We start from the raw sequence: 72,089 nt of genomic DNA on the forward strand, positions 1-72,089 counted from the left end.
GGATTGACCATCGGTTTGTAGATGAAAAGCGGTGCTAAAATGCAGCTTGGTACCCAAAGCTTCTTGCAATTTCTTCCAAAATTGCAAGGTGAATCTCGGATCTCTATCCGACACAATAGAAATCGGTATCCCGTGTAATCTCACAATCTGAGAAACATACAATTCAGCTAGTTTATCCAATGAAAAATCCGTACGTACGGGGATAAAGTGAGCCGACTTAGTCAGTCTATCAACAACGACCCAAATCGCATCTTTCTTACTTGCTGACATTGGCAACCCAGATACAAAATCCATCGTGACTCGTTCCCATTTCCATTCAGGTAACAGGATCGGCTGAAGCAAACCCGTAGGCACTTGATGTTCCGCCTTCACTTGCTGACATACTAAGCACTTCGAAACAAAATCGAAAATGTCTCGTTTCATACCATGCCACCAAAACTGACGTCTTAGGTCGTGGTACATTTTCGTACTCCCCGGGTGAATTGACATTCGGCTACAATGAGCTTCGTTCAGAATCATCAAAATGAGTTCTGATTTTCTTGGAACACACAACCGACTTCTGAACCTCAAACAATCGTCATCATCAATTTGAAATTCGGATTCCATATTCGGAACACATTCAACCCGTTTTGCAACCAATTCATCGTCGACTTTCTGAGCTTTACGAATTTGATGAATCAAGAATGGTTTGGCCTTTAATTCAGCTACTAACATGTTGTCAGGTAGAACAGACAAGTGTACATTCATCGCTCGTAAAGCAAACAGTGATTTCCGGCTTAAGGCGTTCGCAACCACATTAGCCTTTCCCAGGTGATAATCAATGACAAGCTCATAATCTTTCAACAACTCAAGCCAACGTCTTTGTCGCAGATTTAAGTCTCTTTGAGTCATCAAATATTTGAGACTTTTGTGATCCGAAAATACATGGCACTTCTCACCAAATAAGTAATGTCGCCATATTTTCAAGGCGAATACGATGGCAGCTAATTCGAGATCATGGGTCGAATAATTTTTCTCATGTGGATTTAATTGTCTCGACGCATAGGCCACAACTCGACCTTCTTGCATCAATACGCAACCTAACCCAAGTAGGGAGGCGTCACTATAGATGACAAACTCTTTGCCTGATTCGGGCTGCACTAAAATTGGAGCTTCAGTCAAATAAGTTTTCAGTTGATCAAAACTTTTCTGACATTTTTCCGTCCATTCGAACTTAACATCTTTTTGAAGTAGCTTCGTCATGGGTGTGGCTATCATCGAGAAACCTTTTACAAACCGTCGGTAGTAACTGGCAAGTCCCAAAAAGCTCCGAACCTCAGTAATATTTCTCGGAGGCTTCCAGTTAAGTATGGCTGAAATTTTGCTCGGGTCAACTCGAATACCCGATGCGGATACCACATGACCCAAGAAGCCAACCTCTCTTAACCAGAACTCACACTTACTGAAATTAGCATATAACTGCTTATCCCGTAAAATTTGCAACACTAATCTCAGGTGCTCAACATGTTCGGTCTCATCTCTTGAATAGACCAAGATGTCATCAATAAACACAACCACGAATCGGTCCAAATACTGTCTGAAGATCTAATTCATCAAATCCATAAATACCGCGGGGGCATTAGTGAGCCCAAACGACATCACTAAGAACTCGTAGTGGCCGTATCTCGTTCTGAAAGCAGTTTTGGGTATATCCAAATCTCGAATTCGCAACTGGTAATAACCCGACCTCAAATCTATCTTTGAAAACTCTGAGGCTCCCTTTAGTTGATTAAACAAATCATCAATACGCGGTAACAGATATTTATTCTTTATCGTCACTTTATTCAGCTGACGATAGTAAATGCACAACCTCATGGTTCCGTCCTTCCTTTTCACAAACAATACTGGTGCACCCCAAGGTGAGAAACTTGGTCAAGCGAAACCTCTATCCGTCAATTCTTGCAACTGAGCTTTCAACTCTTTTAACTCGGTTGGTGCCATACGATACGGAGCTATCGAAATCGGCGTAGTCCCAGGTACAAGCTCAATACCAAACTCTACCCCCCGAACAGGTGGTAAACCCGGTAATTCCTCGGGAAAAACATCCGGGTATTCACGAACCACCGGCACAGTTTCGAGTTTCTTTTCTAACTCTTTGTCATCAAGTACATACGCAAGGTATGCTTCGCACCCCTTTCTTACATATTTCTGAGCCAACATTGATGATATTACAGCTGGCAACCCCTTTAAGTTCGTAGACTCAACTCGGATTATCTCGTTACTTGCGCACCTCAAATCAATAGTCTTGCTTTTGCAATTCACAACCGCATCATGCACGGTCAACCAATCCAAACCAAGAATAACATCAAATTCATCAAACGGAAAAAGCATCAAGTCCGCCGGAAAACAGGAACCTCGAATTACTAGGGGACATTTCTTACACACTTTGTCGACAAGCACGTAACGACCCAAGGGAATTGACACCCGAATTACGAACTCAGTAGACTCAATAGGTAAAGTCTTACTGGATGCTAAGGTTTCACATATATAAGAATGAGTAGAACCAGGGTCAATCAAAGCAATCACATTAGTATCAAAGAGAGTAAAAGTACCGGTAATAACATCTGGCGAGGAAGCATCCTCGCGTGCGCGTATAGCATAAGCCCTAGCAGGAGCACGAGCCTCAGATCTGGTCATAGCATCCCTAGATCCTCTCTGACCACCACTAGCATTGCCCGTATTTCTAGATGGTCTACCTCGAGCAGTGGTAGCACCCGGTTTCCCACTCTGATTTACATTCTGTTCAGACAACCTCGGGCAATTTTTAATGAAGTGGTCAACTGATCCGCACTTGTAACAGGAGCGGTCATGGAATCTACAACTCCCCGAGTGCCATTTACCACAATACTGACACTCCATTCTGTCTCGACGGTCATTCCTAACACTGGCGACCGAAGTGACTCGTGCACTCACAGGGGGTCGATCGCGATCTCGTCTAGATAGGCCCGAAGTGTCTCTAGATCGGCCTAAGAGATCTCTAAATTTCTTCGATGACTGTGGGAAGGGCTTCCCCGAAGACCTCTTACGAAACTCCTTTGCTTCCACCTCAGCTTTTCTTTTCTCCATACTGAGCTCCTCGGCTTTGCAAGCCCGCTCGACAAGTGCCACAAATTCTCAGATTTCCAAAATGCCAACATACAACTTTATATCATCATTCAGCCCATCCTCGAAACGTTTACACATCACGGCTTCTGAAGAAATGCATTCCCGCGCGTACCGGCTAAGCCTTACAAATTTTCGTTCATAGTCGGTAACCGACATGGAACCTTGTTTAAGTTCAAGAAATTCCTTCCGTTTTTGATCAATGAATCTCTGACTGATATACTTCTTTCGAAACTCGGTTTGGAAAAACTCTCAAGTTACTTGCTCCCTGGGCACAACAGAAGTCAACGTATTCCACCAATAGTAGGCAGAATCACGTAGCAAGGAGATAGTACACTTTAGGCACTCATCGGGTGTGCAAGATAGCTCATCGAGTACCCGGATAGTGTTGTCCAACCAAAATTCCGCTTGCTCGGCATCATCGCTGTCCGTAGCTTTAAATTCAGTAGCCCCATGCTTTCGGATTCTGTCAACTGGGGGCTTATTTGACCTTATTTGATCAGCTACCAGAGGTATCGTAGGTGCGGGGGTTGTGTTTGTCGGGAATGGAGGTTGTGGAACAGTCGTATTAGTTCGAATGTATTGGTTGAACCAATCATTCATCACGCTATAGAAAGCTTGTCTAGCTTCATCATTCGGATTACTAGCATTAGGTTGAGAGTCCGTATTACAGTAGTCCTAGAATCGACTAAATCGTGGCTCTGATACCAATAAAATTGTAACACCCCGTACCCGAGACCGTTGTCGGAGTCGAACACGAGGTGCTAACCGACTTAATTAATTTACATACACAGTCCACTTTAAAAAAATTCCAGGCAGTTGGCTAACTGCGTCACTGTCACCTTAAAAATCATATCTTGAGTTCCAAAACTCGAAAATCAGTTTCGTAATTTTTCCATGAAAGTAGACTCATATGTCCATCTACAGATTTTTTTCTAGAATTTTTGGTCACGCCAATTAGTACAGTTTATTAGTTAAAGTCTCCCCTGTTACAGGGTTCGACTACACTGACCTTCATGCATTACGACTTGGATATCTCCCTGTACAGGGCTTCAATACTGATTTCGTTTGTTTCTATAGAAACTAGACTAAAAAAGAAATCTATAAATATATGGCATAACTTCTAAATGTCTCTGTTTAATTTATAATGAATTTCCAAAGTCAGATTAGGGGATCCAGAAACCGTTCTGGCCCTGTCTCACGAAAACTTTAACATCTCATAATATACTATTCATATGAACGTTTCGTTACTTTCCTATGAAAATAGATTCATCAAGGTTCGATTACATAATTTATTCATTATTTAATTCCATTCCTACTATTTTTAGTGATTTTTCACATCCACATCACTGCTGTTGCCAGCATCTATTTTTAAGGTAAGCTTTACCTATTTCATGATCCTCCATGGATCAACTAGAGTTTGTCATACATATACCAAAAGTGATCATGAATAACCATTCCCATGGCTAACCGTTACCAACAAATTCCATACCTCTCGACGGACAACATACAAAATGATTATAATGCTATGATCAAAGTATATTTAAGCCATTTTCGCATGGCTATCCAAATTTACACAAAACCGAAGGGTACATGACCAACAACAAAGGGTAGTCCTATACATGCCATTTCAAAGTTCAACCAAAAGTATACCAAAAGGAGCTTTGATAGGGTGGGCGACTTCGACTTCAAAAAAATCCCAAGTCCGATAGTTGAAGAACCAAAATCTATAAAACAGAGAATTAAATAAACAGAGTAAGCATTAAATGCTTAGTAAGGTTTGAGCAAAGAATCTAAGCACAACTGAAGTATAGCATTCATATAACTAAACGGATAATTCCATATATACATATTCTCAAATCATTCCTACTTCACATTCCAACCCCTATATTCATACATAAGGGATCATCTTAGCCAAATACCGGAAGCTCATTACTCGACTAAGCGAATATTATTCGAAGGGAATCAACTATTCCAATGCACATACGAAACATACCTCATTGTTGGGATTTTACAAGCGTATTAACTAAAATTTTTATAGCAAGATCGCTCATTCCCAAACTCAAGAAATCTTCGGGATTTAGCCGGATATAACTACTTGCACAAGGCCTTCGGGTCTTAGCCCGGATGTGGTCACTAGCATAAATGCCTTCGAGACTTAGCCCGGATATAATCGCTAGCACAAATGCCTTCGGGTCTTAGCCCGGATATAGCAACTCACACGAATGCCTTCGGATCTTAGTCCGGTTATAGTCACCTAGCACAAAAGCCTTCGGGACTTAGCCCAGATATCATTCGAATAACCATGCACATATATCAATAAATCATGACACATCCATATTTCATTTTCATTACTAAAGCTCAAACACAAAACACTTATCACACTTACAAATTTCGGCTCAATAGTCACATACAAAGAGCATGATTTTGATTTACTTAAGACATAATCTAATCGAATCATAATCTAAGCTCCATTACTCGAAAACTTACCTCGGATGTTGTCGAACGGCTTCAACGGCTATTCAATCACTTTTTCCTTCCCTTTATCCAACTTTGTTCCTCTAGGCTCTTGAGCTAGTTCATACAAGTTTAACTTATTAAAGTCTCATTATGCTAGCTTATGGTCGAATATGACAAGAAATTTAATAGGTCATATAGCCACCTTCTAGCTCAAATACACAATGGTCATACGCATTTTTAATCACCTTAAGCAATTTAATACACTTCATTCGAACATCAAAAGAGAAGCTCAAGGTACTTAGCCCATATATACATTAGACATTAAAGTCCCATATGTACGAAATCACGAATCGAATTCAACATATTAGCTAATATTCCCCTTAGCCGAATTTTCTAAGTCAAGATAAAGCCATCAATATGCTTACCTATGGCCGAACATACACATCAACTTATGTTCTCATTCATGTGGCCGAACATACACATCTATGCTAAGGCCGATTGCAACACTTAATACATTCTACAAGTATGGTCACTTGTATTAACTAAACACCATTTTGTTTCAAGTTCAAAATTTGGCTAATACACATATATACACTATTAAAGCATCCTCTCCCTTTCCATCAATTCAACACATGCATCACTCATTAATATACAAAATTATATTCGGCCTTGGCACACAACTTGCTAGCCGATTCTTCTCCATCTAGCAACTAATGCACATATGTGTTCATTTGTTAGACTCTACTTCATCTAACAACAACCATATTTCCCTTCTACTTCCTACTATGGCCGAATGCATCACAACACCATACCATTTCAATTTTGGTCATGGTGAAACAAAGAACTTAATGTCTCACTCAAAAATGCTAAAAAGAAGCTTCAAGAGTCATCAATCCACCATCACATGCATCATTACAAAGCTTCACCTTTAGCATGCAAATGACATCAACACAAATCCACCTTAGCCGAATATCATCTCCATGACATAGTAAAGATTTGAACCATGGGCTAGTTAGAACTCAAACTAACAACTAAAAACATGCATGAATCTCATGGACAACATCAAACATACCTTAGTCTAGCAAACCACCATAGCCGATTTTCTCAAGCTCTTCCCCCTTCTTCTCTTTCTTCTATTCGGCCAAGAACAACCAAAGAATTAAGCCCTTTTTTTCTTCTAGTTTCGGCAAAATGGGGGGGAACATGGATGAGACAATTTTTTTTTCATCATCATACTAACACTAATACTTTATTGCCCATGCTCTTTATTTTATTATTCCTTACATAATGCATTAACCCAACATGTTTATGACATGTTTTTAGCCATAACATTTTGTCCACCCATGCTTATGGCCGGCCACTACTAATTAGGGGGAAAATTGACATGCAAGTCCTCCCTTTTGATTACATGCACTATTAGATCCTTGTAGATTAGCCTATCACATTTCAAAAGTGTCACACAAGTCCTATGTACTACATTCACATGCAATTAACTAAATTGAAGCTTAAAATTTTCGCACATTCATATTCACATATTTTAGACCATAAATATCATATTCAAATAATTTGGTGACTCGGTTTAGCGGTCCCGAAACCGCTTTCCGACTAGGGTCACTATAGGGCTGTCACACCGTATAATTTTACAATCTGAGAAACATACAATTCAACTAGTTTGTCGAGCGAGTAATCTGTGCGAACCGGAACAAAGTGAGCCGATTTTGTCAATCTATCCACAATAACCCAAATTACATCTTTCTTATTCGGTGTCAATAGAAGACAGGATACAAAATCCATCATGATTCTATCCCATTACTATTTAGGTATCATAATCGGTTGAAGTAATCCAGAAGGTACCTGATGCTCGGCTTTTTTTTTAATTATTGACAAATTAAGCATTTTGAAACAAAACCAAAAATATCTTGTTTCATACTATACCACCAGTGAAGTTGTTTCAGATCATTTTACATCTTTGTATTACCTGGGTAAACAGATAATCGCCTACTGTGAGCTTCATTCAAAATCATCTGAATTAGCATCTGAATTTCTCAAAACAGATATTCGGTTTCTAAATCTTAGACAACCTTTAGCATCAACTCGAAACTCTGAATCAACCTTCAAATCACCTTGGGCCTGCTTTGCTAACAACTCATTATCAATTTTTTTTGAGTATCGCAAATTTTGCTGAATAAATAACGGTCTTACTTTTAATTCAACTATTATTGAACCATCATCAGACATAACCATATGCGCATTAGTTGTACACAAAACAAACAGTGATTTTCAGTTTTAAACATCAATAACAACATTAGCCTTTCCCGGATGGTAGTCAATCACAAGCTCATAGTCTTTTAACAATTCTAACCATAAGGAACAACAAGATGTCTCTGTGTACTCCATTATTAGAACATACTTCAACCCATTCATTAGCACATGACTAAACTTCATAAACCCTTCTTTCAATTTAGGCTAAATCAAAATTAATATTTTAACGGACAATGTCTTCGTGCAGAAGAAGGCTTCAACAATTGAACTAACTTTAATTTATCACAACATTTCTCAGACAGAATTATTCTGATAGACATAATTCTGTATCAAATCCTCAAGAATACAAGTTCAACTTCCATACTATCCTTCAGATCACACATGTACATTTAAAGTTTATTTCCGATCTAGTGGATAGATCCAACTCATATAACCCAGTTACATTTTCAATCAAATAATTTAAAGTCAGATCAAACCATAGAATCGGTCTTTTCGAAGAAATCCTTTCTTCTCATTAGAAAGAATAATCCAAACATATTATTATACAGATGCCACAATCATTAAATAGAAATCATAATGTCATAATAAGACTATCGTCTTACCCGTAACAATAGATAATATCCCGGGTGTTAACAAAGCATCTGAACTTAGAAGAATATCAAATATGATTTCCACAGTAGCCAATGTAGAGGCACAACTTTTATAACTCTGATAACGGTACTATAGTACTCCCAAATTTCAGAACAGAAATTATTATAGATATTACCATTTCTTTTAAATGGACATCTCTTATAGTTAATCACATAGAATCATGAGAAAACCAGAATAACTAAATTTCCAACACCTGAAGCTACACTGAATATCAGAAAATTTACAACCCATATAGAATGATGTCATTCCCGATGATATTCCAGAAAATATCCAAAAAGAATAATATTACTCGTAATTACTGAAATCCATAGTAACAGAAGCAGTATATTCTTCACATATTTTTAACAGAACAATAGCCAGCAGAAGCAGAATATTAGCATTATGTAGATTTTTACCGTCGACTTTCATATCCACACATTGGAATAAATACCAGAGAAAGACATAGCAATGTCGAATACAACCCAAACAAACCAACGATACTTTCGTCTGTTAGTATGTTTAGCCATTGTTCTCATACGATGAAAATTCTTTCTGAAATTAAATAGTCACATATACTTCTAAAAATAAATATACACATAAAATGCCCAAAAGAAATCATAATAACTGTCCAACTATAACAGCTATACTCAGCCCTCAATACAATTCAAACATGATTTCAACTGTCTAATTCTGTCATCAGAACTTTTCACATTATCCCTTCACTAATAGAAATCAATTTAGAAAAGCTTTTAACTAATATTTTCCTTAGTTAACATACCTGAATAGGTCATTTGATCAGATATAGCTTCTTCTTTGATAGTGACGTCACAAAATCTGAATAATTTACAGAACTATCCAATGTCTCTTTTAATACTGGCTTTATTTACTGATTCAATCTTTTTCTTCTCTTCTTTTTTTCTTTTTTTTTCTGGCCACATTATTAACCGTCCAAACACGGACATCTGTAACTCCACACTCTTCAGCTTATTCAACCCAGATCTTATAGATTTCATGGTAACATTTCACTAATAAAGGGGGTGAGGGCAATAAAGCCTTAAATTTAACTTACATATAAATACACATAACACATACTTTCACAAATAGTCAATTCATTAATATTCTCACATTGTCCAAACATTTAATAAACATTTGCTTTTAATCACCTTTGTTCTTAGCACTTAATTCATATACTAACTCAAATCATTAATTCACAATCAAAACATTTTAGATAGCAATCACAACTCACATATCATAATCTATATGCTTATATAATTATAATATCTGTCAACATCAATATATCATACTCCTCGGTCCATACCTTTATGAGTTTCAACTCATCATCATCACATTTCCATTCAAACATTCGAGTACACATTCCGTACTATCAAAATTAGCTCGGTTGAAAACTTATCTGTCTCATCAAAATAATTTTGTCAGAGTCAGGATATATCACACTATCGCAGGTTAAATATGGCATGTATAGCTAGACTCACATACATTATGGTAGTCCTAGAACTGACTAAACCATAGCTCTGATACCAATCAAATGTAACACCCCTAACCTGTATCCGTCACTAAAATAGGGTTACGAGGCATTACCAGTCATATCACAACTCAAACAGACATTCATTACATTCCATACTTCGAAATCAATACACATGCACATTTTAAAACCAAATAAGCCATATTACACAACTTAATATCCATTCACATATACAGCATTAGCAATAGTCAATATGAACAAATATACCCATTTTCTCATTACAAAATTTTGCACATATGTACTTATCAATTGAACCATATTCGAACTCCCAATCTAAAAACATCATTTTACAAGTACATTATAGTTTTATTAGCCGAACTTATTGTCTAAATATTATGGCATTAAAACTCCTAATATATATCATTTATGTAATCGTACCAAATCATTCATGACACAAATGTCTTTCTTGTCATTACAAACCGAATCATATGCAAACATATCATATGCATCATTTATAATATATTCAATTACTTATCTATAGCCGAATATGAATGTATACCATTTATCATTCATTAATAAATAACTAGTTCCACGGGACAATACTAGTACTAATTCGTCTATTAACGTTAAAAATCGAATCACAAACAAAACATGTCATATATTTATTTATACATAATTTGCCTATCATTATTCAAATATAAACATCATATTTTACACTTTTTAATATTTCATTATAAGCTAACCAAAACATACCTAAATCATAATCCTCAATTACTATTTAAAAATTATACCAAAATACTTAACCAAAACAGTTAAGTAGCATATTCATTTCTTACCTTCACTAACCGAACCAAATAGCTAAATACCAACAATGACATATACATTACTTAACCAATTTAATACATACCATATACCAAACATACATCCATCTGTTATCTCATTACCAAGTCGAATTATAAGTCCAACCATCACACTAAAACGCATCAAAGAAAAACACACCTTCTAAATTAAGCTAACTTCATGGCCTAATATGCATCATACCTTTATAACAAGTCACCTTTATAGCATAATATATAATTAAACTAATAAGGATCACAAACATTTATTTAAAATGCAAACACCTCAACAAGACACTAACTTTAAACACATGGCATATCCATTTCATATATTACTACTCACGTTAGACAATCCATATACACAACCATTTATCATATTTCATAAACATAAAAGCCAAAACTCATATAGCTAACATCCTTCACTTATATTTTATCACTTAACCCAATTTTCAAATATATTTACCCAAACACACAAAACTTATATTCCAAGTATTAAGTATATTATAATAACCTTTTACCTTATTCGAACATAATCAAATAATCATTAATGCTAAATCACATATAATACCTTCATTAGGTATGACAACCAAATTCCCATACATGTTTATCTATCCAATTATCATAACCAGATCACCCAAATATACGCATCCAAAATCACCATACACACACATACTATGAAACATACTTCCCAGAATATGCTTATACCATGCCCAAAAATATGCAAACTTTAACTTTATTAACAAGCCATTTTCGCATGGCTTAGATTATACAAAACCAAATTATAACATTTCAAACTATAATCTAGCCTATATATGCCATAGGTTTGAAAATTTAGCTTATAAAATACCGAAGACAGTTGATAGTGTGATAAGCTTCTCTGACGATTTTCGAGCTCAAAACTTGCAATCCAAAGTCTATAAAACAAAGGTAAACATGAACACACACAGAGTAAGCTTTTATAGCTTAGTAAGTCATAAGCAAAAGAGTAACCTAATAATATCGTCAATTTAATTAACTAAACCAAAGTATATTATCATTATATATATATATATAGATCCAAACATATAAATTTCATATCATGCATTTAAATAATCATTCGCAAAAGTCACTTTGACCAAATAATCACATAGCCAAGTTAACTTTTTATCATTAAAATTCCAAAGCTAAAAGACCATTATTAACTTAATTCACATACATATAAATGTACAAGCTCATATATTACAAAAATAATTTCATACACACACATTAGACTTGTAATCGAACACATATAATCATACATGCTATTAATTTAAACTTATTTCATTACTATGCGCATGGCTGAATACACTTATCTAACTCACATATAATCTTCAATTGCATTACACATAGTTTGTAGTAAGTACCAAATTTCTCACTTACCATATTTTAAATAAACAACAAACCAATTCGTACCTGGCCATCTGACCTGTTTTACATATTCGAACATAACTTATCTTTGCTTGATGAACCATTCGGAATTGGATAGGACAATCGAATAATCAAACAAATCGTACAATGCCAACGTCCCAGACGTGGTCTTACATGTAGTCAAATATCAATGCCACTGTCCCAAACGGGGTCTTACTCGTAAACACATATTGGAATCACATATCGATGCCATGGTCTTACTCGCACACATATATCGGAATCCTATGTCATGAAATATGTATCCTAACTATTCCTAAGTTCATACGGGGCTTTCGGACGTCATAACCCAATCAAAACGAATTCAGAAATATAGTAGCCAAGCTTGTATACATTCTGCTATTGAAGATATAAATTCACATATTTCATTTCAGCATATATAAGTCACATTTAATTAATATTAAGTATGTCTAATTGCTTATAAAACTTACCTTGGACGATGTAAAACAGAACTGGACGACTAGTCGACAATTTTCGTTTTTCCCCGATCCAAATCTGATTTATTTGGTTCTTGATCTAAACATATTCAAATTAAGCTCATTCAAACATATTTTCACTCAATTTAGTCCAAAAACACATAAATGGGCTAATTACCATTTTACCCCTGACACCATTTTACCCCTGACATTTACAATTTTTACAATTTAGTCCCTATTGCACAAAACACAAAATACACAAAATTTCCCTATACTTATGTTGGGCCAAATTTTACCCACTCTCAAACAAGTCCATATATTCAATTTATTTCACATTTTAGTCCCTCAAATTATCATTTTTGCAATTAAGTCCTAATTACTCAAAAGCATCAAAAATTCCAATACAAAACATGTTAATCTACAACATATCTTCCATTTTTCATCATCAAACAACAAAAATCACAAGTTATCAACAATGACACAATTCAAAATATTCATCAAAATAAAAAATTAAAGCTTGGGTTTTGTAGTACTCGAAGCAACGATCTTAAAAACGTAGAAATTATCAAAAACCGAGTAAAAACGAACCTTGAATCAACATGGAAGATGGCCGAACCCTTGAGAACTTATTCTTTTCTTTTTGTTTTTCATATTCAGTGATGAAAATAAGAATAAAACTTTGGCTTTTAATTATATGTTTATATTATATACTTATTATTACCTAATTTACTATTATAACCTTAGAAATAAAATTATAAAATCATATAATACATACCCATTATCGTCCATTCTTTCCTCAATTGGGCTAATTGCAACATAAAGGCTTCCATTTAGAAAGCCACTAACAATTCAGCCCTTATGCTTTTAACAGTCAAATTTTTAATTTACGGGATTAAGTCTTTTTATTTAATCAGATATCTAAACGACAAAATTAAATTACGAAAATTTCATAGATATAAATTCACACAAAATAAACACAGAAAATAATTTTTAAATATTTTTTTGACTCGGATTCGTGGTCCCGAAACCACTATTCCTATTAGGGTCTAAATCGAGCTGTTACAACGACGGAGAAGCAAGAATCCTCGAAGTATGCACAACGAAATCGTTTTCCAAAACAACTAAAGAAAAATCATAATAAAAAGCAAGAAGAAAAGAAACAGGGAGAAGAACGTCCATTAAAATAAAATAAAATAAAAATAACAATGAATAATTAAAAATATTAAATTAAAACAAAACAATTTAATAACACTTCTCTAAAAACACTTTCACAAGGGCTCGAACCCAAAACCCAAAAGTTCTTTAAGACTTACTCCACTACCAAACTAACAAGCCCATTTTGCCATTTAAATGTGCCACTAAACACAAAAGCACAACCTCTTCACTTTCCCTAACCACAAACACTCTAAACTTCCATGCGCAAAATTCGGAGTGTTACAAATACTATATATATATATATTTATTAAACGGTTGAAAGTTTTTATATCAAACAAATAGTTATAAATTTTTAGTTTATTTTAAATTTGAGAATAAAATATAAAATATGACGATTAGTTCATTAAAATATTAATAATTCTAAAAGATATATAGATATAAGTAGATCACTTCCCAACTCTAATAATATTTATTTTATAGTTCAACTTGTACGTACTTTCACTATTGAGTTGATGTAACCGAGTCAAAATTATAATAAAGAGAATTTTTTCATCAAACTTAGAAAGTATAGATATATAAAAGATGTGGAATATATTAACAAAAAGAACTAAAAATGCATATTTCGGAAAGTAGAAGTCTAGAAATTATTAAATTACAAGAGAAAGAAAAACGCAAAAGGGATCATCAAATAGAATTTGAGCTTTATTCTTGTTATTATTATTTGTAATTGCTTTTCCTTGTAGCAGCGATGGCAACCGTTCATTTCAATCTATTCTGGGATGAACAACAAATCCCAAATGGTTGGTAGGTCAGGTGTAAAGGAAAACAGGGAATTTTCTGGCACCAACACCTTTCAAAACTTTTTAACTTTTTCTTCATATCATAACTTACCTTTCTCAATACAATGATGTTTTGAAATTGCTTCCTTAAATTCGCTTAACCTTAGGTTTTAACCGCAATTGATGCCTATCCCACAATAATGGGAGTGGTGTAAGATAAAGTAAACAAGTTTCTTTGCAACCATAATAACAGGCTGCCCGTAACTAGGCCCATCTAAATTTCCGAGTATTTTAGATACTATTCTGCAATTCTTTTTAAAAAATTTTCTCATTAGAGGAATAAAGGTTACACACAGGCACAATCGAAACATAAAGGGGCTGCAAAAAAAAAAAAAAAAAGACATACCATTAGCACAAGCACCAAATAACATGATGAAAGACACTATCACCAACCACACAAAGTCAAAGACATGTCAAATCACAAACCACAAACTTACTTGATTCAGATATGTAGCGACTTGTTATCACACCCTCTATATTCCTATCAATTAAAAATAATTATATTATCTTTTTCCCATATCATATATATAATTAGTAAATAGAAATCATGAATGGTGTGTTAATGATAGAGACCATAAATAATATTATAAAGATAGTTTATAAAATTAATTTTTTTAATATAACTAGTATACAATTCATTGCTAATTTTATGTATTATTTTTCAGTTTTATGGTATACTCTCAGCTTGGTCCGAAATTAAAATGTGGAAGGCTCATTAATAAAGTAATAAAATCAAATCGTTCCCTAAGCAGCATTTTTAACCAGTTAAGTATAAACTATTTACCTTTGTTTAATTCATATCAGTATATAAAATAGATTATAGATTAAATTAAGTAATAAATATTTATTAAGCTAAAGGAAAAAAGAATTGGTGGAAAACAAAGACAATTATATATCTAATTTACATAGAATTATACTAAGGAAAAAACATCTTTTCCCTTGTCTATTTCAAGAAATGCTAGAATCGTCCTTGGAGGGAAATCAAACACCTGCAGATCTTGTTTTTTGGCTAAACCTAGTTTGGCTAAACAATCCGCAACTTAATTATGCTCCCTAGGAATGTATCGCAAGAGCTACTTGTCTTCTTGAGACAAAATGCATTGGATTCGTCTAATCAAAACTGAGTTCGATGCATTGGAAACATTTCATTGAATGGCTTTAACAACCTCCAAACTATTTGATTGAATTATTACCTTATCATAATCTTTACGTTGGATAAGCTTGAGACCTTCCAAAATGTCCCAAAGTTCTGCATAAAAAAATCAATCACTTTCTTATATATTAGTTATACCTAAAGACCCAATCCCCATTCTCATCGCACACTACCCCCAAAAGTTGCATTTCCTGAATCCAATTGAACTGCACCGTCAGTATTGATAAGAACCCAATCCCAATTGTCTGTTCTCCAAAAGAAAATTCGTAGTATCCATTCGGTTCATCACTAAAGGCCGAAAAATATTGTTTGGCTCAGTTATACGGTACTTTGACTATCTCACTCGAGATCCAAGTTCTTCCTTGAAAAATAAAGAGATTACAATTCTTCCAAATGCACCAAGCAAGTAATCCAAAAAGTTACTCCAATTAGCTCCCCTTTATGAATCTTTGTATTGTCCTGCACATTAGAAAGAGAAAAAATTCGTTAAATGGTTACTTGGAATAATCTGGTTCCTAGTCTTTTAACGCAACACTCCACTGAGTATTAAGTTTAGTGGACTAAACAGCGAACTCAGAAAAGCTCAAATCAATTTAAACTAGATTTAATAATAATGAAAAATAAACAAAAACAAATAAAATAGAATTAATATAAAAAATTATAAAATCTAATAAAAAACAAAATTTAGTTAAAAAACTATACTAGAATAGTTATAAACATGTTTTGAAAGAAGAAAGTTTTTGTCATCATTTTTTTTCTTTCAAGAAACGCTCGGCTTACGTTAGCTTTGCGTTAGTAGCTTCGTCTAGTTTTATTTTCTTTAATGTTTGGGTTGCATGAGATTTGGGATGTCTTGAGCAAAGAGAAAAGAACTTGACATCAGCGATGAAAGATAAAAAAAAATAGAAGGATGATAAAATTATTGAAAGTTAAATGGAATAGAACATGTAGAGGCAACTTTCAAAGGCGAAAGGGTTACTAAATCAATTAGAATTATTTAATGGGTCACTTACCTTCACACTTTATGCGAGAGTGTAAAGGGAGCTGTGATTAATTACGAATGAGAGAGGAGTGCAAAATCTGGGCTTTTCAATTAATTCATGGCTAGCAAACCTCATCTTCGCATTTTATTTTATTAATCACAGCTTTTATATCATATAGATTTTTTTACTGAAATTTGATGATCAATCACAGGGTAATAGGGAAAACATATTTCTTTTCTTTTCTTTTTCTTTTTCATTTTCATTTTCCATGAATAATGTTCATAGGGGAGTACATATGTATATGTTGGAAGGAATACCATATTATTAACTGTAAAATTAGGGCCCAGATTAATTTTTCGATTGGTAACTTTTCTCTTCAATAATGTTTTTCTTAAAATTTAATTTGAAGGTATCAACAAAACTTTTATAAACAAATGAGATACTGGTTATATAAGTTTAACTTGAAAAAGTACTGAGTTGAGTTTTCAAATTTTTTAAAGTTTTTTTATTTTTATATTATTAACTTATGTTATTACCCTTAATATATATTATGTTACAACTTAATATAAAAATTAACAAATCTTTTGCCTACTTCACTCCCTTTGTTGTCTTTGCACAACAACAGCAGTTTCAGTCCCTTGAAGCTTTGGATGAAAAGCCTCAAAATTTTCATTTTAATCCTCAGGTGATGATGAACCAAAATCAAGCTATGTTCATGCCACTTTCACCGCCGCCACCCATGAGACTTAACTCTGGCTCAACTACACCAATTGGAATGGCAAACCAGCAGCTTCAGCAGCCAATAATCGACCAATTAATCCAGGCGGTAAAGCTGATCGAAACCTAGAATCCAGTTCTCGCGCAGGGGATATTGGCGCGGCTCAATCACCAGCTCTTTCCTGTTAGGAACCCCTTTTTAAGGGCTGCTTTCTACTTCAAGGAGGTGTTACAGTTATTCCTTCAGTTGAACACTACCAAACACAACGGCTCTGTCCCCGTACAACGGCTCTGAGACCTCTCCAATCGTTCAATTTGCCAATTTTACTTGTAACCAAGCACTTGTTGAGGTTTTTGAAGGGTGTAGTAGCATTCACATTATTGATTTCGACATTGGGTATGGAGGGCAATGGGCATCTTTGATGCAGGAACTTGTTCGGAGAAATGGTGGTGCTCTTTTGAAAATCACTGTCTTTGCTTCTCTTTCCAGTCATGACGACGAGCTAGAACTCAGTTTCACTCAGGATTATCTTAAGCACTTTGCTAGTGAAATCAACATCGATTTCGATCTCAAAATAATGAGACTCGAGTCCCTGCATTCGGGTTCACGGTTGTTGCCTCGTCACTTACCTGAAAATGAAGCCATTGCAGTTAATCTCTCAATTGGTTCATTTTCTAATTACTCTTCAACACTCCATCTGGTCCTTGGTTTTTTAAAGCAACTGTCACCCAAAATTGTGGTCTGTTTAGACAGAATGGATGCCTCATTTCCTCATCATATAATTCATGCCCACCAATCTTATACCGGCATCCTTGAGTCCCTTGATGCTGTGAATATGAAAAATGCCTTGCAAAAGATTGAAAGGTTGTTGCTTCAACCTGATATCGAGAGGATTGTCTTGGGCAGACATCGGTCCCTGGAAAGAACACCCCCTTCGAGGACAATATTTCTACACTATGGATTCTCTCCATTCAGTTTCAGTAACTTAACGGAGTTTCAAGCCGAGTGTTTTGTACAGCGGACTCCGGTTAGGGGTTTCCATGTGCAGAAAAGGCAGTCTTCACTTGTTCTTTGGCGGCAGGGGAGAGCGCTAATTGCTGCTTCAGCTTGGAGTTGCTGAGTGAGGAGTGAAGTTTCTTTGATATTGGTTCAATCAATTCAACTTTGCTGCCAATGTGCTTCATAACTTGCAACATTTAGTTCAGCCTCTGGTCCATGTACTAACAAAAGCTTAATTTATGCTTTGTTGAATTTTTCATCATGTATGTAAGGCTAAATTTTAACTCGGGGCCCAAATCAGAATTCAAACCAAAATAAGCAAATAATTTATAAAGTCCAAATCTTTTAAATAGTCCATTTACAGACTCTGACCTAATTACCTAGACCCCAATAGACCCAAACCCCATTAAAAAAACCCATGCAAATCAAATAACCCAATGCCTAAAAGGCCCAATGGCCCAAAACCTAAGCCTAGGTTCAGCCAAACAGAAACCCTAGAGTTTCCCCTTTGCGCCACAGCCAACAACCTTCGTACAGCCTTCAGTGCGCCTCCGTACATCCTCCACACACCACCGCACGTCACATCGCTGCCTCCATACGCCACAGCTGGCTTTGTACCTGCAAAGCAGACGAAAACACAACAAAACAGAGGCAAAAAAAATACGGGCAGATTTTTGTATTTTTCTTTTCTTTATTTGCTTTCGGCTATAAAAACCAGAAGGGATTGATGTAATTTTTTTTGATTTTTGGACACAAAAAAATTAATACGAACGCACCCATACATTTGAAAAAAACATTCAAAAAGGTTAAAGGTGATTCATTCATCGATTCGTAGTTTTTTTCTTTTCGTTTTGTTCATTTATTTTGAATCTATTTGACAAATATAAAAAAAAGGAAGAAGAATGCTCGCTTACCTATCGTTCGGTGTCGATCTAGTCGACATTTCCCCTTCTGATCCAAAGGCAAATGGACCCTTAGGGATCCGGTTAGAGCCGCGGCGGAGATGGAGGCATACTCAGCGCCGACAAAGCTCCCAAGGGAGGTTGAGAGAGTTTTAGAAAAGATTTAGGTTTTTTTTGAAGAAATGATCTGCCAAATGTTTTTTTAGGACTGATTTTAGTTTTTAAACATCTTTAAAATGGCGTCGTTTTAGGCCGTGAGTGTTGGTGGTGAAACGACGTTGTTTCATGGCCTTTGACCCGCGCTTGGACCCTACCCGCAGACTAGATCCGCGCGTTTCCTTGTTGATGGGGTATTTGCGCGTCATGTCCCTCCGCATTAGCTATTCTTCTAAATCCAGTTTTCTTTTATTTTAATTTGTAACTCATAATTTATTTCAATACTGATTTAGTCCGTGTTTGAGCACTACGTTTTGGAGTTTGGGATAATTTCGTTTTTAATCCCCATGAGTTTGCACGCGTTGTATTTCAGTCCTAAATTAAGCTCCAACGATTTATTTATTTATGGATTATCTTTTTGATTTTATCTTTATTTCAATTGAGTCCCTTTCCTTTTAATTTCATGTAAAATTGTTTTATTGTTTATTTTAGATTATTATTCATTTTTTATATCATTCATTGTTTTAAATTATTTATTTTTTATTTATTTTCGTTTGTATATTTTTTAAAATACTTTATTCATATAATTTACTCATTTTTAAAATTCTCTTTTATGTACATTCTTTATTTTAAAGTTTTATATCATGGTTATTTTAAATATTTTTATACATTATTATTGTATATATATATACATAATTTACATTTAATCATTTTTTATTTTATGTATATTATTTCTTGTAGACACATATATGTACCGTTTTGTATATTACTTATTTCTTTGCTTGCATAAGATTTATTTTAAAAATTAATTTATATTTTACTATGTTACATATGATTTATTGTGGTTCTTATTCTTATGATTTATTTTATGATTAAATTATTTTAAATACTTTATTTTAGATTCTACTTATTTATTTTGAAGTGTTTCAACATTATTTTCACACTTACATTTATACATGTAAATATTTCATATATCGTTCGTTTTAAATTGTTGTATATTGTTGATTCTTAGAACTACTCTCTCACATCAATTGTTTTAAATTTATTCATTATTATTTAGATTCTATTTATTTATTTTTTATTTCGCCTTATATTTATTTTCTATTATAGATTATAAATATATTGTTAATATCTCTTAAAATTTGTTAGCATAAATGTTAGTATAGTGTATGATTATTTGTTTTATGGGTCGCATTGTAAATTCATTGCTTTTATATTGCTCATATTCGATTGTTTATGCCTTCCAACCTCATGATTCGTAAATGCTTTGGCAATATGTTTTGACAAGATAATATGTCGTTATTCTCATTCATATTTTTACTATGAGTGGCTACTTAAAAATTTTAGCTCAATCAATTACCTTTTAATCAACAGTTCTTTCTATTTAAAAAAAAAATTCTTTCTATTTTAAAACTACAATGAAAGGGACTGTCCCAAAACAAAAGCAATGTCTGATGCTTGGAAATTCGAGAAATCGTGCCCTAACGTGCTGGGTTTCGATTTTTCTTTTGTCCAAAATAATCAAACATTCCTTTAAAATTTCGTCCGTGTTTTAAAACAAGGCAACGTTCTTTGTTTGGAAATTCGAGAAGTCGTGCCCTAACGTGTTGGGTTTCGGTTTTTCATTGGACCAAATAATTGAATATACTTTTGTAATTTTCAAATGTATGGGCATTTGGAAATCAAGAATTGATCGTGATTTCGAGGGTTTAAAAGATCATGTCCTAACGTGCTGGATGTGATATTGTATTCCTTCCTCGTACGTAACCGACTCCCGAACCCGTTTTCTCAAAATTCGTAGGCCAAAATTGATATTTTAATAAAATATTTTATTAGGTGATCCGATCACACCTAAACAAAAAGGATTGGTGGCGACTCCATACCTTCTTTCAAAGTCGATCCCCGTTTTTTCAAAAATAAAAAAAATGATTTCGACAATCTAGATTGGGGTGGATGCAAATAAATGGCATAATGAATAATGATGTTATATGCATGCCACTATCAATATTAGTAATGCTTTGAATTTGCTGCTGTTTGCTTAAATAAGTTGTTTTAATACCTCCCTTAATAAGATCACATGACATGGGTGTTTTACAATTCAACCTCACTAATTAGTTTAATACGACGAGACATAAACTTAAGCGTTCAACATTAGGGTCTCAAATTTCCCAATACAATTAATGTTTGCCTTTATTTAATTTTATGGTATACCCCATAAATTCTTTACTACAGTTTAATGTTGAAGTCGTAGTGCAGCCAAGGAAGGTGACTGATTTGTCTCAACTCAAATGCTGCAATGTTGGGGACATTGAAACTGAAAAATGTGACAAATCTCTCCCACTAAATAGGGGAGGGACCAGCGACAATGAATGGCCCTGATCGTACGTTAATGCATCGCAAGACTGCCATTGATGATGTCAGTCCAATGATCTATGGACAGAGGGTTTGCCTATGAAGACAGTATGAAGAACATGAAAAAATGTCCAGTTTCAAATCACCTGCAGACTACGCTACTGAAGTGTCTTTATCAACTAATGCATCGATTGAATCCCTGAAAATGATTTTCTAAAAATTATTTTTATATAATTTTTTATGTTTGTTTGACGACGAATGGAAAAATTAGTTACGGGTAAAGGAAAATAAGCCTTTTTTTCTTCTAATTATTCTCTAGAAAAGAACTCCTTTAGAAGCGACTTTATATTTATATAAAAATTCTTTCAATTAAAATATTATTATATTAATAATAAAATTTTATTTTTATTTTTAAAATATTTAAAATTAATAAAATATTATCATTTTCAATATTAAACATACATACTTATTTATTTATATCTAAACATATAATGAATTATTAATATAATTTATTATTTTAATAAATTATTTAATATTTCAATTTTATTTTAAGAATAAATTTTAAAAATAATAATTTTAAATAATATTCTTCATATATTATTGAAAAATATTTCAATAGTTAATATTTATTATAATTATAAATATATTAAGAATAAATGTTTTGTAGTATAAAAGTTAAAATATGTCATAGGTCTATGTACTCTTCACATATTTGAAATTTAGTGCCTGTATTTTTTATTTTCAAGAATTTAGTCCTTCTACTTTTTAGATTTGAAAATCAAGTCCAATTGTTAACATTGTAATTTTTTTTGTCAATTTTGTTGATGTCACATTTTTAAATAAAAAATATTCAGTATTCATGTAACTAAAAAATGGCATTATAATTAACATGAATTTAACAAACTATTTTCAATAATATTAACAATTGAACCTAAATTTTGATATCTAAAAAGTAAGACTAACTGAAAAATAAAAGTATATAGACTAAATTTCAAATTTACGAAGAGTAAAATGACTTATGACATATTTAAATCTAGAATAAAAATATGAATATTTTAATTATATAAATATGAGTATTTGTTTTTTTTATGTGTGTAAAAATTATTTAAAGCCTAAAGCAACTTCTTTACTTAGCAAATGTATCTAAGTTTTGCTCAGTATCATCATGTAAAGGTAGAGACGGATCCTACACAAGAGAATTGGTGTATTGTCTTGCCCAACAAATAGATATTTTTATGGTCTCTATGAAGCTCCATGTCAAGCCTTGAAAAATGAATAGATTTCTATTCTTCCATATGCGCCATGCTATTAACCCAAAGAGAGTAGGCCAGTAACTTCCAATCCATGGCAGCCATTCAAGGTGTTTTAAATTTTCCTCAACCCATTCAGTAATATTTCTTGAAAGGAATTGAGATTGCCAGTTAAGAGGGACAATTCTCAGCCAAACTTCTCTAGCTGTCAGACAGTCTCTAAGAGTGTATAAGATGTCTTCAGTACTGTGTTGACAAACCGGGCAGGATGTGGATGACTAAGTCCTCTACGTGCTCTTTCTGAATTTGTGAGTAGCCGTTGCTTACAACTAACCATAAGAAGAACCGAATACGGTGAGGGCCTTTATATTTCCAAATTTCCTTCCATCTATCATCTTGGTAATTCCATGAGTTTTTTGTTAATTCTTTATAAGCATTCTTAATCGAGAATTTCCCGGAAGAGGCAGGTATCCATATGATTTTATCAGGTCATGCTAAGTGATGTGGAGGAGGTACGTCAATGATTTTTTGTATTATTTCTTTAGCTAGGTTTTCTCTAAATGCCTCTAAGTTCTAGACCCCTTCTTCTATTATTAGCTCTTTAAGCTTGCACTCATTTATTGTTCTATTTGGATTCTAGATGTGTCTGGACAGTAGCCCAACTGTAGGAATCCAGTTGTCATTCCAGCAACAGATTTCCATTCTAGATCCAACCGCCCAGCATAGATTTTCTTTTAATAAGGGCCAAATCTTCCCACTTGTTTTCCATAGTGCAGAATAGTTTCTTTGCTCTACAATTTTTGGTATGGTTTCTTTTATTCTATACTTTTATCATAACACGTACACCTATAAGGCCTTTTGATTGGTAATGAGATTGATGCCTAGTTTCAGTAATAAGGATTTATTTTGGTCTTAAATATAGTCCAACACAGACACGAGGTTGACATATTGTCCCCCAATCAACAAGAGCTAACTTTCTACCTCTCGTGTTAGACCCCCAAATGAATTGTCTTGCAAGGCATTCGATTTCATCACACACCCCTTTTGGGATTTTTGTAGATTGCATGAAGTAATTTGGAATGGTTAGTAGGACCGATTGTATAAGGGTAAAACGACCTGCCATGGATAATTGCTTTGCATTCTAATTGCATAATTTTGTCCAGACCTTTTCAACTAAAAATTGTACTGTGGATTTGGAAATTCTTTTATGAAGTAAAGGGATTCCTAAGTATTTGCCTAAGTCTTATACTTTCTGGTACCCCAAGATTTTACATATTCTATCACTTAAGTCATCTACTATGCCTTTTGAGAAGAAAATATTGGTTTTTCTTGTATTAACATAGTGTCCTGAGAAATTGTAGAAATGTTCAAGGATATTCTTTAGTAGCATGCCATGCTTGGTGTTTGCTTTTGAAAAAATCACCAAATCATCTGCAAAGAAAAGGTGTGACAAATTTGGTTCATTCATCGATAACTTAATCGGGAGCCAATCTCTTGAGGCTATGGAAGTTTAGAAACTATGCCCTAGCCATTCCATGCATAATACAAATAAGTAAGGTGATAAAAGGGCAACCTTGTCTTATTCCTCTTGCAAGTTTGAATTTTTCAGTGGGAACCCCATTCCATAAGACTTGCATGGTGGCCGTTGTGATAGCTGGCATAATTACTTTTTGAAGATAGTTTGGTATTTTGGAAGCTTGAAGAGATTTTTCAATAAAATCCCAACGAACTTTATCATAAGCTTTTTCTAGATCAATTTTGATTGCTATCTGTTTCTTGCTTTTTCCACGCATCGAATGAATGACCTCTTGAGCTATGATGATGTTATCGGAAATACTTCTTTTGGCGATGAATTCTGCTTGTTCTTGTGAAATGATGTTAAGAAAAACTTTTTTAAATCTATTGGCTATTATTTTCATTACTAATTTGTATAGGACGTTACTGTTGAACATGGACTGTAAAGCAACAAAGGAGCAACTTGGTGCATTTTGTTTATTTTGTTTATTTTGTTTATTTCTAATATTTGTAATGATAGCTATAATTGAAACAAGTTGATATGCAACTTGGTGCTTTCATAATGATAGCTATAATGCTTTCATCTTTTTAATTATTAATTGGCAAGTTGCCAAATTTAGTGGAAATTGTTAGGTAAACATTCCACTTTTGTAACTCTATATTTTGAAATGAAATGAAAATGGTATCGTCATTCGGTTTCAATCAAACATATTTTTTTTTCCTTTTGCTTGTCAACCGAGAGCTTATGCTCTTGATGCTTTGTGTTTTTCTGCTTGCTGTTTGAAGAGCTTATGCTCTTAGTGTTTCATTGTTTGGTTGTTGCTGCCATTTTATCTAACAAATGGTAATCAGAGCATCCTATCTTTGAGGACCTTTGTGGTTTTGTTTTAGTTTTCAAAACAAAGTCAGTTTTGCTTCTGCAAAATCAGTTTCAGCAACATGAGCTTTGCACCTCCTCCACCACCAATTTTTGCTGGAGAAAACTACCACATTTGGATAGTTAAAATGAAAACTTACCTCCAAGCACTTGATCTGTGGAGTGCAGTTGAAAATGATGTCGAGCCACTACCATTGAGAGCAAATCCAACCATTGCTCAGATCAAGCAACATGGTGAGGAGCGAGCCAAGAAGCATAAAGCCATGGCCTGCCTACAGAATGGAGTGTCTGATGTAATTTTTACTCGCATCATGGCCTATGACTCACCCAAACAAGCTTGGGACAAGCTGAAAGAGGAGTTCATGGGATCAGACAAGACAAGGCAGCAACAAGTAATTAATCTTAGAAGGGAGTTTGAAAATTTGAAGATGAAGGAGTCAGAAACTATCAAGCAATATTCTGATAGGATTATGGCTACTGTCAATAATATTAGACTCCTTGGAGAAGATTTCAGTGACAGCAGGGTTGTTGAGAAGGTTATTACCACCTTACCTGAAAGGTTTGAGTCAAAAATCTCCTCATTGGAGGACTCGAGAGATCTCACAACCATTTCTTTGTCTGAGTTGGTTAACTCACTTTATGCACTTGAGCAGAGAAGAGCAAGTAGGCAGGAGGAAAGTCCTGAAGGTGCTTTTCAAGCAAAGATCAGAGAAGGCTCCAGCTCAAGTCAGAAAGCTAAGAAGCCTTGGTTTGAAAAGAGGGAAAGATCAAAGAAAGATGTCGGTAGAAGGAGGTTTCCACCATGCGTTCACTGCAAGAAGACTAACCATTTGGAGAAGTATTGCTGGAACAAACCAGACATCCAATGCAAGAGCTGCAAGCAGTATGGTCATCATGAAAAGATTTGTAGAAATCAAGAAAAGTCACAAACTCTGTCAGTACAAGCCAAGACTGCTGAAGATCTTCAAGCTTAGGAGGAGCATGTCTTCACTGCCTCATGTTCTACAACCACAAGCAAATCCAAATGCAGTTGGCTTGTGGATAGTGGCTGCTCACATCACATGGCATCAAATGAGAGCCTGTTCAAGGATCTTGACAGGAGTTTTGCTTCAAAGGTCAGAATAGGCAATGGGAATCTGATTGAAGCTAAAGGCAGAGGTGATGTTGTGATCAACACTAGTTCAGGTAATAAGGTTATTTCAGATGTGCTTTATGTACCTGAAATAGATCAAAATCTACTTAGTGTAGGTCAGCTGGTTAAGAAAGGCTACTCTCTAGTTTTCAAGAATGATTCTTGTGTTATTAATGATATTCTTGGTAGAAAAGTTGTTTCAGCACCCATGGCAGATAGGTGTTTTATGTTGGATGTGAGCCAACTTGAGAGAAGAGCCTATACAAGTTCAGTTGACAATGCTGATCTGTGGCATAGAAGATTTGGCCATGTCAATTTCAGGTCACTCAATTTGCTGCACAAGATGAGTTTGACAGAGGACATAATTAAGGTTGATGCAAATGAGTCTGTTTGTGAAGTATGTCAGCTTGGTAAACAGGCCAGGTTGCCTTTTCCAGTAAACCAAGCATGGAGGGCTCGAGAAAGACTTGAATTGGTGCACTCAGATGTCTGTGGACCAATGAAGACTCCTTCACTGAATGGCAGTAAGTATTTTATACTGTTTATTGATGATCTGACCAGATTTTGCTGGGTTTATTTCATGAAACAAAAGTCAGAAGTGTTTGAAGTTTTTGGAAAGTTCAAGGCATTGGCAGAAAATCAAAAGGCTGCAGGATTAAGGCCTTGAGGACAGACAATGGTTCTGAATACTTGTCTGAAAGATTTCAGAAGCTATGTGAGCAGGCTGGGATTCATCATCAATTGACCACAGTGTATACTCCTCAGCAAAATGGAGTATGTGAAAGGAAGAACAGAACAGTGATGAACATGACCAGGTGTTTGTTGTTTCAAAGCAAGCTTCCAAACATTTTTTGGGCTGAAGGTGTCAACACCTCAGTGTACCTGCTCAATAGGCTGCCAACACATGCTTTAAATGATAAAACTCCTTTTGAAGCATGGTATGATCTTAAACCAACAGTTTCCCATTTAAAAGTGTTTGGTTGCATGTGTTTTGTACTTGTCCCTGCAGAAAGAAGAACCAAGCTTGAGAAGAGATCAGTTCCTGGTATATTTGTTGGCTACAGTAGCTGCAAGAAGGGCTACAGAGTATTTGATCCTTCAACCAAGAAGATTTTGGTAAGCAAGGATGTCAAATTCGATGAAGGAAGGTTTTGGAGTCTAGATGGCTCTAACACAAGTCAGTTTGAAGAAGAGCAGATTGACAACAATCTGGAATTGGCAGAAAATGAAGTCAGTAATGCCAATGTAGATGATACTCCTGTGAGAGGGACCAGGTCTATTGCTGATATCTACCAAAGATGCAATGTGGCCATTGTTGAGCCTTCAAGCTATGAAGGAGCTGCAAGAAGCAGGAGCTGGAAGAAGGCTATGGAGGCTGAAATCGACATGATCCATAAGAATGACACTTGGGATCTGGTAGACAGACCTGATCAGAAGAAGGTTATAGGTGTCAAATGGGTTTTCAGGACCAAATTCAATGCTGATGGCTCTTTGAACAAGCACAAGGCAAGGCTTGTGGTGAAAGGGTACAATCAACAGTTTGGCATTGATTTTGAGGAGACATTTGCTCCAGTAGCAAGGCTGGACACCATAAAGCTCCTGTTTGCTTTGGCTGTACAGAAACAGTGGAAGGTCCATCAGCTTGATGTCAAGTCAGCTTTCCTGAATGGCTTCCTAAAAGAGGAGATTTATGTTGAACAGCCTGATGGATTTAAAGTCCAAGGAAAGGAGGACAAGGTTTACAAGCTGAAGAAGGCACTCTATGGACTAAAACAGGCTCCTCGAGCCTGGTATGACAGGATAGATGCTTACCTGTCTAAGCTCAATTTCGAGAAAAGTTTGAGTGAGCCAACTTTGTTTATAAAGAAGTCCAAAGATGAGACTTTGCTGATTGTCTCAATATATGTAGATGATCTATTAGTGACTGGAAGCAGGGTCGATTTGATTCAGGAGTTCAAGAAGAATATGCAAGACATGTTTGACATGACAGACTTGGGAATCATGACTTACTTCCTTGGTATAGAAGTAGACCAGTCTGATCAAGGCATTTTTATCAGCCAGCATGCATTTGCCTTGAAAATTCTCACTAAGTTTCATATGGAAAACAGCAAACCAGTGAGCACACCATTAGTTGTGGGAGAGAAACTAAGCAGCTTTGGAAATGAAGAAAAGGTAGATGAAAAGGAGTATAGAAGCCTGATTGGATGTTTACTTTACTTGACAGCAACCAGACCTGACCTTATGCATTCAGTTAATCTACTGTCTAGATTCATGCACAGTTGCAATACAACTCATTTGAAAGCAGCAAAGAGAATACTCAGGTATGTCAAAGGTATTTTGAAGTTTGGTGTAATGTTCAAGAAAGGAAGTGAGCTGAAATTAACTGGCTACTCAGATAGTGACTGGGGTGGATCAGTTGATGATATGAGAAGTACTTCAGGCTACTTCTTTACACTTGGTTCGGGAGTTTTCAGTTGGAGTTCAAAGAAGCAACAAACTGTTGCTCAGTCTACTACTGAAGCCGAATACATAGCAGCAGCTGCAGCAGTGAATCAAGCCATTTGGCTTAGGAAGTTGCTATGTGATTTGAATGAAGAACAGCTCGAGTCTACTGAAATTTTGGTGGATAACCAGTCAGCAGTTGCCATCTCTAAAAATCCTGTTTTTCATGGCAAAACCAAACATTTTAAGCTCAAGTTTTACTTTGTTCGAGAAGTTGTCCAATCCAAAGAAGTGAGTTTAATACATTGCAGCTCACAAGATCAATTGGCTGACATTTTGACAAAGCCTCTTGGCACAATCAGGTTTGAATTTCTAAGGAAATCAATTGGTGTTTGTTGCCTACAGTCCAAGGAGGAGTGTTGAACATGGACTGTAAAGCAACAAAGGAGCAACTTGGTGCATTTTGTTTATTTTGTTTATTTCTAATATTTGTAATGATAGCTATAATTGAAACAAGTTGATATGCAACTTGGTGCTTTCATAATGATAGCTATAATGCTTTCATCTTTTTAATTATTAATTGGCAAGTTGCCAAATTTAGTGGAAATTGTTAGGTAAACATTCCACTTTTGTAACTCTATATTTTGAAATGAAATGAAAATGGTATCATCATTCGGTTTCAATCAAACATATTTTTTTTCCTTTTGCTTGTCAACCAAAAGCTTATGCTCTTGATGCTTTGTGTTTTTCTGCTTGCTGTTTGAAGAGCTTATGCTCTTAGTGTTTCATTGTTTGGTTGTTGCTGCCATTTTATCTAACAGTTACAAACACTTATTGGTCTGAATTGTGATATTTCTTCAGGTTGCCCAGTCTTTGGGATTAGGACAAGTAGAGTGTTGTTGAGTTCTTGGTCAATAGGGCGTCTGTTGAATAACTCTTTGACCCAATCACATACTGCTTCTCTTATGATGTTCCACTGATTTTGAAAGAAAAACGTGTGATAGCCATCGTTTCCGGGTGCTTTGAGGGGTGCTATGTCAAAGAGTGCTGATTTGATTTCTTCGTTTGTAACCTCTTTTCCAAGAAAAACAGAGTCATTATGCTCCAAAGAAGGAAAGTGACTAGGAGGAATGTCTCCCACTTTGTTTGGCTTCTCGCCGTATAAATTTTGGAAGTAATTAACAGCTTCTTTTTGTATATCATCTGGATCATAAAGCCAGTCTTTGTTCGAGTTGTGAAATGCAATAATTTTTCTTCTTTGCATTGTTCGGTTATGAAAAAAATTTGTATTTCTATCTCTAAGCTTAAGCCAATCGCATTTAGATTTCTGCTTCCACAGCAATTCTTCGTGGTCAAGAACATTTTCCAGTTCCTCTCTAATACTCAATTCTTTCTGGTTAGGGAGTTTGAATATGATTTTTCAAGCTTTATTTGTACAGAGCTTAAAACTTTCATTAGGTTTTGTTCGCGGCTCTCAATGTGCCCATAGACATTTTTGTTCTAGTTCTTGAGGCTAGTAGTAAGTTGATCTAAAGTATTGTACATGTCTCCCTTGTAATGCCAATGACTCTTGATTATGTTGGAAAAATCTTGATATTGAGCCCATCCAGCAAGAAACCTAAATGGCCTTTCTTTAGGGAGTTTGAATTCCGAATTAGTGTTAACAAGCAACGACCTATGATCTGATTTGATTCGAGTGAGATGTGTTGGTAAAAATTGTGGAAAATCTTGACACCAAGCTACATTGCCTATCGCTCGATCCAATTTTTCGAAGACTCCTCCTCGTTGCCAAGTAAAGGAGGGTCCTTGAAATCCTAGATCCTGTAGATTTTTAGATTCAACTAATTCTCCAAAGTATGGACATCTCTTTCCTAGGACATTACCACAGTTTTTGTCTTCCTCAGAGAGAATGGCGTTAAAATCTCCTATTGCCATCCAAGGGGTATTATCGGATGGTAGAGTTATTTTTAAAGCTTCTCATAGACTTTTCCTTTTGGTACTATTATGGCTTCCATAGACGATAGCAATTAGAATGGGTTGCGTTAGCCTCCCATTGTATATTTTAAACAAAATAAATTGGGGGTGATTTTGGATTATTTCAAGGTTGATTATTTCTCTCTAGCCAATCCAAATCCCACCATAAAAGCCTCTAGCTTCGACTCAATGAGAATGTTGAAAGCCTAATTTGGCAATTATTTCATCATCCTTGCTTCCACTTACTTTAGGTTCTAAAAGACCTACTATGTTTGGTCTAAATTCGATATTATATTATTTGAATATGCGAGTTGATACTCGCGCATCCTTGACAGTTCTATACGAAAAGAGATAAATTGAATTTATAGTTCATCATAATATTAAGAAAGTAATACCGACCTTATTGTTGTTACTGTGTACCGTTTTTGCTTCCTTCTCGTCTGATTCCCTCCTAATTTATTTGGTTGAGCAAACCTTACTTGACCTGTTCCTGTAGTAGTTCAACCATTGTAGTAATTGATTCATTCAATGGGACTTTAGGAGATGCAACTTTAAAGAGGCTCCCTTTATCTCGATTTATTCTTTTTAATTTTTGACCTTTTATATTCCCATTCAATTTTCCTCTAATGGCCGCTGAAGAATTATTTAGTCGATTCCCTTTTTTATTCTTCAATACCAATCGTTCTTCTTTGTTCTCCCCTTTAGGGCTAATATCTTTAAACAAAACCGTTAAGTGCTTTGTTGGATCCAATACCCTACTAGAAGGTGAGATTACAACCTCAAGTAGACTTTCGGCATTAGATCGGTGACTGATTGTGATTCAGGAAGTGATTCTGTTAGTGCTTAACGAATTTTAGTCACGATATTCCTTTCTTGCATTTCGGCCTGTGCTCTGGCCATCATTATGCCCGTGACCAATCTTTCTTTCGATTGTGGTGTCGCCAAGGCAGATTCTGTTTGTTTTCTTTCCCAAGCACCGTCTTCTATTAGGTTAGTTTTTCCTTTATTTCTTGTTTCTGTTTCAATTCGTGTCAGGCTTGCTTGGCCTTGATTTGCTAAGGTAAAATCAGTTTCTATTGGGGAATGTATTGGATCCTTTTCCCCTTATTTTCACATGTTTGCTTGAATTGTTGCGGCTTATTATCTCTTTTCCAGGTTGTTGTTGGACTTGGCCCGTGGATGTACTTTTCCTTGCTGTAGATTCCTGCTTAAGTATCTGTCACAACTCCTTTTGGGCCTGGTTATTTTCTTTTGGGGGCCTAGTCTCATATAGGCCTATTTCGTCATTTAAGGCTTCTAGTGGTTGAAATCGAGTCTGTTTTTGTATCTTCTCTTTACTGGCGCCGTTAATCCCCTTCCCTTCTGTCTGTTGTCGCCAGTTCCACCTTTCAATGAGCATCCATGGGCCGTATGCATTAGAGTTAGTTGCGACATTGTTTTCCCTTTGTTCAGGCTGCTCTCTTGAATCGTTTTTTCTTCTGTTACGTTTTCGCTTGTTCTTTGTTGGTCTGTCACCAGGTTTGGGCAGATTTCCTGGTTGTGTCCATAATGTCCTCAAGAAAAACATACCGTGATGAGGTATTCATATTCGATTTTCTATAAAAATTTGTTGTTTAGAAGTTGGGATATAAGTGCTTTCCCAAGGTTGACGTAAACTGACATTCTTGCAAATCAACCTCGAACTCATTGTCGGTATTAAAATCCAATTTTGCAACCTTTCCTATCATTCCCCCTATTTCCCACAGTATTTTCTTCTTGTACATGTGTCCAGGCAGTCCTAGTAGACGTATCTAGGCCATGACTATATTGGGGTAAGGCTGCGAAGGGCTAAATTCGATGCTCCAAGGTTGAACAGTTAAATATTGCCCATAAACAATCCAGGGCCCCTGACTTAAAACTTTCTCAAAATCTGTCGAATTCTGAAACTTAGCCAGATAGTAACCATTTTCGATATCCATTAATCTAAACGGTTGATTTGGTTGCCATAGAGAATGAATCTTATTCTGTAGAGTGGCGTATCCAATGTTTCTTCCTAAGAGTTTTATTACCACCGTATATTGCATATTTTTTATGAGTATTTGATTAACTCGATCAGAGAAATCAATTGTCGAAATGTCGTTAATCGACGATCTCACGATATCTTCATCAAGTAGGTCTAAATCATCATCCTCGTCTTTGGTTATTGTTCCTATTTGGTCGACAACCCTCGGGCCTGTTCCAAAGAGGCGATCTTTCCAGGATTTGGGTCATCTGGAGACGGTACAGTTTCCATAGGGGCATTTGCGACTTCATCTTGAGAGTTGGCTTCTCCACCTAATGGTATTTGCCTATTGCTTTGCTCTTTCTCTGCTTGTTCTCGTTCTTCCGATTCCATCAACTTTTATGTTTTATATGAGTATTTGTTTAAATAATGTTTAGCTTCAATTATCATTTACAACTCTAATGTATTAATATGTATTCTCATATATGTAATTTAAATTAAGTTTTATTTATTATTAAGTTTGTGATTGTTATAAAATATTTTCTTATTTTATAAGAAAATTGCACTATAATATTTTATAACAAATATATTCATGTCGTGTTTGTTTTATAAAGAACAATGTAAAATATAAATTTAAAGACATAAAATAAATTCAATTAAATAATAAAAAGATAAGAAAATTTAAAATATATACTTGTTAATTTGTCAAATAATAAAAAATATTTTATACATATTCATCCAACTATAAAAAAAAAATTTCGAAAAAATAAGTCATTTGTAAAAATTATTTTCAATGAAAAAATCGGAAACTTTCAAAACGTTATTGCCCCAAATTACCTGAAAGTGGTGAGAGACTGACGCTACACCATTGATCATCATCATAATCTCATCTGACACACCATGGCAAAAATATTTCATCTCCTGATTCGATTAGTTAACCATAACTGTACGGTTATACCTATAATAATTTCCCAAGAAACCAGTCATAAATTTGTTCTATAATATTTTGCATTGATGTAAGGTGAAAAGGAGTTCTTGAATGCACTCTCCAAACGCATCTTTTTAACCTAATTTAGTATTATTGTTGAAGTTAAAAGCTGTTTGAAAATTGAAATAAAAAAAAATCGTCTTTTTAATTGTATTAGAAAGTATTTAGAAGGTAAAAAAAACCCTTTTATTGAACATAGTGTTTATTTTTTTGCTAAGAAAGTGTAATGGCGAACAACTTTTTCATTAAGGAATCGAAGTAAGCAGTTTTGTGTTGAAGAAGGCAGCTCCTAGGAGTACATATCTGGGGATTCATTTGTGATTGTTTGAAGAAGAAAGATAGGAGGAGAATTGCCAGCTTCTGTCTTCTTCCAAGTTCAAAAACATGACTGGATCTGGGTGGGTCACTAACTGGACCCTAATTCTGGTTCATATGATCCCCTTCTTTTCGGAATACAGATGGGTCCCGTATTCAAAGAATTAAGGATTGATATTTTATTTATGAGATGGCATTTTCCATGATGCAATCTTTGATCTCACTCAACTTTAATAGATGCTTGCCCTTGCCCACCATACCTTCTCTCTTTCGTCCGCACTTTTTGGTTTTGCCTTCTATGTTATTCTGCTTAGAAACAACGCCTTCACTGCGTCCCACAAAACACCACATTTAAATATTTCATTGCACGAGTTTCTGCTTTTTTTTAACACCAAAACTAAAAAAGTAGGCACTCCTGCTTGGAGTCCCTCCTCTAACTAACACCTTAGAGGTAAGGTGTGTGCTTCAATTTCATCATATATGCATCTCATAACCTCTAAATTTAAAATAAAAAATATTATACTTTCTTTATAACCTTTAAATTTTTTTTCTAGGAACTTATAACAGTATCATATAATCACACCTTAAAGAAATTTAAAATTTCAATAACCATATTAAAAAAAAAGTTAATAAATTCTGAGACTAATATGAGTAAAAAAGTTCAAAGACCAAATTGGAAAACTACTACAAGTTCATGGACTAACTACTGCTTTATCCCTCATCTTATTATCATTACCTTGTTTACACATTAATTTCTAGGTGTTTATAGTCTTCACAAATTTGAAATTTAGTCTTTGTACTTTTATGTCTAAGAATTTAATCACTCTTCTTTTTAAATTTTAAAATTCAGCTCCAATTGTTAATACTGTTAAATTTTTTGTTAAATTTATTGGTGTGACATTTTCAAAGAAACAAATACTCACTTGGTGACAATGTAACTGAAAAAAATTACATAATGAATTTGAATTTTGAAATCTGATAAGTGGATAAACTAAATTCCTAAAAATAAAAAAAAATACAAAAGCTAAATTCCAAATTTGTAAAGAGTATAGGGACCTATGGCAGTTTTTAACCTAATTTCTATTAGTTTTTAGGTAAAAACACCTCTCTATTACCTCTCAACTTCGATAATAGGTAAATTGATACCTTTAAAAGAGATTGGAACAATTTAATCACTGTTAACTTAAAAAATGAACAACTAAAGACAATTAATTAAACTGTTAATATTTTTCATCAATTATACATAACTTTGATTGGTATAGTAACAATTTTATCCTTCGATGCTTATATATTTTGTTTAAATATTGTAGAGTAAATGTATTATTATACCAATAAAAATATGTATAATTAATAAATAAATAAAAACATTTACCTCACTTTAGAAATTACTAGGAATTAAATTGCTCGACAAATTGAGAACCAGACAAATCTTTTACCAATTTTTTACGTAAAAAAGACAAATTCAGGTCGACTCAGCCTGAATCGGTCCAGTATAATTGAAGGGTAAAATGGCACAATTGTGAATTCCAGTTAATTCCTTTCCAATTGAAAGATCAACGCAGGTTAATACAATGAACAACAGTTGCTTCTACCTGTCATATTGGACATGGTTTTCTAGCATACAAACAGACCAGTAGTGAAGTGATACATTCAATAAGAGCTACAACTTAATCAATCGGTCAAATATTTGTATCTTCAAAGTCTCCTACATTTCATTTTTCCGGCCGAAAAGAAAATGGTAATTTTCACCTTCATGTTCTTTTCAAGAGGTATCCCAAAATGACGCTAACTCAGCCAACAAGTATTACATACACGAGTGGAATACCATTGTGAGCTTTTCTGTCTTTGCGTCTTAAGAGTTCCTGCAAATTAAAATTTCAATTTGAGGCTGCAATTAAGCTACTAACATAAACACTGTCGGTCTTGTATCGATAGAATTATCGGCGGCAGTTTCTCTCTACTATTGTTCTAATTTTTTAAATCCCGTTTTCGGGACTGATTTTCATGCTCCATTTCAACGTGAAGACAGTTTTAAGTTATTGATAGCTGGACAGTGGCCATGGATAGTTGATAATGCACTATTATATCAGAAATATTAGCAATTGGTCCTCAATGCCTTAACCTTGCGGGTACCAGTTACTTAGTTCAGGACAACAGATATATAATAAATATTCCAAAGTGCCCAGCAAGAAACTCTTAGGAAATTATGAGTAAGTTACCAGTTCTTGCTGAAGGCTTTTATTTTGCTGAATGGCAGCGTTTTTCTCCTCGGCTAGCTTGGAAATGCGAGATCTTGCCTGTAATTAAGACTACTTTTCAGAATAAAAATGCCATGACAAAGCATCAGTCTACTTAAAATGAATAGCTTCAGTGACAAAGGAACATTGCCAGAATTAGCTACCGAGGTGATAGAGCCGCATCAAGTGCATGTGAGAAGTTAACACCAAAGGTTGAATTTTTTGAAAGGCAAATCCAGTAATCTTACTCAAAATGAACAAAATTCTTCTACAAGTTTTTACTGGACTTATTGGCATACATGGGTATGTACAAGCTAGCGTACCCCCAACATCAGAGTCCAGTACCCCAACACAGGGGTATGCCGAGGCACATTCTTTAACTCTATGACAAGTGATGTTAAATGAACCATGTTTGATGACAAGTGATTTAGGGGGAAAATAGAAAGAAAAAACGAGTCAAGAAAATTTCCACCTCAAGATGCATCGTGCAAGTATGATTACCAGTATCATCAAATGTATTCTTCAACTTTATAATTTGAAAATTAATATACCATTTCCTAGATAATGCTGATTACGAAATGAAACCGCAATCATATGCATTCACTTTACTTCATTGGTTTATATAGAAATTGTTAAATATTCCTTTCAACAGCCGATAAGATTCCAATGGCAAAGCTAACAGTACCAACAAGAGTGAAAGAGAAAGAGAAGTTACATCCGATCAGTTGTGTTGAGGTTCATGCTGCTTGACATGAGCTCTTGGCACCTGCAGGCACAATAATATATAACCACAACAAAACTCATTAACATTGGTTAAGGAGCAGACTGAAAAACACTAAAACCCGATGAATACTCACAGATGTAAATTCTGAAGCGTTCAAGCTACCGTTGTCTGAGACTGAAGCCGTAGATGAAGACCCTTCCTCGGATCCTTCTTGAACAGGGGAAGGAGGCTGAGGAGGTGCAATATAAACAACCCTCAACTTGCACTCCTCAACATGGTTCCCAGATTCCTTATTAAACTAACACATTCGAAAGCAAACAATTAGAAAACACAAAACCCAATTCTCAAATCTGATACAAAAGAGTATAGCATAGCAAATACCATCTCAGGAGTTATATCCTTTGCTGCGGTTCCGGGACTAGCAGCCACACTCTGAAGTAAAAATTTATCCTTGCATTGCATATCGGGAGGTGCTTCCTTTTGTGCTTGCATTGTAACTGCTTCGTAAATTAAACATTAGACATGATTAACTAAAATAATGATAGTTAAACTCAAACTCTGTGGCAGAGAGAGAGAGACCAATAACGTTGCCCGTAGAGGCAGGCAGAACAACTCCAGTGTTGGGCCTTACACAGTACTTCTTTGGATTTGTCGTTTTGACCTGCGAAAAGCACAACACATACGCACAAAAAGATTATGTAGAAGATCAAGAATCTAAGTATTGCTAGGTTACAACAAAATCCCAATAAAGAAGAAGGTTTTTATTTATTTATTATTATTGTTAAATATGACTACTATTTTCAGTTAAATTTGAGAAATAATCTTTCACTAAAACTTAGTTTATTTGTTTCAATTAAACACTAATTAGTTTAGATTATTTTATTATTATTTGACCTATGAATTTAGCTTATAAATAGGCTCTTTTACAACCTTAGAAAAATACACCCATTAGATATTAGAACTCATAACACATTTAAAGAATTTTGTGTTTACGTTTTGAGGATTCTTTTATTTTCGAGTTTTCGTGGTTTAGTCTTAATCTTCATTCATTATAGTAAAATTATCTTTACTCGTGGTTTTTTATCCTCTTTGAAAGGATTTTTTCACGTTAAATTTGTGTGTTCAATTTCTCAATTTATTCCGCTATTGTCTTATTCGTTGTTTAATCGGGTCGATTCCTAACAATTATATACTTTGCGTCTTTATTTTACCATAATTACCTTAAAAGCTACATAATTGTCGGCTTGTTGGACAAGTTTAGAGAACAGGAGATCTGCTTTCTCAGTTCAACTAATTCAGGAACAAGCAACAAATGCTAGAATTGGAAACAATTGACAACGCAGAAATGGAAATCTTCGGAAAGGGAAAGTCATTGGAAGATGTTTACAGGGAAATTGGAGCTCTTGAAGGTTGATGCCGAGAAGTTCGCCTGTGCTCATCGTGAGTGGATCGCGAAGATGTTAGTTGGAGTTATTAAATATAGGCCGCTTCCGGCAGTCCTTGAGGGTGGCGGTGGGCTTTCTAGTCCTCCGGCAACGGAGGAAAGAGACGAATGGGAACTAGTGTTTGAGAAAGAGCTTAAAAGCAAGAACGTGGGAGGACAGTGATGTTTGTCAGTCTTAAACTTTCGACTTTCGACTTTCGACTTCCGGTTCCATTTTTTACAATATCATGCGGTTCCATTTAGGGTTATAATTGTCTTTTCGTTATATTGATTATAATGTGGACTTTTTTTTTTGGTGAAAGAAGGAAAGATACAAAGTAAATAAACTATACTTTCAAACGAGAATTCTCAAATAGATTTAAGCCTAGTCTCTTAGCATGAATTATTCTGATTAGACTATCAACAATTAAGTTATATTCCTTGGGAATATGTTGAATTTTCCATTGCTTCATCTTTTTTAGATTTTAATGAATTTTTTTGACTATGATAGAATTAGAGTTTCCTAAAGTATCTTTCATTATCGCATTAAGAGCTTCAATACTATTTGTTTTTATTAGAATCTTCTCAAAACGTCTATCCAAAATAAGGTTTAACCTATTCAAAATCCCCCAAAGCTCTACCTCCGTACAGTTACCCAAATATAATATGGACTTTCTGAGTAAATAGGAGGCAAAAATCAACTAAAACTCGAAAAGATATAAAAGTAAAATGGACCAAATTTGGAAAAGCTGGAGTACAAAAAAAAAGGAATCCAAATTTAAATTTGATACGGTAAATAAAATAAAAATAATGTATTTAAGTATTTTAAAAAAAGAAAAACTTTAAGCAAATAATTAGTACAGTTGTCACGCTTTGAGTTGTGTTGATTATTTTTACTGTTAAATTATGGAGTGAAAATTTAAAAGTTAAAATATATTTTAAATCTCTATACATTCTATGCATTTGGAATATAGTTCTCTTATTTTACTTTTAGAAATTTAATCATTTTACTTTTTTGGATTAAAAGTTTTAGATCTAATTGTAATCGTTGTTAAATTTCTTCTATTAAATTCTAGCGTGATATTTTGAAATTATAAAAATTTATTTGGTAGTCATGTAATAATGAAAATAACATTTAAAATGTTAATATGAATTTGTTCTTAAAAATATCTATTTGAATTCATCGTAATAAAATAATTTTTTTGTTGGGATAATATTTCTAAGAAATTTTGACATAAATATTTTTATTGAAATAGTTAACAATATTAAGTATTTAAACTAATTAATGACATTATAAAAGTAGGACCAAATTATGTCAAAAATTAGAGTAGATGAATTAAATTTTAAATTTCAACATATCATTTTAACTAAAATTAAAATTTGACCATTATCTTATAATATAAAAAAAAAAGTAAAGTAAACTTAAAAACGTGGAAAGCCACACAATAATTTTTAAGCTTCTTGAATATAATTACGTAACAAATTAACTATATTAATTATTTGGCATACCTATTGGGCAAAAGTACACACCTTCAGCAGTTAGGATTTTAAATTTAGGTTTTAATTAGGATCATATATGATGGTGGAATCGAAATATAAAACAATGAAAAAATTCAATGTTTTCTATTTTGAGAATTCCGTTATAACTGGCAGAGTGAGTCTTCATGTAAAATGAATGTCATTAGAAGCGTTTTTCTGATTTATATAGTCACGTCAGATTTTTTTCCAACAGTTTGAAAAATATTTCATATTGGATAGTAGAGTTTTCTTATAAAATGAAAATATATGGAGAAGGCTTTTAGAGTTAAATTTTAAGGAGAAAAATTGCTTGTTGAGGAGAAGGTTTTTTATGTTAAAAATATGAAATTGTTTTATTCATTTGCTGGAGCAAAGTTAGTAGTTGTTGTAGAAAAAGTTGGAAAATTAATTGTGACTGAATTTTTAGTATAAATAATATTGTTGATTGACTTAGTATCACAAATGAGCTAGCGTGACACCAGATTGATAAAAGAAAAACAAGTGTTTAACAATCATAAACAATTGTATTCATTTAGTATTATTCATCTGATGTATTTTTTGCTTAAATTTCATTTTACTTACAAATTAATCTAATTTTTTATTTTAATATCGTGCATATTTCATATATTATTATTATTATTATTATTATTATTAGTTCTAAATCATATTATTATTATTATTTATTATATGTTATTTTAATAATTCATTATTTCTAAATCACAAATTGTGATAAGATTTTAATAAAAAAGAAATCATGAGTATTATTTTTAAATTATATTTGTGTGATAAAATTTCTAGTTATTATTTAAATTTTTTATTGAGTTGGTGTCATGAGTTAATTAGACAACAACTTAATTAGAGAAATTAGGAAAATGCATATTTAAAAAATAATCACTGATTAAACATAATAATTAAGTTTCAAACTTTCAACTCCATCTGATCTGTGATATACAAATTGCTGACAAGCTTATATCAAACCCTATTCACACATCTACGGGAAGTTTATGTCGAATCAGACTTATGAAACAAATACTAACATTTCCTATAATAATCTATTCAATGTAAATAACATTTCTTACAAGTATGTTCACTAGTCCTCTTCAGGGGAAAGGAATGTATGATAAACATGTACATACGCCTCATTTGATTCGTATACTATCAAAACCCAAAATTTTGTTTTTAACATTTTACTGGTGGGTGTTTAGTGTTGAGCATCAGAAGCAGAAGAAGAAACCTGTTGTTGACTAGCTTGAGCAGTAAAACCAACAAACCAAGCAACCCTCATGAGTTGCATACCAAGAACCAGTATCCACCAACAGACCAGGCCTCTGATTGAGTGCATCACCCATGCTGGTGCATCGATTTCAGCCCCGAGTTTCAATCCCCTCATCAGTTGCAACACACGGTAGCCCTCGTACACAATCGGAGTCACCAACCAAACCGGTGACTTCCAATGCCAGGTCAAAATCTCAGTTAGCACCTGAACCGACAAAAGCAGCATGTAGGGACCCAATAGAACTGCAAATGGGAGGAAAGGCAGGTGAGGTTGCATGAAACCCCTTTGGGAAGCAAGAAGTAACATCAGAGGGATCAAAAATCCAGCCAAAGTTGCACCTAGGTTACATAACTGGTAATTGGAAGGAGACTTGGACTTGGAGACTTGTCTCAGGTTCATTGTCTTGGCACAGTAATCAGCCATGAGGAGAAAAAGGGTTGCACCCAGATGGAAGATGCAATCGAGTCCAACCAAGGAAAAAAGGCTGACCTCATTTGGGCCAATGAATATAGTGGATATTGGCAACCATAGGGTGGGAACCATGCCTGTAATGAGAAGAAGACAAGGGCCAAACACCCACATTGGCAACTTAAGATATCGAGCCTGTGCTGCTGCCAATGCCCGATCGGTCGTAGCTGTGAGATGATCAGCTTTAGTTGTTGGATTCTCAGCTTTATTCCCAGAACGAAGGGTTTCAAACAATTCAGATGGGTTTTCCAAGAAGTTATTACCAGATTTGTCAGTGTGAACCGATGTGAGTGGTGAATGTTCCCATGGAGGTAACTTTGTGCAGCAAATAGAAGGGTATCGTCTGATGTGAATGTGATGGATGGCGAGCAAATGTGGCACCTTTGAGGATTTTAACAATTGTATGCTGTTGGAACGAACCTGTGGAATTCGAGCAATGGACATTGTAGGAGGAGCTTGAGCTAAAGAAGCCATTCCTTGCTTCATATATGCGATGCTATGGTTCATCTTCAACAGCCTTCTTAAGATTATATGGTTTGCATTTCTCTGAAACATATATAAAAAACTTGAAATACTTGGGAAATAAATTCTTTCATTTTTCATTAATTTAGATCAGATGTTAAGAATTTCACGAAATACCAACGTGGAGTTTTTTATTTTTTAAAATTAAAGAATTAAACCCAAAAAGTATCCATATCTCCAAATGAAACAACCACAATTGCATCAAACACTAACCAAGAAAAGGAAGAGAATTTTACAAATTAGTGACACAATTCAATAAAATAAATTACATTAAAATACCATTTGAGCAGCAGAAGAAAAGAAAGTAAATAATTTGTAAAAATGTAACATCTACCTGGTTGAATAGAAAATGAATCGAGAATTCTTGTGATATTCTTCCACATTTGTCATGGACGATTGAGATGGGATAAATCCCACAAAAATAATTCTTGTAAACTTGTCTCTAATGGAAGCTTCACTCCCCTATCCTGTTTACAATTTTAAGAAACAAGAGTAAGGAAAGGTTCATTTTTTTCCCCAGCCAAGAAAGAAAGATAGCAACTTTAGAGTTTCTTTTTTTTTCTAATTGACTGATCCCCTGGGAATGGAATTTGTGTCTTTCCAAATTATTCGGATTCAGTTAAAACCAATATATATTTGTTTTAATTATCGTGTGAATTTAAATGATTGAGTATAGTTATAATTTTTATGGTAATTAGATATTTTTTATGCTTGAAGGTAGTTATTATTCCTCAAATTACTTTCCATTTTGATTTAAGATACTTTCAAGGATGTCTGCATAATCAAAGCCTAATGATGTTTCTAAGGGCAAACTGATGCTAAGCAGCAACATAAACAACAATGAAGCTTTAACATTGAAATTAGCAGCACCTAAGAGCCGCAAAGCCCGAGACCAAGACCAAGACTGTAGTCTGTAGAGCCTCTTCCAGCTAGACGTACAGCAACATAGTTACTATGTAGTTGTCACAGGCTTCGTAGGGTTAATGGATTTCGTGGGTAAGTGAATTCAAATGACTAAATAGAAGGGACTGCCAGGGTCAAATTCAGCATCTTCTCCAATGGTTAAAAAAGGATGGAAGATCACATGTGAGACTCAACCACTACCGCGGTAGTTCAGGGCCATTGAGTGTGTATGACTTGAAGCGGAATGAAATGATGGTGTTCGTAATGAACAAAATAAAGAAATAAAGAAATGATGGTGTTTGTAGTGTGAACCGAAGGAAATTGTCCATAAATGAAGAATTCCTGTGCGAAAAGTTTTAAACGTTTATGGTGCTATAAGTAATTGTGGCTCCAAAAATAAGCGATGAAGAATAAATCCATAAGTGTAGATGATAAAAATAGAGCTTACTCCTGTTTAAGGGCATGATCCAACACAACAACTTATCCTTAAGCTAAGCTTTAAGTTCTTTAGTGGGTTTTTGATGATGATGTAGCGTTTGTTACAACTTTGAAGAAAAAAAGGAGCAGTGATAAAAGATCAGCATTGTTGACCTTCAATTCATTAGCCGGCAATGGGCAATGAGAATTAAGGGACCTCCGTACTCTTAAATTTTTATTTTGTTCGTTTTACCTTACTTTGTTTTCCTTATCTATTCTGGTGCTTAAATAATTATTATTAGAATATTTTTATTTTTTTCTTATTTGTAAAAAAGGATAAAAATTTTGCAAGTGTAAATAATTTTTTTAAATATAAGTTAATACATGATTATAAAACAAAAAAATAACACAAATACGGTACGAATATATAAAACTTTCTTGATAAAAAAATAAAATAAATATAAAATAAATAACATGAATTATTGACTCGAATTACCCAAAAAATAATTTAAAGATAATAATTAGTTGTCTAATGACTAACCTCAAATTATAATCTGAATAATCTCAAACAAATGAATAGCATTTAAAGATAAAAAAATATATTTTTTTAGAATTTAATGTTGTACAAAATTTTGTCCTTAATTTTTAAAAATTAAGTGTAGTCTTTAATGTTATTTAATAAGTTAAAAAAGTAAGCAATATCCCACATCCCTTAAGAAAACAAAAAAAATGAGATTTGAGTTCTATATAAAGACTTATTTTGTAAGTTTTATTTTCACAAGAAATGACATAAAAAATAAAAAAATATTGGGGGCAAAAAGCGCTTTCAGCTTGAAGCATTTTCTTACAAATATGCTAAAAATGTTTGATAATATTTTTTAAGAAATTCAGTCTTTTTTTTTAGGTTAAAATGTCTTAAACAATTTTAAACGACCATAAAATTTATAAAAAATTAAATATATAATTTTTTTATAAATTCATTCAAAATTATTTTTTATAAATTCATAAAAAATATATATTTTAAAAAAATAAGTAAAATTATTTTATTTAAAATTTTATTTACAATTTCTTTCCACATTTGAAATTATCCTTTCTTTATAAATAATATAGTTTAAACATTTTCTTCAATTTTTCGTGTTACTCTTTGATTCTTTTTTTTTCTCGATTTCCTTATTCTCTAATAATTTGTTTCTATTTTCTTTTCTTTTCTTCCTCAAGAACTAAACAAAATACTTTCTTTTTTAATTTTTATATTCTTTAGTTTTAAAATTCTAAATCAAGTGGGAGGAGAAGAGAATGTTCTGAGAATTTACGAGATTTTATAAATAAATTTGAAGAAAATTGAAGAACATTCATCAATAATCCAGTAATGCTTTGATTCAAGAGGACAGGCAAACATGCAAACAAATAAAATAATTAAATGAATACTTAAAATGGATATTCAACAAAAAAAGAAAAAGAAAACATCACTCATTTAATCCCAAAACCAATTAGAATATCAAAAAACAAAAAAAGAACCTCAAATTTGGAATTGTGAAAAAAAATCCCCCAAATCTGCAACAATTTTGTTTGCTTATAAGAAACTACAACAATGGGATCTAAGGTACTTGAACCACCAACTCCTAACCCCCATCAACCAATCCTTCAATCATTTATAATATCAAGACCCTCAAACCTTATGGCTGCAAAAAATTATTTGACAAATGGTCAAATACCAAGCACATGTTGCAAAATCGTACTCGAGGGAGGTTTGTTTAAACTAAATTAACAATATGGAAGAACACGTTAAACTAAGTCTAAATATATACTAATTTACTTATCATATTACAACTAAAACTAAAATAGAGAGTTTGCAGAAAAGAACTAAAGTGCATAAAAGACAAAAACACCAAATAACTGATTAATCAGACAAAAGGGTGATTAACTTTTGTGTTCATGGTTAACTTAGATTTAGGGGGTTTTACGAATTAGCTAACAATGAACCTAATTGATACCTTTTGGCCTATAATTAAGTCAACTGATCGATTTAACTCACTTATCTTTCAACCCGATAAATTAAACCGGGCTAGGTTGAACTGGTGTTAAGTAGAATACCCTTTCGGTCTTATTAACCTAAATTAATTCTTAGAGTCGTTAATTCCAGGGTTTGATCACATTCAACCTAAACCAACTAACCAGTTTAGAAACCCTAAATCCGAGCTAACTGCTCCCTCTTCGGCCAATCAACCTTCCTAGGGTTTAGTTGTCGATCACTTTAGATGCAAACATTCCTACCTAGTTATAGAACATTCAAAAAAATGAAAAATAAAATAGAAGGGAAAGCGTTGCTTAGAAATCCGAGAATATTGATTGGATATGTAGCAGCCCATTTTTAGTGAAATTGGAACAGTGCTTTCGAGACCACAAATTCTAATCCGAAAAGAAAAGTTATTTTAATATTATTTTATGGTCTGAATTATGATAGAAATATCGTATAAAAATTTCCTTAATAAAATTTTACCAATTACATGTTTAATTAGTAAAAGGACTAAATTGCATGAAATAGAAAAGTTGAATTCTAGTAGTTATAAGTATCAAATAGCTATGGAATTCAAAACTTGAAGTCCTTATATGGCAAATAGACCATTAAGAGGGGTTAGTAGATAAGTATGATGATTCATCAATGAAAAAATTAAATAAAGAAAAGGACTAAATTAGAAAGATGAAATAATAAAAAATGATATTTTAATTAAATACTAAAATATCATCATTTTCATCATCTTTCCCAAATAAAAAAGATGGAAACCTTAGCCATGGAAATTGGGTTTTGAGAAAACTTATTTGGCTCAATTAGGTATGTTTCCTTGTCCCATTTTTAATAATTTTATTTCTGAGATCGTAATAGCTTTAATCTAGCTATTTCGGGGATTAATTTGTAAAGTTATCAAAGTACTAGGATTTTTCAATGGATGAGTATGCATGAATTATGAATTTTTATGGTAAAAAATGAAAGGTTGTTGATAGATAAACAACTTTTGTAAAGGGAATTTTGATGAAATTATGATTTAGGGACTAAATTGAAAAGTTGTAAAATTTATGAAAAAATTCTAAATTTTATGAAATACATGGGCTTCTATTGTGACATATAAAAATCGACTAAGCTTAGAATAAGGATTAAATTACATGAATTTCATTTTCTGAGCCTAGGGATGAAATCAAAAATAATTAAAAGTATAGGGGCAAAATGGTAATTTTTCCTAAAGTGTGAATTGAATTGAATTGAATATGAATTGATGTTAAATTCATGCATTTAGATTCGGATAGACCGAATACAGTGGTAGAATAAGGAAAAGAGAAGGTATCAGATTAGTAGATTACAAATACGCGAACACTTGTTGAGGTAAGTTCGTATAACTAAATTGTGTATATTTATATGTTGGAATTGGATGTTGTATATGTGAATTGTATAAATGTCGTATGTATGAAATTGATCACATATCTGATAATACCTGATAAATAATAAGTCCCGTTTGGATAAATGAGATTCAATGAATATAGGGTTCCCGAATTGGTTGTGGTCCTGCATATGTTGCGGACACACCATAGCTCAAAAGAGCGTCCCGTTATTAGCTCTCATGAGCATCCCAATATTTTTCCCTCTCGAGTTTCCCATTATATGGTTCCTGTGAGCTTCCCGTTAATAGCTCTTCGGAGCATCTCGATTGGTTGTGATCCTGCATGTGTTGTAGACACACCACAGCTCTTATGAGCGTTCCGATATATGGCTCTTTGGAGTTTCCCAATTAAAGGCTCTTTGTGAGCTTCCTGATTAATTACTCTCCAGAGCTTCTTGATATAGCTCACTTGAACATCCCAATATCTGGCTATCCGAAGCTTCCTAATTAATGACTCTTCGGAGCTACCCATTATTAGCTCGCATGAGCTTCCTGAATATGGCTGTTATGAGCTTCCTGAATATGGCTGTTATGAGCTTCCCGTTATACAGCCCGAATAAGATTTCCATTACATGGCTCATATGAGCTTCCTGTTATATGGCTCGAGAGAGGGCTTCCTGTTTATGTGCTTGTATGAGCATTTCTGAATATGAATTGACGGGTTACAGATTTGTACATTTCGAATGTACTACCCGGGTATCCATCGATTTTTTAAATGATTCAACGGACAAAATCCTGATATGAGAAAATAAATTAATTCAAAGTGAATCATTACTCGTATATACATGAAGTATATGGAATTGATATATGAATACAAGAAGTGAAAAGTTACGAACATGGAAACTTGATATTGTTGAGCTCATACATGTTCCTTGACATTTGTATGGAAATATGTGTCTAACATGGTTGATGAGGATATGTGCTAGGGCTTTTGGCCATCTTACTTGAGTATGCTTTATATGCTTACCTTAATTAAGATTAAATGGTAAGTTAAATTTCATGTTATACGAACTTACTAAACATTAAATGGTTACTCTGTTTTATTTCCTCTATTTTATAATAATTCGGAAGCTCAATTTGGTTGGAAGCTGGTCGGATCAACATCACACTATCTCTCGACTCATTTTGGTATAATTAGTAAATTACTTTTGGTTATAATGGCATGTATAGGTTAAATTAGGCCATAATGACATGTATGTGATTTTGGTTGTAATTAGCTATTAGAATGGCTTGCGATGAATGTGTTTTGATGTATATATATGGTATAATGTTATGTTTGATATGGGTGTTTAGTATGGTTAATTAATAGTAAACTTCATAAGTATGTCTATATGTATTTTTGGTCAAATAGTTAAGTTTGGATATATAGATTTATGAAGTGATATGTCAAGCATAAGACTTGATTTTGGCTTGGTTCAAATGTCTTGGATTGGGTTGTGAAAGTGTTAAAGTGTTGATGTAGGTAGAATACAAATTAGGTGAGAAATAAGGCTTGGAAATGACCTTATTTTGTCCACATGGGTAAAGACACAAGCGTCTGTCTTAGCCGTGTGTGATATACAGCCTAACACATGGGCGTGTGGTTTGGCCGTGTGTTCTTTACATCTTTAAAATTTCAAAACAGAATGCTAAGAATTAATCACACGACCTGGCACACGGGCATGTGGCTTGGCTGTGTGACCCTTGCACCTCTACATGGCCTAGTATACAGGCAAGTGACTTGGCCGTGTAACCCAATTCAGAGAATTACACGGGTACAGACACGGGCTGGGACACGACTGTGTGCCCCATTTTGAATGCCCACACGGGCATGTGTACCTTGCACATAGGAAAAATTTTGAAATTTCGCGAAAAATTCTCTAAGTACCCGATTTAGTCCCGACTTGTTTCTAATGTATATTCTAGGCCTTGAGGGCTCATATAAGGGACTTTATGAATAATATCTGACATGAATGTTAAAAAATATTAAATGTCTATATTTGATCTATTTATTCCGGTAATGCTCCGTAATCCTATTCCGGCAACTGATACGGGTTAAAGGTGTTATAGAATGATTGATTGCTTGAACCCACAAACAATTAATTGATTGTTGCTTTGGCGAAAATCGTAATGAAAAATAAAGTAAACAGATAAACTAAAAAGAAACTTTAATTGAAAAGAGCCAAGTCTTGTAACAATTGAAAGAAATCCTTAAATTAATTCTAAAACCATAACAATCTATGAAAAGAACTAAGAATAAACTAAAAACAACCCCATTAATCTATTTTCTTGAGCTAATATTTATTGTGTTAATGTATTATGACCAATTTAGGTCCACTAATTCTCACATTACATGTAACACCCTATACCCTATCTACTTTACCGGATTCGAATATAAGATGTCACAATACCTACATACTTAACAAAATTATACAATTCTTGAAAGTCATACTGAATGTACCTCTTATCTTTATAAAATCATTTCTAAGACAATAGATCTGAATAATACATTTATTGTTTGTCACAAACTTTCAAAGGTAAAATAAAACCTTACAACAAAGTGTTTGATAAGATAGACATATTCGTAGCGTATATTACTACTTGTCATTTGAAAAACATATTTATATAAATGTCTCTCTGTATGCAAAATATTGTCCTCGGTCTACCAAAAGGCTTGTATACCAAAAGACGCATATAAGTTCAAAGGAACTTAATGTGTCTCACTCATTATCACCTTTTTACGAGGTCTTAGAATCTTTCGACTCAAGGGCTTGGGTTCTTTCTTAGACCTTGACGAATACTTTTCTGATTCCTAGTTGGCGAACAATCATGTGTCAATCTAACTTCACCCCATAATTCGAATCCCATTACAAATTTTCTTTGCAAAAGGTAGTTGAAGGCACTCCTCAGAATGATACTCAACATATGTTATTTTTTATGGATTCTTTTACAGGAACCAGTGATTATCAGTAGACCAATTATATTATGTATTAAGATCAGTCTAGACAATCAAACTTGCTTAGAAAAATATAATGTTTTAATCCAAGTATTAGAATCCCATATAATGCCTTAGATATGCGTAGGTTTCCCATAATGATAGATGACAACTCACTACGACGGCTTTCCAAATGATATGCCAGATAGACTTTCCAAATGATACACCTCAAAGGCTTTCCAAATGATACGCCATAAAGCCTTTCTAGGTAATCCGTGTTTACTGTCCCGGTAGACCATCTCTGTGGATGCCATGGGGATTCTCCCACATGGTCTTATACCTTTACATACTGTTGGCGTATTAACATATAATGCCATGACCATGGACTTTCCATAGATTTATTCAATGATTTTCCAGACTAGTTAGCACCGTAGCTATCTTACCAGAGGATATACAATAAATCTCTATTTCACAGAGATTTGTCTATCCAGTTAGCAATATATCTGCCCTACCGGAGGCTACACAATATATTTCCTCTTTGTTTTTATATCACAGATTTGCATGTATTGGACTTGTACCACCTCAAAGATCTTTTTACTTAAACTTTGACCATATACACACATAAGTAACACTGATTATTATCATCCACATATTTCAAAGTTGACATACTAACTCTCTAACAACAAAGACACTTATCATGCTACCTCATATTCAAACAACTTTTATTACTTATCTTTTACTTCTATACAGACATTTTCCTCAAAGAGATATACCTATCAGCAGAGGCATCAACCATTTATTCGAATTAGAATGATATACAAAAGTCATTTCTAGATACTTACCAAAGACTTACCTTTACCTTAGTCCAAAGCTTCTGTTTCGACAATCCTTCTCGATCCAACAATAGCAACAAAAAGGCAGAATCATCTACTTATTAAACGAGATCTTAGTTCGATTTTAACGAAGAAGAAGAAAAATAAGAAGAAGAGAATGGTGAGGTTAGGAAGAAGAGCCTGAACATTAAGCAGATAGAAAAACCATCTAAAATGTCTCTTTCCCATAAATATACTTTTGATCCCCTTGACTTCCCCACCAAATCCAAGGTAGGTACAAAAATTTCGGTGAAGGTTTAATTTACTGTTGACCAGTCATAAGGAGGATTAAATCAATTTAATTGAATCCTGTTGAGAAATGACCAGCATGTTTCTTGTGATGATTTGTTTAATTGGATTGTTTTAGTGTACAAGCAATCTTTCACACATGTTGTCACTTTACTATTTACTTTGATTTCTACTCCTGTTGATGCAGGATCCCAACAACTCCTAACCAAACTCGACATAAAATCCAATTCGATAGTACTCATGCAAATTGGGCACACCATATATTGGCGGTGACCCACGTTCGGCGTGATATTAAAGACAATTAAGTCTCCTACAACTTCCTCATACTCTTGACAAGCTCTTAATGTTCAAACAAAACTTTAGGGCATACTGTTTAGATAGGTATATCTCTTTGAGGAAAATATTTGTATAGAAGTAAAAGATGAGAAATTAAAGACAATTAAGTCTCCTACAACTTCCTCACACGCTTGACAGATTCACGTTCACTCTTTTGGGTGTAATCTTTTTTCCCTTGGAAACATATTGCGATCAATTCCTTAAATACCGCCAATAGGTGACTGTTTTAACCCTAATATGCGCCAATACTCTAACTCACCATCAAGCCAATAGGGTGGTAGATTATGTTACCATAACGCGCCCAACGACCTACATACCTACTCTACTCACCTTTTCAGATTCGTCAATTTTCAAGGTGTGACATTACAATTTAATGTTGGTTGTACAGACAAACACACCCTTTGTAGAAATTTTAGTTTGTTGGGCCCAATGTTGCATCATTCTGTACCAATGTTGTGACTTTATGAGCAATTTGCTCTAATTTTGATGTGGGTGAATGTGAAATTGCTCCTTGATGTCACAACTTTACCTTTTTTATGTTGCGAAATTTTCTCTAGTAGCTTGCTTCGTGGATTTGAATTGGAAAATTAGTTAAGTGGCTTTTTTCATTGTTGTGACTTTCTCCTTGAATGTTGCAACACCCATGGTAGTCCATTAACTCATCGAATTAAGTTTTTCTCTTGTACACTCAATCAATTTGTTAGTTTTTCCTTAGGCACGGATTGTAATTTGGTTCTGGGTACTGGTCTTGTGTGTGTTCTACCGGTGGCTAGGCAATCCTGAGTGGTTCGGATACCTGACAGCTTGTGTGAGCAGCCCGCGTAGTTACACCCTGACCGATATCTTATGTAAGTAGGCCCATGAGTAGCTCCATTACGAGCGTTACATGTTATGAGGTAGCTTTGACTACTTACGTATATGTGGCACTTATGTGCAAGTTTTAGAGTTATAAATTTTAGAGGTAGAATATACCTTTAACACTGGTCTAATACATGTTGATAATTTTAGAGTTATAAATTTTAGTGAGTAGACAATAATAAAAAAAATAAAGATGTAAATTAGTGTATAATATATATCAAATAAAAGGGAAAAAAGGAACAACACAAATGAAGTCCACTTAAAAGCTATGGTTGTGTATGTGACATAAGGAACACATCACCACCCATCTTATTATTACAACTTCTCTCTCTTTCCTCTCCTTTCCCATCTCTAACCTTTTCTTTATTATATTTTTCTCTTTTTCCTTTATATTCTCTTTCTTTTTTAGCTTAGCCAGCCTTTCAGGTTTCTTATATATTTAACTATAGAATTTAAAGTTTGATATGATATTTTTATTATGGCATAATGATTTACTTACCCTTCTAACTTTACAAAAAAAAAATTATTTTAACTCTCCATTTAATCTTTCGTCTCTTTTAGTTTTTAATTTAAACTTTTTTTTATCAAATCACTCCAAATGAATGTAAAATAACGTTTGTGAACTTTGTTGATGTGACATACATGTGAATTGCCATAAGAATGACACGTTAACATTTAATTCTACCCACTTCAAACAATTTATTATTCATATCTGTCTTACATAAAATTTCCAATTATCTCATTTCAAACAAGTGCCCTCACTCATACATTCTATGAATTTTGAATAAATTTAGTCATAAATCAACACAGAAGCTTAATTTATTCAATCTAAGCTTAAAACTAAAAAAATCTGAAAATGAACATAAAATTACTTGAATACAAGCTCTTAAGTAATGAAAAAAAGCTTAATTTTCCATAATAAATTGTGGCAGATCAGTGATACGATGCGTATTACTTGGATGTGATAACAAACAATAATAACGACTTGGAAATGATTTTGTATTTGACTTCTCTGATTGGTTTATTAATAACTATCTTCAAAAAGGCATTAGGAATTCAAGGAAAATTTCAGTAAAACTTTCAGTGTTTTCTCCTCTTTCCCTTTCATTTTCTTCTTTTATCTATCAAATCTTTTGCAACAGTCCGTTTTTTAGTGGTGTCGAAAATGGCGATTTTGAATCCCCAATTCTGACATTTGAGTCAGTAAATATTATTAATTAATTAATATTTATGAGTCTATTTTAGTATTATATTGAGTTTTGGTTTAGTAATTGTGTTGAATTGATTGTTAATTGTGGTACAAGAACTAAATCATAAAATTAGTAAAAGTGCAATTTGTCATATATTTTAATTAGCTAGGGACCAAAAGAGCCATTGGTCCAATTATCCTTAGTTGATAGTGGCATTTCATGTTAGCATCCACTTTAGTTTATTAATAGGATTAACAGTAAATTAAATAAAGTTGATTAAGTTAACCTTTGGTTTATTAATAACTAATTTAAGTATATATAGTTAAGTAATAGAAAGAAAGAGAAAAGGCTTCATCTTTTTCACTTCTCCATGACTATTTCTTCAAGTAGCAAAGAGAGAGAAGATTTTTTAGGTTTTCAAGCTTTGTTCTTCAAATTAGTAAGCCGTTTTTAGCCCATTTCTTGTAAATTTGATGTTTTTGAGATTCCGAGAGTTTGATTTAGCTAGCCCAAGGATTAATTTATAAAATTATTAAAGTTTTTAAAAGTTATTATTGTTGATTTCTTAAAGCTTTTAGTGTCAAATTGTTAGATTATAAGCTTAGATTGTAAGATCCTTAAGTTCGGCAGTAAGATATGGTGTGTATCAATCAACCAGATAGAATCCCCCTAACGGACTAGGGTTTTACAAACAGATTCAAATCTTTCGGCTTAATTTAAATTGAGAAAATAGTTATGAAGATTTTCCCTTTCTAGTTAAAAACTATTATTCTTTTTTTTTTATAACACATCTTTTAAGAAAGTAATAGGAATTATACAAAAAAAGTTCTATTATCCAACCACTGCCCAGCTTTGGCATATGCATATAAAAGATAAGTTCATAAAATACAAATCAAGGAAGTTTGGAGTACCTTTCCATAGTGAGGGGAAATTTTCTTTTTAAGGTAGAACAATACAAGCGACGAAGATAATTTCAAAAGTCAGATGCAAAACGTATATATATGTTATAACACCCCTCACACGTCTCCGTCATCGAATTAGGGTTACGAGATGCTATGATAATTAGCAGTTCAAAATCACGTAATTCCAATTCAAAATTTAATTAAAACAATCATTAATAAACAAACATTAGTCAAACATGGTATTCATACAAAAAAGAGTTTAAAACGAGCCTTAGAAAACAAAGAGTTGGACTCGAGCATGAAAAATGACAAAATTATAAATTTTACAAAACTTGAACAAAGTATCAATATCATTGAAATATGTATTGATGTTTTTAAAAAAATTATCGATACTGGATGAAAAGTATCGATACTAAATTTACATACTGTTAAATTTTAAAACTGTTCAATTGGTTTGGTATCGATACCTTGATCCATTTTATCGATACTTTTCTCAAGAATGGTCAAAATCATAAGTTTAAAAGTTCAAACATGCTCAAATCATACATCTCTCATAATGATACATAAACATTTATCTTACCTTAAATATAAGCTTATTGTAACACCCACATACCTGAGACCATCGCCGGAGTCGAGCACGAGGTGTTAACGGACTTAATTCATTAATTAAACAGCTCAAACAATTTATTTTTAAAATTTCCAGACAAGCTGGCTAACTGCATCACACTCGCTTAAAAATTCATATCTCGAGTTCAAAAACTATAAATTAAGATCCGTAAATTTTTCCTGAAACTAGACTCATATATCTATCTACTTATTTTTTTATAGAATTTTTGGTTGGGCCAATTAGTATAGTTTATTAGTTAAAGTCTCCCCTATTTCAGGGTTCGACTACTCTAACCCCTGGGTATTACGGATCAGATATATCCCTATCCAGAGTTTCAATGACTGTTCCATTTGTTTCTCATAAAACTAGACTCAATAAGGATTTCATACATATAAGGTACAACTCCTAATTGGTTTTTTACAATTTATGGTGAATTTTTAAATTTAGAACAGGGGATTTAGAAATTGCTTTGACCCTGTTTCAGAAAAACGTAAATATTTCATAAAATATAACTCTTTTACAAATTTTGTTTACTCCACATGAAAATGTGTTCATTTAGATTCAATTTCATATTTTATTCATCATCTAATTCTATCTATACTATTTTTAGTGATTTTTCAAACTCACGTCACTGCTGCTGTGTGATTCTATTTTATAGCCAATTTCACCATTTTATGGATTTCCATAGATTAGTTAGCACATAAAGCATACATGTTATCAAATATAATTTCGATTAGTCACTCCAATAGCTAATCATTCTCAAAAATTTCCATGCCATCCGTGAGCTATATCATAAGATTATATACACAAAAGGATTATAATGCTATACATGCCATATTCCCAAAATATGCACGCCACCATACCGAGATGGTCCGTTGATAGTGTGAGCGTGCTTCCGACCATCCTGATCTCCAAACCGGCTTGTCAAAACTACAAGGAATGGAAGGGAAGGAGTAAGCATAAATGCTTAGTAAGTTCACATGAAAATAACAAATAACTTAACAAAGCAATTATACCAACCAACATTAGCATAATATCACCAAAACATATATCACATTTCTATTCATTATTCATCGTCTTACTACATTATTGTTCTCGTATCAAGTCTCAACCCGAGGGTTAAGTACATACCTGTCCAAAGTGCCCATTCCACAACACTTACCAATATGTCACTTGCATCTTGAGTATTCTTCCATTTTACTAGAATTTTACCCGTTAAACACATAGGAATATAACTCGGATACATGGAAAGTTTGCACATAAGTGCCACATATGTAGCCAAGCTACCATGTAACCTGCCCATAAGCGAACTCGGACTCAACTCAATGAGCTCGGGCGTTCGCATCCATAAGTGAACTCGGACTCAACTCAACGAGTTCGGATGCCTGGTTACATTTCACGAACTCAGACTTAACTCAGACGTTCGCATCCATAAGTGAACTTGGACTCAACTCAACGAGTTCGGATGCCCAAATATCCAAATCTATTCCTAAGGTTCAACGAGACTTTCCTCGTTCGTACTTCTTTACCATTCTCCTTGGAATACTAATGACGATACTTCGGTAGTCTTTCACATTTTTCACATAATTCATAATTTTTTTGCTTGTTGTCCAACAATGATCACAAAGCATAGAATTGCATGATAACAATCATAATATCGTATAAATAGCATTAAATGACTTAAAGTAACGGTTAAATTAAAATATTTACATATGAACTTACCTCGTATGCCAAAACGTTCATTTTTACCATTTTGTCCACAACTTGGTATTTTACCGATTTTAGCTCGAATTTCGATTTTCCTTGCTAATCAAGGCTTAAAAGTGTTGAAACCCTAGCTATGGTGGAGAGCAAAATTTGACAGCAACTTATGGAGAAGATGTTCATTTTTGTGTTATTTTTCCCATTTTATTTCATTTAGTATCAAAATGACCAAAATGCCCTTCCTTATTAAACTTTCAAAAATTCCATCCATGTCCAATTTTTGTCCATAAACTTAGTCAAATTGCTATTTAAGACCTCCTAATTAATATTTCAAAGCAATTTCATACTAGAAACTTCTAGAATGCAAGTTTGTAACTTATTCAATTTAGTCCCTAACTTCAAATTAAGCACTTTATGCATAGAATTTCTTCACGAAATTTTCACACAATCATGAAATCATATCATAGACCTCAAAATAATCATAAAATAATTATTTCTATCTCGGTTTTGTGGTCCCAAAAACTACTATTCCGATTAGGCCCTAATTCGGGATATCACACTTATAAACCTTATAATCTCTTATGAAACTGGATTATCATTAATCATTCAATATGCCATAAAGTATCAAAACGTATCAAAACATACCATTTGCCTAGATCTAACTAATATGCCATAGTGCACCATCACAAACAACATTTCAACCTAAAGTTGAGCTTCATTTCTATCAATTCCTCACTTAGCCAAAAGAATGTCATGTGAAATACCAAATTGCCATAACCTTTGTCATAAACTAACCGAATTGCAATTCAAGGCATATTTGTAAATTATCTTAACATTCAATGAAAATTCCAAGCAAGACATCAACTAACCATTGTTCCAACACAAGTCAAGCTCAATATCACATTCAAACCTTTATATCAAGCCATGATCAACCATACTTTTAACCAACAAGCATACAACTTTTATACAAGCATAAACATACCATTTCTAATGAACACTTATACACATATAAAAGTTACTCTTATTAAATGCCACATATCCCAAATTAAATGTTTCAAAGTCTACTGAAAGATAATTGGATAGTGTGATCTTCAACTTGATCCGATTGCCCGGTTCCACAAAACGAGATCTACAAGAAAACAAGAAAACAACAGAGTAAGCTTTTATGAGCTTAATAAGTTCACAGGTTGACACGTTATAACCTATCGTATAATCATAGTTTTATAATTAACAAAATCAATAGCTCACATTAACCCTGTCAATCACAACCATTCAACAGGTGAGTTTCGTAAATATGAGTCATTTAATCATCTTATTTATACAATATCAACCATTATCATGTAACTATATAATATCAGAAACCATGAACATGTGTACAAGTCTTTCATAAGAAATCATAACTAAATATCAGTTGCATATCATCATTAAGTCATTTAACCATTAAAAATTTAGCCCGATAAACAGTATAAACAGATACGGATACGCGGTTGGCCATCCAAGACACGCTAGAATGCTCAACCGAGCCAGTCCAACCAAGAATATGCCTAGGCACCAAGTGCCTAGCTCGTAGGCTAGCATCCTTCTAGTAACACACCTGGGCACCAAGTGTCAAGTCCCTAGGCTTTACATCCGCCCCTAGAAACATGCCAGAATCATTGTACATATAACTTGAAAATTCGCAACAAAAGCCGGATTTCGGTATACTCAATGATAAAATCAAGTCATGCATCATCATCTCATCATATATCAATCCCATACAGCACGCAAAATAACATATTGGCATGCTAATTACATCCTATCCTATGTTCATCCAAGCTCAATACAAGTAATCATATAACACTTTTCAATTCAATCCATTTTCTCATCTACTACCAATTTGTAACAATTCAAATATACATGCATATATATTCAATATACCACAATTCAAAAATCAACATAATATTAGAAATTGTACCAAATTAAACCGTATGAACTTACCAGGGCTAAACATAAAAAATTGTAATGTTGGAGACTAATGAACAATTTTTTCTTTTTCCACAATTATCTATCAGCTCTTGATCTAAACAGTAATTTATTTCAATTATCAGCCCAAATACTTATAAATAATCCATTTAATGCATATGACTTCTTTATTGACATTTTTCACAATTGCCCTAATTTTTTGCATTTTATTCAATTTAGTCCCTAAAATCGAAACAATCTTAATTTCACAATTAATCCGAAACCCATATTGTCAAGTTTATTTCCATCCTTAATCAGCCCTCTAATTTTGAAATTTCACAAGAAAACCAAGCAAATTTCAACATTTTATCTATTTAGTCCCTAAACTCAAAATTATTCAAAATTACTTTACAAAATAGTTCAAATACATCATCAAGCTTCAAGCTTCAAGCTCAAACATAAATATCAATAAAGCTTCAAGAACATCAATGTCAAGTTTTCAAAACTTTGACATTTTTACAGAGTAGTCCCTAATCTAGATAGATTAAGTTACAACGATATCAAAAACATAAAATTTATGAAAAACGAATAAAAAATAGGCTTACATGCAATTGAATAAACAATGTAAAAGCTTTTTTAAGTTTTAACAATGGTTTTTAGTTGAAAAAATAAAAATAAAATAAGAAGATGACAGTATAACATTGGCTTCCTTTTTGTTTTATTAATTTATTATTTTAACTTAATTTAATAAACATTTTAACCAATATAAAAATCAATTCTCAAAGTATATGACTGGCCATTAACATCAGAAATGGCTTAATTTCCATTTAAATCCACACTTTAATACTCAATTAGCACTTAAACCCTAATAGTGATTAAGTTTTACGGATTTTACGATTTAGTCATTTTTCTTTAATTAACTATCAAATCACTAAAATTTCTAGACCAAACTTCAATATACCAATATAGTAAGTCCGCAAATATTTAATAAAAATATTTACAAGCATGGTTTATAGAAACAAGGTCTCAATACTTTATTTTTCAAAACCACTTGACTTTAGGGACAACCTACTTATACTTAACTATTCGTTCAAATAGCAAAAATTGTCAGATCAACATTCTATATAATCTATATTTGACTTGTAAATATTAAATAATAATATTTATGGATTCACTCATCGAATTTGTAGTCCCGAAACTATTGTTTCCGACACCATTGGAAAACAACCTGTTACATACGCCATCCGCCAAATAGTCAAGCATGATACAAAAATAAACAAGTGGCTCACTCGCAACCGCAGCTCTGGCGTAGTCCCCTTCAACTGATTCCTCTTCTACTAGAAATACGCTTGAAGAAGGATAAGTAATTGAGTAAGTTCAATTGAACTTAGTGAGTTCCAAACATGACCGCAAAATAATTTACAGAAATATCACTAATCAACAGGCATCGATACCCATAAGAAAAACAAACTTATTCGTGAGACTCTGTCGTACGGACACAATACCTCAATAATTCTATCTACAGTTTACTGGGAGAATCACTTTACCAATTTAAATATCACACAGTACACGGGCATTTACTGACTGCCAACTCATGTGTAACTCTCACAATTATACATTTTTACAAATGACCCTTCCTTGTGTCAGCCTTGGACCCATAATTTAGAATTCAAAATCACAATTCAGTCATATTCATATTTATATCATCCTTGTTAAGTTGAACACGTGTTCTCTCGCAAAGCCAGGCCGTGACCTGTCAATTTGGTTTGTAATATAATTGCCCTAACAGAAGCATCACAAAAAAATTTCCTTTTCATATTTTCACATATCAAAATTTTTTTGGTACTGGGCTCATGCAACAAGGAGGGTGTTATTAGCTCAATAGTGGCCGTATTCACATATACAACATCGGTTTATTACACTCGCATCCAAACACAACACATTGACTCTTTTACAGTAGAGACATCTTAATATACACAACCCACATATTATGGAAATATCATAACTCAAATGAAGTATGAAGGAACTCATTAACAAGGTTTAGAAAATAATCTACTCTACTAGTTTTTTGTCTTGATTATTCGGACCTTCGTTAGCTTTTTCAGCTAAATAAGAAACAATTATAACGATTAAACCATTTATATAATTTAACCATTAAACCATTTATCTAATTTAATCATGCATACACTAATGCAAAAACATAAATCCTTCGACAATAGCCTAAGAGCTTTCCAAAAATTACCAGTAAGCTTGTACTTAACAAAAGCGTTTTGACTAGCTACTAGAGCCTCTTTCGTCTTCTCTAACGAAGATGTCTTAAAAATTTCCAGAGGCTAAAAAAAGAATGCAGAGAAAAAAAAAAGGTTAAACATGCTGGTTATCGGCATCCTTATATAGCACAAAAACGGTAACAAAGCTTAGTAGGGGGAGGGGTTAGAAAATCCCATTATAGCCTTTGAAATCTGATAATAGACTTGTCTAAAATTTTTGAAACCTAATCATCTACGTAACATAAATACTACCACTAATTAGCTTAGTGAGTAGTAAAACATTGTTTTCAAACTAAAACAAGTCAACTAAAAAAATCATTTAGCTACCTAAACACATCAAGCTATCATCTACAGTGCTCTAGTTCAATCCCAACTAGGTTTCAACTAAACTCTAACAATACTCATCGAGCCATCATTTTCACGAAAAAAATCTATAGATCCATGAACTAACAAGTTCACCATAAAGTATCTAGTCTTGGCAGATTCTTTCATAATAGAGTCTGCCAAATGGCGAATTCCAGCAAGACGTTCCACAAATGGGCACACTGTCGAAACCACGCAATACACCACTCTAACATTTAACGGATAATTCACTAATCTCATCCTTTTTCTACCCTGACCTACTTAACTATATGAAAACGAAATATTGATATGGTCTACGTCAGGCAGCTATTACATAGATGTTAAAAAGGACTATTTTATAAAGAATTTTGTTAGTTTTGTAAAAAAAGACTAAAATGTAAAAAGTGTAAATAGCGGGATGAGATTTATATAATATTTGATGTTATTGATTTATATAAGGATGGATTTCAGATTAGTTTCAAAATCAAGACTCAAATTTGAAAGATATTACAATTTCAGTTTTAGGGACTAAATTGAATAAAATACAAAAATTTAGAGAATGTTTGAAAAGTGAAATTGAACTGTCTTATGCATATAATAGGATGTTATAAGGTAATTATAATTAATAAATTGAAATGAATTATCTTATAGATCGGGATTTGAATCAATTAAAGAATAATTGAGGAAAAAGAAAAATTATAGATTAGTCCTTGACGTCTCGTTTGTTACTTTTTTTTCCAGGTAAGTTCATATGGAACTTACTATGATAATTATGTGATGTTCAAATTATATTATAATGTCTATTAGTTTTGATTAATTGTAATTTGAAGGTTTTGGCATCTAAAAGACTAAATCGTAAAGTATGAGAAATAAAGTATTACAAATGAATTGATGTGAAATATTTATATAATTGAATGGTACATATATGATAATGTTACAAGGATTGAAACAATGTGGAAACAGTAACAGTGATCGTGTGAACTTAGTAAACGATCAGGATACGAATTGCATGCCATTAGGGTTCAAACAAAAATAGAAATGGTTCAATTGAAAAAGAAAAATGGGTGTTTGCTCAGGGATTAATATGATGGCTTGAGATCCAAAATTCATTTCGCATTCTCTGAAGCTAGTGTTAACAGCATCAAACTAGCTCGAATGAGCAACCCTGATTTGAAGCTAGTGTTAGCAGCCCGAATATGTCAGCTCATGAGAGAAAATTAGTCTTGTGTATTCGAGTTCAATTTGCTATAGTTCTATAGGGAAAAATAGAAGTTAAAAAGGAAGATAAATTGAATGAGTGAATTATGTTTGAGTGAAATTTGTATAGAAATGGTTCATGATAGGTTGATACATGACATATGATGAATTTTAAACAAGTATTGAATCAAGTTATAAGTTTTTATCATGGAAATGATCTAACCTTAAATGTATTTGTTCATGTGTATATATGATCCCAAAGGATTGCTATGCTTATTTTAATAGTTTTAATAACTTAAATTGTTGAATTATCAAGGTAAGTTAAGTAATTTAATATGACCTTACTAAGCATTCAAAATACTTATATAGTTGTTTTTCATTTTCTGTAAATTGTTGGTTCACGAAATATGTCGATCAAATCACATTAAAACTAATATTATCCAGCTCGAACTTGGTAGTCTTTTGATCATTTTAAGTCAGTTATGTGACATGTATATAGGTGCTTATATATTTGTTAACTTTGAATTGATACTTGAGTTTAATCCTAAGTTAAATGTTGAATTGGATATGATAATGTTCATATATGTAGTTATGCTTAAATTGATAATGTGTTGAGACCTATGAAAGGTATTCAAATTGACAAAATTGAGTTTAAAATAACATGGTTGAATGTTGGTGTGAATGATTAAAAGCATGATTGTATAAGTGAGTTTTGAATAGGCTAAATTCATAGTTTGGTGCTAAATTGTGGCATATTAGATTGATTGATTTTAGGAATGGTTAAATGAATGTTTTGATATGGGTTTTGTTTGTTTTTATGTAGGTTATGGTATTCATTTAAGCACCATTTGAATTGGTTGTTAAGTTGACATATAATAGGTACCAAAATGCAAGTATTTGCCAATTTGGCTTAGAGGTACTGATACCTTAGAGAAGGGTATCAATATATTGGTAATTTTCTAGAATTCTTAAAACATCAAACTTAAAAATGGTATCGATACCTTGACAAGGGTACCTACATTTTTATTTCAATTTTTCTGAAACATCGAGAGCCAAAATGGTATCAGTGCCTTTATGGGGTATCGATACCTATTTTGGAAACTTTGAAAACTTTACAATTTAATCCTTTTTCATGTTTGGCTCAACATTAGTAAGCTCAATTGAGTCTCAGAAAAGTTTATTTAACTGGTAATGATTGCATTTATGGAATGTTTGAATGTTTAAATTATTTATTTATAGTTTTTTTATGAAAGTTGTCTCGTAAATGATTGTAGCATCCTGTAACTTAAACCCGACGATCGAGTCAGGTGGGGGGTGTTACATATTCCTTCTGTATCACCACCATGGTTGTAATAGCCAACCCATCAAACACAGGAAACCCAATGTTTCATATTTGTAAGGTCAATTTTTTTGAAACCCCTTTGAGAGAACTGAGTGGTGAAGAAGTTCATCATACTAAGGAGAAACTGTGGTTGAATTTACAAGATGATTCAATGGTCAGATCTTTAGATCGGATTTAGAAAAGTTTAAAAGTTGAAGGCATTTTTATGTCATTTAGGAAATTTTTTGAGAAATCTAATTTGAGCATTCAAAAGAGGGAATGAAGAGAAACAAATTAGTGTCATTTTCAAGACAGGAAAGAGGACAAACATGGTGGCACGACTAGATGTTGGGTAGGGTTGAGGGAGAAAGAAGGAGAAAAGAATATGAGGAGAAATGGGAGGAAAAGAAATCAAAAGAATCAACATTGAAAAAAGAAAAGGAAAAGGGGAAATGTATTAATTTTATTTATATTTTTAGTTTAGAAAAAGAAAAGGGAAATTTTCATGCAAGCCCTTCTTTCTTGACCCTTGACCATTCACCACTTTAACTAGGCTCACTATGCCACGTGTCACTCATCTGGTGGTCTATATGGCAGTTTTTTTTTATAATTTTCTAACATAATCAAACATGAGTACCAAAGTAACAGACGGAAAAAAAATTATAGGTACCAAAACAAACAAATTGAAAGTATAAGTACCACATTAATAATTTTGTTAAAGTACAAGGATAAATCTTGCCATTATCTCTTTTTTATGATTTATATATCTTTCATGTCTGTGTAACATCTCGAATTAGAGCATAGTCGTAAGAGTGGTTTTGAGACCACAAATTCGAAGTAGAAATAATTAATTTATGATTATTATGAGGTCTATGATATAATTTCATGCTTATGTGAAAATTTCATGAAAAAATTTTATGGATAAAGTGTCCAATTTGAAATCTAGGACTAAATTGCAAAAGTTGCAAAATGTGAGTTCTAGAAGTTTTAAGCATGAAATTGTCATGGATTGTTAATTAAAGGTCCTTAAATAGAAATTTGCCCAATTTTTATTTTTATGGACAAAAATGGGTATGAATAGGAAAAATTTGAAAGAAATATATTAAAGGTATTTTTGTTATTTGATTAATAAAAGAATAAAAAGGGAAAAATAAGTTAAAAATTGTGTCCATCTTCCTCCTCCTTAGGCGAAATTCTCAAGGGGCCATAGCTAGGGTTTTGTTCATCATTTCAAGCTCAATTGTAAGTACACCCTAGCCCCGTTTTTAATGTTCTTTATGTTTTTGAAATCCTTGAAGCATGATCTAGCTATTTCTACTATTATTTTGAGCTAGGGTTCATGTTCAAAAACTTACCCATGTGTGACTTGCATGTATTTTGGTGTTTAATGGAAGAATATGAAAGTTTGATGCATGATAAACATCTTTTACTACGTGGTTTTTCATGAAAACGCCTAAAAAGGACATTTTTGTAAAAGTTATAAAAAGAGATTAAAAATCTGATTTGAAAGAAAATGTGGGCTGGTATAAGTATGATATAAGTTTGGCTAGGCTTGGGTAGCAAAGAAAATGAACACATTTCTTTTTACGAGCCTAAGGGCTAATTTGTAATTATGTAAAAGTTTAGGGAAAAAATTATAGTTTTGCAAAAGTATTATTTATGGACTATTTTGAATAATGTGATAATTAAATAAGCGAAATTTGCTATTATAGATCAAGAAACAGAGTCCAGACCTAAACCGAGGAAAAAGCAAGGTTGTGGACTAAATCGAATAGTAGCCATATTTTGGGTACCGAGTTAAGTTTGTGTGTAAATAATGCAATGTCACATTATTATGTATTTAATGCTTTAATATTGCATGAATTGTATAATTGCCTTTACGGATTTAATTAATGAAGACTCGATGACAATTCGATGATTTCAATACCTCAAAATCCCGATTGAACCTTAGGAATAGTTAGGGTACAAATGTCATGACATTAAGGTTATGTGTGATCCCATGTAAGACCATGTCTGGGACATGGCTTTGGCATCGATATGAGATCTGATAAAAGACCATGCCTGGGACATGGCATTGGCATCGATATGTGATCCCATGTAAGACCATATCTGAGATATGGCATTGGCATCAATATGAGACATCGTGTAGGACCATAGCTGGGCTATCGGCTTCAATATGTGATCCCATGTAAGACCATATCTGGGATATGGCATTGGCATCTTACTATGTTTATGAGAATTTTCGAGTATCCTTTAGAAATTCCAAGTGGTTCAATGGATAATCCAAAGATTATGTCAAAGAGATGATAAGGTATGATCATGTTGAAAGGGTATTAGTACGTACACAAAGCCCATAAATACTAAGATTATGAATTGAGAAGACCTCGGTAAGATGTGAATGAATGAATTATGATCATGATTCTTACTGTATGTTATGTGAATGACATAATTTAGAATGTAACTATGATACTTGATGACATTATGATAAATATGATTATGTTATGTGCACAAGAATGTATGATTAATGTTGTTAATTATTTACATGCAAACATACTAAGCTTTATGCTTACTCCTCTTTCTTTCCATTTCCTTATATGCCAAGCTAGCTCGGGGATCGAAGGACGTCGGAACTCGATTCACACTATCAAACTAATCTTATGGGTATAGTGAATTTAAGTATTTTAAGTATGGCATGTATAGGGACTTGGTTTTTTTTTATATGTCATATTTTTTTAGCCAAATATGTTGGCTTATGATGATCTTGATTCATTTTGTATAAGGCCATGAGATGTGGCTCATATTGATTATTGGGTTGTAAACTTATTCATATATGCATGCATGTGCCTATGCAATTGTAATGTGGTTGGTTGTTGTGAGCATGTGATGAGATGTGTTGTGGCTATTATTGTTTGTTGATGGAATTGTGAGTGAATGGCATGATTACAACTTAGGCATGAGTATGTTAAATGAAAGTAATCTACAACTCTTAGTGCATGCAAATTCATAAAATTGGCTTAACCAAGTATGAAGTCTTATGCATGTATTAGTAAAGATGAAATGATCATAATCATGTCTTGTTTATGTATGTTTAAGTGCCCAATTATGCCATGTTTAATTGCCTTTGAAGTGATGTATGTGTTTGTGCAAATAAGGGTGGCAATTGGCTTGGAAAATAGCCTCAAAGTTGTCCACACAGATAGACACACGGGCGTGTGTCTAGACCGTGTGTGACGCACGGTCTACCCCATAAGTGTGTGATCCGGCCGTGTGTCCCCTGCACTCTAATTAGGTAAAACAGAATGCTCTGTAGTAAACACAAGGACAGAGACACGGCCGTGTGTCTCAGCCGTGTAAAGGACACAGCCACAGGATATGGGCGTGTACCTAAGCCGTGTGAAGTCTACATTTAATTGTTTGAATTTAATTCACTACACGGCCTAAGCACACGACCGTGTGACTTGGCCGTGTGACCCTAATTGTATTGATGACGTCATAAACAGAGAGTTAGACGGGCTAAGGACACAGGTGTCTCCCAAGCCACACGGGCGTGTGCGACTACTCGGCCTACCCACACGGGCGTGTGACCCTGTTTCATGAAAATTTTTTAAGTTTTTCCAAAGTTTTCTAAAGTTCTCGGTTTAGTCCCAAACCACTTCCAATGTATGTTTTGGGCCTCGTAGGCCCATATAAGGGACAATTTACATATGTATGAATGGATTTAATTTGAACGAAATTTTATGGCCTAGTTTTATATGTTACTTGTGATTAAGTCCAGTAATGCCTCGTATCCTATCCCGGCGTCGGACACGGGTAAGGGGTGTTACAGTCTGTTTTATAGTTTATAAAAATTAATTCTTTTGAAGTTCATGATTATATTTTTTAACAATATTATCTTCAAATTTTGAATCAGAATTTTCTTTTAGGATATATAATATGATTTACCATTATTATTTAACACATCTAAGTCCTCTTTTAATTCAAACTTTCAACCCCCACCAATTGGGTTGTCAATTAATTAGACTACAAAATGGCAATGAATCTCATAAACCTAATTTCCCTTTAGCTTGTCGTTGACCATGTTAGTGACGTCCACGAAACCAACTAAAAATACGACAAATATAAGTGCACCAATCGATAAATAGTATAGCTACGGTGAGCAAAGATATCGTTCCCACGAGGACTAAAAGTACTAGCAATTACCATCTTTCTATTATTTAACCGACAAATTGAAGTGATTGAATTAAACTAAAATTAACTAAATTAATTAACTAAGAACTCGGCAAAGAACAAATCAGGAAAATAATCGAATAATAACCAAGAAACAAAACAATACCCAGGAAAGAACCCACCTAGACTGCATCTGTCATTATCAATCTGAATTAAACAATTTATTTACTTAATATCTTAATTCGTAGAAATCCCTAAATTATGCTAATATCTCTCTTTAAGACTAAAAGCAACTGACTCTAGGTTGATTAATTGAAATTTATTTCTAATTAAAACCCTCATTATCGCATTAACTCGTTCTATGAATTCCATTATTAGATTTGACTCTAATCCAGCAGATTTATGTTGTCCTATTTCTAGGATTGCATGCAACTCCACTCAATTATATTAGATCTACTCTTAACCAGGGTCTATTCCTCCTTTAAATTAAGCACATCAAACATGAATTAATAATCTGAAAATATTAAATCAAGAATTAAGCACACATAACTAAGAACAAGATTCAAGTATTTATTGCGTAAAACAGAAATCAAAAGACAGAATTCATCATAGGGTAAATTTCCCCTAGGTATTTATAAAATTAGTTCATAATCGCGAATAAAAATATCTCAAAGTTAGTATAACCACAAGAAATAAAGAAACTCATAATAAACTTCAAAGAAATTAAAATGAGAGATTCAATCTTGATGGAAATCTGCTTTAGAGTCGACTTCAATAGTGTTTTCCGAGTTGTTTTCTTCAATCTCCTTTAACGACTCTCTCTTCTCTTCTTATATTTGGTATATATAAGTCTTAAAATGCCCAAAAAAACCTAAAAATTGCATTTTTTCCGCTTATTTGGAGTGCGAATCACGAAATCCACATGATCTGGCACATAGCCGTGTGGCAACCCTTGTGAGAAGGCCCAACCGTGTGGCTCCTGAAATCTGCTCCAATTGTCCGATTTTAGCTCATTTTGCTTCCAAATGCTCTCTTAAGTATAGAAACATGAATTTAAAGGATTAGGAGCATAAAATATACCATTTTGCATTGATTAATCATCCAAAAACGCATTAAGAACGAGATTAACATATGTTACTTTTAACACTTATCACTTAGCTCTTTTTCTCTCTACCTTTCATTAGCATCATTAATGTCTTTAGCATGGATAGTTGTTAAAACCTTAGGAAAAATAAGGGACCAATCGCCCCCAAGAAAGAAAAACGTCCTATATAGTAAGGCAGCCTTTAAGTGGAAGTTCCAAAATTAAAACCCTCTTTGCTTCAAAGACACCACATTGTCATGATTGTCCTAACTCTCTAAAATCTCAATAATAGTGGAGTAATTTCAAAAGAGTTACCCTTATTTGTTTATGTTATCACTTAATAATGGTAAAAAAAACAGTCCTAATTGTCGTGGCTTAGATTTTACTTAGAGTTTGGAGGCATGGGCAGCCCCTTGCCTGGCCTACATAGAATAAGCAACTATTAAACTTTCTTCTTTTAGAAAAAATTACCTAAACACCTTTTTATATATATATATATAAAGGAAAGGGTATGAGTAAAGGTATCTTGAGATCGAATTTACCATGTGATGATAACTAAGATTTCATTTCAGTGAAAGTTTTTAAATATTACACTTGACAAAAGTATCTCTAAACTTAATAAAAATAAGTTAAATTCTACTATTACTCCATTTATGTAAGTTGTGAATTTAGACCCCTTATTTTAATTTGGTAATTTGAATTAGTTGATTTTCAAATTTAAAATTTTTTGTCATGATTCAAATGGTAACAATTAAATCCTTTAAGTCAAATGTTGCTATTTGTCTTGTGCTATAGATAAATTGTAAATTTAATTCTTATTCTTTAATTTGATCTTTTTTAATCTCTATATTTTTTAAAATTTAAAATTTTAATCTTTACTTAAACAATAGGTATTAAATCAATTAACTAAAATGGTGTGACATTTTTTGTGAAGATTAAATGAAGTATAAGAAACTGACATAATATTACACAAATATCAATGTATTTGTCGTATAAAATTTTAAAAAATATATATAATTTAATTTAATGAATCCAATGACTACATTTAAATCAAAAATTAAAATTTTAAAATACAAAAATATAACAACTAAAAAAAATACCAAATTAAACAACTTATCCTACATTAACCCAAATAATAGACATTGTTAAATTAGAAAAGTATAAAGTTATTTACATTTATTACATATTTATTGAAGATGACTGAAAATTTAGGATACTTGCTTTAGCCAAGTTAAACCGGACACGTTCTTTTCTAAGTAAAAACAGGGGCTTTTTGCTTCTTCAATTTTAATTTTTCCTATCACTGGTTTTTCCGCATAGACCAAAAAAAAAAAAAACTAGTACAGTTAGAAGTTAGAACAGAGTAGAACAATCGATGAAAAACATACAACACAACCCCTTACATCCTAAATTTTACTGTAAAAAAATCTAAGATCCCAGAAACAGGTAAAATCAGACAAAATAATTTACCTTAGGATCAAACATTGTTGTAAACCACGAAAAGAAAATTTGTCCGTCCCTTTATACGTTGTTGACTATTTAAGCATTAGGAACCCATCATCATCATCATCATCATCCACTGGAGCAGGAAGATTAAGATCTATAAAATTAACTACCAACTTGTTGGAACTTTTAACATAGGTTTGTGTTGTTGCTGCTGCTACATGAGACCTTTTATGCCCGCCAAGAGCTTGTCCAGACGAGAACACTTTAAAACAAACAGGACATTTATGTGTTTTCTTTTCTGTCATTGAACAAGTAGTACCCACATTTTCTGGTGCTAACTCTGTTTCGTAAGCTTTGATCTTTTTGTGACTCGCTCTGTGTCCACCCAGTGCTTGGTACGAGTTGAAAACTTTGTTGCACGTTTCACATCTGTATTTCCCTCGAGTTGTTCTATTAAATTCTGCAAATTCATCTGTTTCTTCTTCTTCATCATCAATATCATCATGTTGAGCTACTTTGCTTTTCCGTTGGTCCCTTGAAAGCATCATAAGACAGAAAGCGACATCTTCTTCAGTTGTAGTGTCAGAGAGGGAAGTCGCCGGTTCAGGTTCAGCACAAGTCCGTTTTGATCGTTTCTGAGTTGGGTACTTGGACGACTCGGTCTCACTTTCTTTGCTTTGAACAACAACTGAGTCTGCATCAACGAATTCAGGATCTACAAAGCGAATGCTTCTCTTTGGGTTCTCTCTAAGACCATAAAACTGCCCTTTTTCTTCCGAGGAAGACGATGAATATGAAGGTGAAGCAGATTCTTGTTCAACGTTGGGAGGAGTTGGAAGATTCAACATGTTAGACCTCAATTGAGTTTCTCCATTTGCAAAGCTTTTCAAGCAGAGCTGCTTACACTTGACTTTGTCCATTGCCAAAAACACACAGAAGCAGAGTTCAATAAACAGATCAGAAGTAGATATTTATGTTTATGTTTGTAAGGCTGTGGATTTTAAAGAAGCATAGAAAGGGAGTGGGAAGAAGAAATAAATTAGGTGAGAAGCCACTCCAGGATATATATATATATAAAGATATAACAAAATTTTCAAAAAATAATCAATTAAAAAATGGGACTTCTCGTTTTGATTTAAATTGTAATTTACTCTCTTAACAAGAAAAAAATATGAAAAAATAATTCTTTTTTTATGAAGGTAGCGAGCAGAGAGTGTCAATTGAAAATTTCAACACAAGTATTTTCGCATTCTGTTTGATTTAATCGGCCAATAAATGAAGATTCAATAAAAGCGTATGCAGGAAGGGAGAAAGAGGGACATGAAACATGCGAAGACTTTGCCCGTTTCTTAATCGACACTTCCT

At 33.4% G+C, this 72,089-nt stretch overlaps 3 protein-coding genes and 2 pseudogenes across 6 annotated transcripts in view; 2 read left to right on the plus strand and 3 right to left on the minus strand.

Moving 5' to 3' along the window:
- The first annotated feature begins 17,400 nt into the window (after window positions 1–17,400).
- Window positions 17,401–19,136, plus strand: LOC107935874 (scarecrow-like protein 6; annotated as a pseudogene).
- Window positions 19,137–21,941: 2,805 nt separating this feature from the next.
- On the plus strand, window positions 21,942–26,544 carry LOC107935873 (uncharacterized). Its single transcript, XM_016868499.1, has 3 exons — window positions 21,942–22,019; window positions 25,585–25,982; window positions 26,064–26,544. The coding sequence occupies exons 1-3, from the start codon at window positions 21,942–21,944 to the stop codon at window positions 26,542–26,544; spliced, it is 957 nt and encodes a 318-aa protein (XP_016723988.1).
- Window positions 26,545–36,192: 9,648 nt separating this feature from the next.
- On the minus strand, window positions 36,193–38,736 carry LOC107935875 (vesicle-associated protein 1-2-like; annotated as a pseudogene).
- Window positions 38,737–41,201: 2,465 nt separating this feature from the next.
- LOC107935876 (uncharacterized) lies at window positions 41,202–43,163 on the minus strand. Of its 2 annotated transcripts, XM_041074331.1 has the most exons (3): window positions 42,905–43,163; window positions 42,312–42,594; window positions 41,202–42,215 (listed from the first exon to the last, which is right to left on the minus strand). In XM_041074331.1, the coding sequence occupies exons 2-3, from the start codon at window positions 42,553–42,555 to the stop codon at window positions 41,506–41,508; spliced, it is 954 nt and encodes a 317-aa protein (XP_040930265.1). In that variant the 5' UTR covers window positions 42,556–42,594; window positions 42,905–43,163; the 3' UTR covers window positions 41,202–41,505. The 2 variants fall into 2 exon arrangements, with proteins under 2 accessions (XP_040930265.1, XP_016723990.1); XM_016868501.2 differs by having other exon boundaries at window positions 41,228–42,594; window positions 42,905–43,124.
- A 25,581-nt stretch (window positions 43,164–68,744) lies between these two features.
- The window catches only part of LOC107935864 (zinc finger protein ZAT9), a 3,752-nt gene continuing 407 nt past the window's right edge, over window positions 68,745–72,089 (minus strand). Inside the window, exons 1-2 of one of the 3 annotated variants that reach the window (XM_041074332.1) lie at window positions 70,749–72,089; window positions 68,745–69,180 (exon numbers count right to left, since the gene is read on the minus strand). The exon at window positions 70,749–72,089 is cut by the window's right edge and continues 38 nt beyond it. In XM_041074332.1, the coding sequence (XP_040930266.1) occupies window positions 70,814–71,644 (831 nt within the window). In that variant the 5' untranslated portion in view covers window positions 71,645–72,089 and the 3' untranslated portion in view covers window positions 68,745–69,180; window positions 70,749–70,813. Of the gene's footprint in view, window positions 69,227–70,624 lie in introns of those variants that run through there. The other 2 variants (XM_016868492.2, XM_016868493.2) reach the window with 2 other exon arrangements.

This window comes from Gossypium hirsutum, chromosome A08, assembly GCF_007990345.1.
Source record: "Gossypium hirsutum isolate 1008001.06 chromosome A08, Gossypium_hirsutum_v2.1, whole genome shotgun sequence".
Classification (NCBI taxonomy): Eukaryota; Viridiplantae; Streptophyta; class Magnoliopsida; order Malvales; family Malvaceae; genus Gossypium; species Gossypium hirsutum.

Bases quoted from the DNA above. Each gene is read 5' to 3' on its own strand.
- LOC107935873 (XM_016868499.1), top strand. From the start codon at position 21,942: ATGAATGGCCCTGATCGTACGTTAATGCATCGCAAGACTGCCATTGAT. The intron at 22,020-25,584 runs GTTTGCCTATGA...GTTTTGTTTTAG, and splicing joins CAATGATCTATGGACAGAGG to TTTTCAAAACAAAGTCAGTT. The intron at 25,983-26,063 runs GTTTGAAAATTT...CAATAATATTAG, and splicing joins GTAATTAATCTTAGAAGGGA to ACTCCTTGGAGAAGATTTCA.
- LOC107935876 (XM_016868501.2), bottom strand. From the start codon at position 42,555: ATGAACCATAGCATCGCATATATGAAGCAAGGAATGGCTTCTTTAGCT.